The following is a 71,929-nucleotide window of genomic DNA, read 5'->3' as shown; positions in this document are numbered from 1 at the left end:
TTCACCCTATTGGAGCTCTTTTTAGGAAATTTAACATTTCTTTTCACTGCTGTGCTGATGATACTCAGGTTTATATTCCCGTCTGCAACTCTGCAATAAATCAACTGCACAATCTAAACAAAGATTCTGGATAGCTAATAATTTTCTTGATCTGAATTAAAATAAAATGGAGGTGCTTATAGTGGGTCAATCAGCTAAAGCCCAAATTGGTCTTGGACTTCTCAGCTCTTTCTCTGTCTTTTGTAAACCTCAAGTCTGTAATCTTGGTGTTATCTTTGACAGTAACCTCTCTTTTGAGAAACAAGTTAATTCTGTAGTCAAGAGTTTCTTTTTCCAGCTTTGTCTGTTAGGTAAGATCAAGCCTTTTTTATCTTCTAGGGATCTTGAGAAAGCTACTCCTGCTTTTATCTTCTCTCTCCTCGATTACTGCAACTCGCTGTATTCTGGGATTAGCAAATCAATGATCCGCAGGTTACAGTTGGTCCAGAATGCTGTCACTCGCTTCCTGGTTGGGGCAAGAAAGTCTGACTCTGTTTCTCCAATATTAACTTCTTTACACTGGCTGCCTGTCAGTTTTCAAATTGATTTTAAAATCTTGTTGCTAGTTTTTAAATCTTTACATGTTTTTGCTCCTGTCTATTTATCTGAATTGTGTGTTTTACACCAGCCATCTAGAATGCTTAGATCTTCTGGTCAGTCATCTTGTTGTCCCTCGTACCGAGTGTCAAACTAAGGGGGACAACTGCTGCTCCTCGCCTGTGGAACTCTTCACCTCATCACATAAAGGAGTCGTCTACAATTGAACTGTTCAAACGAGATTAAAGGCTCATTTCTATTCACTTACATTCTGTGACCTTCAGTAATACTGATGGTTTTCTCATTGTGAGTTTGTAACATTACTTCTATTTATTATTTATTTTATTCATGTTCATTTATTTTATTTCTATTTATGTTATTTGTATGTTTTCTTTTATTCTATTATACTAAAGCACTTTGGCCACAGCATTCCCATGTTGTTTTAAATGTGCGATATAAATAAATTGACATTGACAAGATGTTGGATGGAGGCTCCCCTGTTACAGGATGGTTCCACCTAAGGACAATGGTTTGGCACTGGAAGTACTCTTGGTTCAGGTTTAAAAGGGAGATCTCCATATCCACTGGGAAGTCAGACTTGGGTATGGAGGAAGAACAAAGCTTGCTGGAGAGGAGTGGACGAGAAAGAAAAGAAATGAAAAGAAAAGTAAAAGGATCTTGCATTGTGGAAGACATCTGTGTCAGAGGCATTTTCGGTTTAATTAAAGGGGTGATTTCAACCCCGGGCCATTGCCTTTGTAGTTTTGTCAAGGGTTTGAGACTCAGATATGCCCCCCAAGTGGCCACTATACATATATAAAGGAACTATACAATTTCATAAAAGATCTGCCATATGTTGCGGCACGGTGGTGCAGTGGTAGCGCTGCTGCCTCGCAGATAGGAGACGCGGGTTTGCTTCCCGGGTCCTCCCTGTGTGGAGTTTGAAGTTTTTCCCCGTGTCTGTATGGGTTTCCTCCCACAGTCCAAAGACATGCAGGTTAGGTGCATTGGCGATCCTAAATTAACCCTAGTGTGTGCTTGGTGTGTGTGGGTATGTGTGTGTGCCCTGCAGTGGACTGGCGCCCTGCCCGAGGTTTGTTTCCTGCCCTGTGTTGGCTGGGATTGGCTCCAGCGGACCCCCGTGACCCTGTAGTTAGGATACAGCGGGTTGGATAATGGACGGATTTGCCATATGTGATAGGTGAAAAAGCCCAATAACGTGATTCATAATTAAGATTAGAACGATGAGAACAGGATGGGCAGATGAGACGCACACGTATGGCCCGCAGTCACTGGAGACAGACATGGTGGGCTGGAGGCCTAATGTGCTCTGTAGACCCATGCACTACTATGCATGAATATTGTGCATCCCATTCGAGTCTGTTTCTTTCAAACTGGGTCCAGTTGACTCCTTTTTCCTACATTAGTCTGATAAGACAATTGATCAAAAGATTATTAAAAGTTTTAGCTCAATCACATCCCTGACTGCTTTCCCAAGAGGACATCTGTGCAGCCTTACAAAGTCTCCGCCATGATTTAACATTGCCTACTCAGGTTCCATTTTTATTAGGGCATAATTTCCCTATGCCCACAACACGGCTGGCAGTTTTATAGTTTATAAGTCACACGAGGCAGGATCATTAATGCAAGCTGGACAACTCACTAAATGAACACAATCGGCAATGAAATTCAATACTCAGTCCAAAAGCCGTGAACATGCCAATCTCCTAAATGAGCCGCGGCCATGGGGAGAAAAGCTGTTTGCTGGCACATAACTTATTATTAAAGCCAAATGAGAGACTCAACCCATTTTCCCCCTCATGTGATTCCTAATTAGTTTCTAAGTTGCTGATGCCAGTGAAATGTCCACCTTGGAGTTGCTCTCATCACTTTCTTGTTTGCTGATCCTTCACAAAGTGCATTCCACAAGTTAGTGTGGCTGCCTGTGGTTCTGTCATTTAAATGGGTTTCATTGGCAGGACCAACTTACATTAGCATTACAAAGCAGACACTCAAATGAAGAACTGCAAAATTAAATATATATTTATTGTAGAAGAGTATAGCCTATGGATGCCTAGAGAGGATGTGTAATATCACTATTTTGTATTGTTTTCTTTATCTTGAGAAAATTATTCTGTTATCTCGAGCAAACAATTGCTAAAATTGTATGATATTTATTGCACATACTCGAGAAGCTCACTCCTTTATCTCGAGAAAACACTCAAACCGCTAATGATATTAAATGGCCTCTCTCGGCTTCCGTACAGCAGTTGCACTCTATTGACTGAATGCGTTGTGAGCGGCTTCGGTTTGACGCCACACTGACACCTAGTGGTCTAACTGTAAAGCAACGGGATTGCAGAGATCACAGCTGAAACGTTTAGTCCTAATCGGAGGTTGGGAGAGCTGCCTTGTGGTGGGTTTGGACCCAAGTGAACTTGTTCTTCTTATATAACTGAGGTTTTAGGGTCGTAATTGTTGTTGGACATAGACAGCCCTATTCCTTACTAAATATCATTGATTTCTACCAACTTTAAAGGCAATGTAAAGCGCAGCCGGCTCATTAATCCTGCCGCATTTTAGTCAGTGTGGAATTTGTAAATTCTCCCCGAGTGCCCAGATTTATCTCCCACATTCCCAAAAGATTTACAGGTCAGGCAGATTCGCGATTCCGAATGGGTTTCGACCAGAGAAAAACATCAATCCAGCCAATGCGACCCTAAGTGGGGCCAAGAATGTTTGATTTAATGGGTTTAATTAACGTTGTACTTGACCGATTCAGCCATAACAACTGTGCGCAGCATGGGAAACGTCAGGTGTTGCGGGCTCTCAAACATCAAACGAGTGGCTGTACAGACAAACCATTAACCCCCCCAAAAAGGAGGATTATTTCGGAGAAGAACAGAACGCTAAAAAAAGTGTAAAGATGTGAAAATGAATGCCCTGGGAGCTGTAGATAAGGTTACACCTGCCGTCAAGGACAATTTGAAAGGAAACTTTTAAAAAAACAATAAACCAGGATCTGGGCTGTTAGTCATAACGCTGCCGAAGCCTCTTCACTGCACCAGTGGACAAAGCCAGGGCACCGTCGACTTCGAACCCAAAATGCGGTGGCTCGCCTTACTGTGCCTGACGCTTGCCTCGGTGAGAGCGGATCCAGCTGACAACGACACCGGGGACACCGGCAAATCTGATGGTGACAAGCCAGAAATTGCACGGGGGAAAGTCATTGTGAGTGGATGGCGTTTCAACCACCCGTGAGTTTGAACAAGTCACGAAACGCTAACAGTTTGTCCTTTTTTTTTTTAATTTATTTTTTCTTGCCTTTTCCAGGCTCCCAGTGTAGTTGGATGATCCATTAAGAGCATGCCGGAGCTGCGGGAGTTCCTCATGGAGAGGTGGGCGCTATAGTATCCTCCGCAAACGGCACAAGTATTGAGCGGGTGTCTTGAAGTAAAATGGTAAAAAGTGGGAGAGTTTCGGTTTGGTGAGCAAGTGTTTGTACACACTCTAGAGATGCTTAGACTGCAAAAAGATGCAATCGTGTCATAACCACCTTCATAATGGGACGTGTCTGTGTCATCTGTGTGTCCATCCGGTTGCTATGTCTCTGAAATCCAACAGATGGCACATCACAAACATCAGCACTGCTTTTATGAATATCATATCAAACGGATTTATAAAAGCGGCGTTAATGCTTGTGAGATGCCATTTGTTGGAATGACAAATGCAATGAATATGTCTCTGTTATATATGCCTTTTGGTATGGGATTCATAAAACAAGTGCTGATATTTTTGATGCACCATCTGTTGGAATTACAAATGCAATGCATTTTATTAGTACAAATGCTAGTGATACATCATTTGTTACAATGGCATATGCAATGTATTTTATTACTTCAAATGTTTGTGATGCACTGTCTGTTGGAATGACAAATGCAAAGCATATTTCTCTGTTATATGCCTTTTGGTATATAATTCATAAAAGTAGTGCTAATGTTTGTAATGCACCATCTGTTGGAATGACAAATGCAATGCATTTTGTTGCTACATGCGTTACTAAATACATTCTGATAGATGGTGCACTGCAAACATTAACAATGATTACATCTAACAGAGAGTAACTGCTGGATGGACAGAAATCAGTTAATCCACTGTAATAAAAGTATAAGTGTCTGTGTGTCTGTATATAAATATTAAGCAATTTTATGTTACTAAATGAGTGTGTGTTTGCTGCCAGTGGGGTGTTAGATAAATAAGCCTCTGATGTCCATGTTTTCCACAATATGCTAAAGTAATCAGCCAGACATTTTCAGGCTTCCTCCTAAAGCATACCATTCAAGTCCTTAACCCTGTTCACTCCAGTCACAATCTTCAGTACGACTCCACTGAGCAAAAGGAGCCGCAGCTGGTTCTCTACGACAAGGAGGACAAAATTGTGAAGGTGAGTATGTGCGCTAATTAAATGAACGGTGGAAATCTGCTCAGGGCGAGTGCACTACTGCTGGAAATGTTATATATACAGGCAGCCAAAGAGGTGCATGTAAACCGGATTATAAACTAGATATCCCTCCATCCAGCCATCCATCATTTTTACCTGATTATATAGGACAGGGTCATGGGGATAAAACAGATATTTGACATTTCAACAGGACATTTGTCACATAAACTGGACATTTGATGCATAAGTGAGACATTTGCCAAATAAAATGGATATCCAGCCATCCACCTTCTTATCTTTTTAACTGCTTTTCTGGGGGTTTTGGGGGAAGAGATCCAAAGCGATAAAATCAATATTTGATATTTAAACTCGACAGTTGACATATAAGTGAGATATTTGCAATATTATGGATATTTGACATTTAAATGTGACAACTGACATATGAGAAAAACATTTGCAACATAAAGCAGATATTTGAAATATAAAATAAGTATCCATCCATCCATTGATCTTCTTATCCTGTTTATCCAGGGGAGGGTCATAGGGATAAAATGAATATTTGACATTTAAACAGGATATCTGACATATAACTGACATGCTTGCCATATAAAATGAATATCCATCCTTCCATGTCTTGACCTGCTTATCTGGGGCTGGCGAGAGATCCAGGGGGATAAAACTGATATTTGGCTTTTAATATGAACAGTTGGCATAGAAGTAAGACATTTGGCATATTATGTATATATGATATTTAAATGTGATATTTCACATATGAGAAAGGCATTTGCCCCATAAACGATATTTAATATATATCAAAAGACAGTTGCCATCTCAAATGGAAATCCATCCACCCATCTTCTTAACCCACTTATCTAACGAGGGTCATAGGGATAAAATGGACATTTGACAATGAATCTGGATATTTACCACCTCCAATGGATAATTTACATTTAAGTGAGACAGTTGCCATGTAAAAGGGATTTTTGACATTTAAATTTGACATTTAAAATATATTGAAAAGTGTTTAAACTAAATATTTGAGATGTAAGAAAGACATTTGCCATGTAAAATGGGAAGCTTGACAGTTAAGCTGGATATCTGACATATAAATAAAACTTTTGTCATATATAATGAATATTTGCCATAGGTTATTTGACATAAAAGAAATTTCATATATAAGCTGAATATTTCGTATATAAATAATACATATGCCTTTAAAATCAATTTTTAATGCTTAAGTCAAATATTTTCCATATAGAGTAGATATTGGATCTCTTAATACAGTATACATAAAATGACAAACTGCCTGCGTTCTTCCGTGGCCGGGTGTAATGTTGTCTGGTGTCCACAAGAGGGCTAGATTGTCCAATGACAACAACAGCAACAAGACACGTGATGAAAGAGGGACGCAAGGGCTAGCGGATTTCTAAATTCACAGTGTGAGCGAGACAGATAGCTTACGCTCTGCTAGTTCAAGTTAGATGTACAGTATATCCAGCAGAAAAGTCAGACATTTGCCTAGCAGGATGGATATTTGACATTTATACTTGCTATTTGACAAATGAGAAATGCATTTGCCACATAAACTGGATATTTAAAACATAAGAAAAAGATATTTGGTGTATGAACTGGGTATTAGACATTTAAGCCTGACATTTGACATAAAAAGCAGCATTTAACACATATATGCGAGACATTTGCCATGTAACTAGGATAGCTGATATATGAATATTACATAATATATACAGATATTTAACACATAAACTGAATTTTCGGTCTATAAATAAGACATAAGACTTTTAAACTGAATATTTGGCATGCAATTGTAATTTCTGTCACATAAAACTAATATTGGACGTTTAAGATCCATTGCTATCTGCCATAATCATCAGACATTTGCCATTTACAGCATGAAAAATACTTGACATTTACGGTGGATTTTTGGCATATAAACAAGACATTTACCGTATAAACTGGATATTTTTAGGACATTTGCCATGTATGCTGGATATTTGACATTTGTAATTCATATAAGCTAGATATTTGACATATAGATGAGACATTTTTCATATGAAAATGGATATTTAAGCTATATGTTTAATATATAAGGAAGGCATTTGCTATACAAAGTGGATATTTAACATATAAGAGAGACATTTGCCATATAAGTAGATATTATATATTTAAGATATTTCACATTTGAGCTAAGCTTTTTAAACTTAATATCCATCCATCCGTTATCCAACCCGCTATATCCTAACTACAGGGTCACGGGGGTCTGCTGGAGCCAGTCCCAGCCAACACAGGGTACAAGGCAGGAAACAAACCCCGGGCAGGGTGCCAGCCCACTGCAGGGCACACACACACATTAGGGACAATTTAGGATCGCCAATGCACCTAACCTGCATGTCTTTGGACTGTGGGAGGGAACCCACGCAGACACAGGGAGAACATGCAAACTCCACGCAGTGAGGACCCAGGAAGCGAACCCAAGTTTCCTAACTGCGAGGCAGCAGTGCTACCCACTGCGCCACCACGCCTCCCTTTTTAAACTGAATATTTGATACATAAATAAAACATTTTCCTTATAAACTAGATATTGGATATTTAAGATGGTTATCTGGCATACAAATCAGGACTGGGACTAGGTAAGGGTCCGTTCCAAATGCCCAATGTTTTATTGCGTACTGCATCTAGGAACAATTATTAAAACACTAGCTGTGTAAGCCCATGCTGTAAAAAGCCCAGGCTCCTAGAAACTATTAAAATCACCAGAAAAAAAAATTGAACGCAGAGTCAGCGGTTTCGTTTTGCGGACGTCCTCAATCCCCCCGCCACCCCCGTTTGTCTCCCCTTGTCTATCAGCGGCCAAGTGTCTTTACTCAGTGATTTCACTTTGGCGACGGAGTTGCTTTCTTTCAGCTTCATGCTGTACTGTAGCCTCGTACCTCTTTCTTCTTCCGACTCGTTAACTTGGGGATGCCTTCCCGGCTCTTTGCGCTTCATGCTTCAGCCTTGCACTTCCAGGCTGAACAGACAGACACATACACACACACACACACACACACACGTAGACATTTATATATAAGATATGCCGAAAATTATGAAAGTTGCAGTCCTTGCTTTTGCTAATGGTTGAAAGTAACTGATGGGTATTCTTCTGAGTTGTTTAAGCCATACATGTCATGAACCTTTCAGTAGGATCCTCCTGGACAATTACTGATAATAACACCCATTTAAATAAAGAGGAGCTGTTACAATCTCTGATAAATTTGTGAGCTGCAGTTCCTCCTTCATCTTATCGTCCTTTCATCTTTCCTCATGGGTTCTCCTAATTCCTGGAGACTTAGGAAACTTAGGAAAATTGATAAAATGCTTTTATTCCTAAGAGTAGGACCGAAATTCCATTACTCTGAGAGCTATGAGCCAGTTTGGACTGGTTGTCCTATCTTGGACCTCATTTGGTAGTAACTAGCCACTACATACCAGGAGTACCCCACAAGACCTGCCATTTTGGAGATGCTTTGACCCAGTTGTCTAGCCACCACAATTCGGCCCTTGTCAAAGTCACTCAGATGCTTTGCTTGTCCATTTTCCCAGCTTCAGACTCATGAGGTTTAAGAACTGATTGTTCACTTGCTTCCTAACATACCCAACCACTTGAAAGCTGTCATTGTAACAAGATAATCCATGTTATTAGCTTCACCAGTCATTGGTCTTAATGTTGTGGCTGATCTGCATATATATGGATGGATGGATATGCATATTAGCAGTTCTCCATTTCTTCTGTCTTCAGGCCGTCAGCATAAAGGATATGAAAGCTGATGAGATCAGCGCCCTCCTCGACTCCTTTGGATTTTACAAACGCTCACAGAAAGGTGAAGACGTTCCTCAAGAGTTTCAGCATCTGCCTCTTCGAGTGCCACGAGATGAACTGTGAGAGACAGCGCCACCTAGTGGGATGCATGAATGACGTCAGGGACCAAAAGGTCAAGCCAGGACAAAGTTTCTGACTGAGCAACCACGCTTCTCATGGGAGGTTTTTGTCATTAAATAAAAAATAAAAGCCCCTCTTGTCTTTTCTTGTGTTCTTTCAGACTCATATTGTTGCCCTTTGGAAGAGAATAGGTGAACTGGATCGATGAGCTTGATGGGGCTGAATGGCCCGTTCTTGTCAATATTGTCATAATGTGTTTGTCTGACCAATGGCTCTTGCTTTTTTAATCCATTCATCCCTTCAGGGAGGCAACCAGCAAACTCTCTTAACCAAATGTAATCAGCTTTTACAGATGACTTACAGTGTGGGATGGACTGGTTCCCCCTCTAAGAACATTTTTTTTGCCTTGTCCCTAATGTTGTTGAGAAAAGCTCCACCTCCCTGCACCTTGATATGTTATGTTATGGTGTAACAGACATGATGGCAGCGTAGTCGGCAGGAGATTTTCTAGATGGTGAATGAATTATGGACAGATATGGATAGTCTGAGTTATTTGTTAGTTAGCTTTTAAGGGAGATATTTTTTAGGTATGTAATTGTGGTTTGAGGAGCAGAGTGGTGTTCTGGTTAAACCGACAACTCCAAGGATCTGAATTTGTATTCCATCCTGTTTTCTGTATGGAGTTTGCATGTTCTCCCCTTGCTCATGTGAGGTGTGTTCAGTTACTCCACTTACATCTCAAGCACATTGGGTTGTTAGGAGTACGTTAACAAACAACCCAAGTGATTGCACTGGTTCTGCGTGTTGTCCCCAATGCTGTTGGAATAGGCTTCATCTTCTTGTACGTGGAAATTGGACTTAATTAGTACATAGACGGATATATTATACTGCTATATATAATTATTAATTTAGAATATAGTCATATCTACCACCCCTGTGACCTGGTGTTAAAATTAGGTCACCGTCACTCTTGCAAGTCCTAAAAGTAGGTTGGTGTCCTCTTTCAGGGGGGATGCCAGCCAACCTGAGGGAACCCAAAGAACAGATGTTAAACCAGCAGTGAGACAGAGTAATTACCCTCTCTCTGTCTGTTATCAGACCTGCTTAATGGAGTTCAGGGCCATGGAGGCTGGAGTCTGTCAGGTGCGAGGCTGGAACCAAATGTAGACAGACCATCATATGGCAACACCCTCACAGCCGCCCCCAGTTATGCCTTTCAGATGTGGGAGGAAAGTGGATTATGTGAAACAAAATCCGCCCAGACCTGTGGAGAATGTGTGTGTGTGTGTGTGTGTGGGGGGGGTCCTCACTATGGGATGTGGGATGGAGGTGAGGTTGGATGTCTGAGTGATACCATTTTAGTGTTTGCACAAGACCTTAACCTTGACTTCAGTCCTAAAACTGCACTGACTTCATGACGGTGTGGGTCTGCAGATATGTGACATTACTGGATTGTGGTGTAGTAGGGGATGGCATTTGTTTTGTCTTGGCAGAGCTCCGTATTACTCGACTCTTACCTTTTGTATCCTTTATTGTGTAGCCCAGCATTTCTCAACCTTTAAATATTTGACACAACCGAGTTTTCATAATCGCGCCCCCTAATGTTTTTTTGAAAGGAGCCCACTAATACCAATTTGTTCTTTTTTAATTAATGATATATCATAGATGCCTATTTTATTATACCTGCTTAACTTTTATCGACATTTATATAACTGTATATTTATTTTTCTAGTATCAGAATGTAGTTTAAGTTAATTTGTTTTGGCTTCAATAGATGTATTTTTCATATTTTCGATTCTTGTTTTCTTTTTTTCACTTCTCCGCGGCCCCCTTTTTGTTACCTCGCACCCCACAGATTGAGAACCACTGGTGTAGCCTTTGTCTGAATGTCTCAGATCCCATAGACTTGGCACTGTTTATCAGCTATTGTACTTTATAACTTCTTCCCACCTTCCCTTTCTACATCTATAAGCTCAGGCAGTTACATAGAGTAAAAGACAAGTGGGAGTTAAGTTTCAACTTTAAATAATGTATTATTGGTAATACTCGTAAAATAATAACAATAAGAAAGGTGCATGTGAATACTGGCAATCATACAACCTGATAAATGCTGATGTGTACTTTCAGGTGGCACACAGACTTGTTAGTTGTTTAACATGTCTACAGTTAAATCATCATTTTGGTCAGCTTTCTTCAAAACAGGCCGCATGCCTGTCTCAGTATGGCTGCTGAGCTGTGCATCTCAGTGTGGTCTTCTTTTCAGTCCATGGTGTGTGAGATGCTCCTTCATCATGATAGTGTGTGTGAGAGAGAGAAATTAAAGAAACCACATTTATACATTCTTTGTCCACATCTTTACACCAATAGGGTGTCATGCTACAGAATGGCCTCTGATTCAAACCAATCCCAAACAGCCATACCTCAGACCAATAGGGGCACACAATACCTTCACATCTGACCCCAAAGCCATTTGTTGAGTTGATGCTTGCCAGCTTGGCAGTCTGGCTTTCCAGTGGGGGTTGATTGAGAGAGTCCTGCTGAGAATCACTTGCCAAACTGGTTTAGGCACTTCCCCTCACTCGGTCATTACATTATTCACTATCCTGACCCAGTCTTAAAAGGGTGGAGAGGTAGTTAAACATCCAGCTATTGCTGTTCTTATCAATAATTAGCCGTCCCCTGCGGCGAAACATGACAGTGATGAGGGCCCTTCCCGGCTCCCTACTACTGACGTCACGCTTCCTCCTCTCCTCAGCCCACAGCCTCTGCCTCGGATTAGCACAAATAAATCACTCCTGCAAGCGAACTATGATTCTTAGTGAGATCATAGTGCAAATGAGAGAAGTCGCAAAATCAACCAGAATGCTCAAGCAAATTATAGAAAAAAAAACAGATCTAAATCCGTTAAGTAGTTCTCTCACAAAAAGCAGACACACATACAGACAGACGTTGGATTTTATATATACAGTGGAACCTCGGCTCACAACTATAATTCGTTCCAAAACTCTGGTCGTAAACCGATTTGGTCGGGAACCAAAGTAATTTCCCCCATAGGATTGCATGTAAATACAATGAATCTGTTCCAGATGGTACAAACTGTATGTAAATATATATATTTTTAAAGATTTTTAGGCACAAATATAGTTAATTACACCATAGAATGCACAGCGTAATAGTAAACTAAATGTAAAAACATTGAATAACACTGAGAAAACCTTGAACAACAGAGAAAACTGAAAAGAGTTCATGCTGTAGCGCTACGAACCGCTCGCTAAAAACACTTTTTTCAAGCACAGGGAAAAAAATGAACATTTAAAAAACCCGTAATTTAATAAACCACCAAGAAAAGGAACATTGCAACAATGCACGCTACGAACCGATCGCTGTAAACAGAAGTGAAGTGGAGGTTAAAATCCAATAGAAAAAAGTCTTCATTAAATACAACGAGGTTAAAACAATGCTCGGATCTGTGTCTTTAAAAACAAGCCTGGTGCATTTTTGAACTGCCTTCTCGGCCTTATGCGTCCAGCCGTCTCTCTGTCTCGCACACGTGTGTGTGTGTGTCTCTCGCATGTGCATACGTGTGTCTGCCTCTCTCATGCACGCGTGTGTGTGTGTGTGTCTCTCGCGCGTGTGTGTGCCTCTCTCATGTGCGCATATGTGTGTCTCTCGCGCCCGCGTATGTGTGCCTCTCTCACGTGTGCGTGTGTGTGTTGTCACAATAACGACTCCAAGACATACTCAGATAAAGATTTGGGGCAGCCACCCATATAATCTGGTATCCTGGCTGCAAAGTCGTTCTTTTATGAAAATACACAGCACTGAAGTGCATACAAACAAGTCCAAAACAAGACTGAGGGAAAAGGGAAAAGGGCAGGCTTTTAAAAGGGGAGACAGGAAGTGAGGTCATAAGGATCGGGCCCAGTTGTGACATCACAGGGGCCGGAGCTGGTAAGGTCTACTTCCATTGGCTCGGTCCCGGAAGTGACGTCAAGAGAACCAGGTGGAATCTCCCGGGAATGGTCTACAGGAAAGGGAGAAAAAGAGTCAGTGCACTCTGCCACATCCCGGCATGCCTCAGAACTGCCGTCACTCAAGCCCTTTAGCTGCCTCCCATGCACACGTGTGTGACAGTGTGTGTGTCTCTCTCGTGCGTGTGTCGCTCTCGCGCTCTCTCTCACTGCACAGGGAGAGACTCAACACGTGTGGAAATCATCGGCGCACACAAACTGAAAGGGAACAGGCTTGTTCATATATAAAGTCTGTGGTCGTGAACAGATGCAAAAGTTTGGTGAACTTTTTAGTCGTAAACCGATTTGTTCATATTCCGAGACGTTCGTGAACCGAGGTTCTACTGTATAGAGATATAACACTAATATTATTTTGCTTTGTCTAAGTTAGAAATAAAGGCATACAAAATATTTATCAACTTTTATACAAAATTTCATACCACAACAGTATTTATCATACAGGGTGATGCATAAATAAACAATATCATTACTAGGAAAATTAATAAATAATAAATATGATTAGCATGAAAATAATGACAGAATTAGGGTACAACCTTGGTAAACCCATTTAATAGTGGAACTAAGCAAATAAAGAGCACAATTTTGGCGTCAACCTGAAGCGTGGCTTGGAATTTCATGTAAATACGGTTAAACCCAAGTCACACTATGTTGACGTTTAACAACCCACTTTACGGAGTTAAGCCCAAATAATGCTGTGTTCCATTTACTTCAGAAGTCAGAGCTGGGAATGACATCACGCCCACGTTGACTGTGTTCCAGTAAAACATTTGGAAAACCAATATGAGCACCTCCGGGAGCACTTCTGCTGTGCTTGCTTTTTTGGAATAAATAGTAGTTGACAGAAGCACGTTCTGCAGTTATTTGCACCTCCAATCGCTGTAGTAGCATGTTCACAAATAGATGTTAGACACTTCTGTGTGTACAACTGATTTAATGAGACACAAGTTAAAAGTAAATGCCACACCTTTCACTAAAGTGTGTGGTGTACACTGCCATTTTGGATTGATATCATGATCTGAAGTTAGACAACCTCAAGCTTGACAGACCAAGTTTGAGTTCCTGAATAGAAAATTTCACTTGAGGGGACGTTAGAGTTGAAAATTCCAACTAGTGTGGTAGAAATTAAATTTGGAAATATATAATAAAGAAAGAAATCCTGTCCTAAACTATGACCTTTTTGAGAATTTATATAGTTCTTCTTCTTCTTTCAGCTGCTCCTGTTAGGGGTTGCCACAGCAGATCATCTTCCTCCATATCTTCCTGTCCTCTGCATCTTGTTCTGGTACACCCATCACCTGCATGTCCTCTCTCACCACATCCATAAACCTTCTCTTAGGCCTTCCTCTTTTCCTCTTCCCCGGCAGCTCTATCCTTAGCATCCTTCTCCCAATACACCCAGCATCTCTCCTCTGCACATGTCCAAACCAATGCAATCTCGCCTCTCTGACTTTGTCTCCCAACCGTCCAACTTGTGCTGACCCTTTAATGTACTCATTTCTAATCCTATCCATCCTTGTCACACCCAGTGCAAATTTTATAGTTAATCAAACCAAAGAATCAGGCAGGAGGAAGCATGTCCACTGACAGATACATTAGATAGGATAGATTAGATAAATATCACAATCCAATCTGGAAATGCTTGTCTACATTGAGTCTATAAGCTGTAAATACCCCACACCTCTACCATGAACAATCTACTAAGGGACAGTGTTCATGAGCAAAGGTGTCAGCAGATGGTCAAAGAATAAGAGCAGAGGTCTATATTTATAATCAAATGAATTTACATAACAGTGCTGAATTAATACACACACATCACCTAACATTTACTCTGAATGGTTCGTTGGCTTCGACATCCATCATTTGATTGCTTCATTAGCTTATATGCCTAAATGACATATCTAAATAAAAGTCTCACTTCTATTACATTCTTGGTCCATACAATACTTTTCAAAACTTCTTGAGTTCCAGTGTGTGTGCCATCTGTCAAGTGTAACTGGGCACATAATAGTTAGCCAACCTCTTGAGTCGTCGCCCAGGACCTTCTTGTTCTTTCTTCTTCACTTGACCCCTGTCTGGTTTCCTGATATGCTTGAACAAGTTTCTGACATTTATTAACCCTTTTATACCACTTCTAAGATACATGCTATAATTTAACATGGAAAGCATACCAAAACACTTGATGTGCAATAACTGTATTACCCCTTAATAACTATGTGAGCCCAAGTCTCATTTTTCTTCCACACTAGGAAGTTCCAATGGAACACAGCCTAACTCTCAAGACAGTATTCTGCTGCCATCTAGTGGATGAAATAACATGCTGACAAAAAAAAAATCCACAAATATTTCAATATTTTCGGCCAGTTTATGGTCAAATAGTGGTAACTCATTAATATTCATGAGAGGGGTGGAACTAAAACCACAATGGCGAACGAGAGGCTGTAGCCAGTTTTAGAGCAAACAAAAACGGAATGGTTGCTCAAATCGAATAATAGTGATGACGATGTGAATTGCTCATCAGACGTTGGCATGGCCAGTGAAACTGTCATCTGTTCGGGAGATTCCAACCCGCCAAGTTCCAGTGATGTCCATGTTTGGTGTCGGCTTCATACACCTCTACGTTGTCCTTCTACAGATAACCCTGGTCTAAAGATGTCTGCTGATCATGATTATCTGGACTATTAACAATTTGTCGTTGGTAGTCTGGTGGAGGAAATACTTGGTGAAATGAACCACTATGCTGACTCGTGACAGAAAAGTCGCAGTAAGCCATTTGCTTATCGCAGTCACTTCAGACGCCACGTGGGTGTTTTTCAGTCTCCTGGTACTATAGGGTATAGTAGGTAAACTCTCTTCTGTTTCTTCTGCGCCACCACCACCTACTCAAAGCATCATGATGCTCCAACATTGATGGGCTGAAAGCCAGAAGTCTACGTGACCATCATCATCAAGTCCTTCCATGAGAACCCTAAATACAAAGAAGACTGTTTCATTTATGTTAGGTAGATAGCCCAGAGGGGACTGGGTGGTCTCATGGTTTGGAATCCCTGCAGATTTTATTTTTTTTCTTCCAGCCATCTGGAGTTTCTTTTTTTTGTTGTTTTTTTCTGTCCACCCTGGCCATCGGACCTTACTTATTCTATGTTAATTAATGTTGACTTATTTTTATTTTTTATTGTGTCTTCTATTTTTCTATTCTTCATTTTGTAAAGCACTTTGAGCTACATTTTTTTTGTATGAATATGTGCTATATAAATAAATGTTGTTGTTGTTGTAAACTAGTCCAGAGATGGTTCTGGTCCACAAGCTGATTGCTGCAGGCACCCATTTTTTAAATACCCGCATTTCACTAATAAGGCAATCTCCCAGCAGCAAAACTGCAGAAATTATGGGATGTGTATCAGGCGATCATCAAAAAATATGCAGAAGGTGTATTTTCTCGATTGTGACATAAGTATCGGTAAAAGTCTTATGGGCTGCAAGTGAAGGTGGTCATGGATACAGTACATCTAATCCAAACAGGAATGATTTGGTATCGGTGAAGTGGTGGCTCTGAGGCTAAGGACCTGCGCTGGCAATCGGAAGGTTGCCGGTTTGAATCCCGTAAATGCCAAAAGGGACTCTGCTCTGTTGGACCCTTGAGCAAGGCCCTTAACCTGAGTAGTGAGACAAAGTGCTATATAAATACAAAGAATTATTATTACATACTGTGTGTGCAAAGCAAGCCCAGATACTTTACACCAGTAGAGGGACCCAGTGGGATGGCAGGTACAATCAATACAGTGTTGCTGGCGGACCGTTTGCTTGACCAGGGTTGCCATATAATGATGGACTGTCTCTGTTCTTCGTATGAACTGCTTGAAATTTTACTTCAAAGGAAAACTGATGCACAGAGCACTGTAAGACTGTACCACCATGACATGCCTGGTGACTACTGTCGCATAAACACATCAAGCTGCAGCGTGGTAAAAAGGCAAGATGATCACAATCAAGTGGAAGGACAAGAAAGAGGTCTGCCCCCTGAGCAATGGCTGATGTTTGCGTCAGGAGAAACATGGAATTCACCATGCCTGGCGCCTGCCATTACACAATGGGCAGTGTTGATCGTCACTCTACTCTGTCATGTGCAAGAAACAGAAAAAATATCACAAAGAACTCTTTTGACATCAGCTTGAGCAGTGCCTGTGTGCAAAACATGCCATACGAAGCGCATGTACTAAATTTGCTTAGGTACTACATAGGTACTGCATAGCACTGAACACACAACAGACCTTTCCTACTGTGATTATGTTGCCGTTTTGGTATTTACATGTTTCGTTACACATAATAACACATAAATTCAATTCTTATAACTCATTTTTACAGGTGTAAAAATGCCACAGCAACAATAAAGAGTTGGAGCTCTGTCTTCCTCAGATGCGAGTCCAAACTCAACGCCCAATTTCAGTGGCCTTTGTGATTTTATGGTGGGGGCTGAGGAAGTGAGGTCATTCATTCTGAACTGCTGATGAAGGAGGAAATCAGGCAAGCAACAGCACCACCTCTTGCTCCCAGAGTTATATTGATTACATGACTGAAGTGCTGCAGGTGTCCCCTAAGCGTACTTGCTTCACACTACGAGGGTGGATTAAATACAGTAGAGTCTCGCTTATCCGACATAAACGGGCCGACAGAACGTCGGATAAGCGAAAATGTTGGATAATGGCAGGTGTTAAGAAAGAGCCTATTAAACGTCAAACTATGTTATAATTTTACACATTACGAACCTAATAATCATGTTTTACAACAAAACAACTGAATAAATTAACTGAAAAAAGGAACTTACAGAATTGTCTGGAGTTAAATACAGTATGTACTGTAAACTTCAGTCCTGTGATGATTTAAAGACATTTTTGATCATAGTCTGCTTTCCAGACGAGTGCCATTTCTTCGCTGTCAAGTCTCGCCATCTTTGCAGCATCATATGTCGATTCCTGTAGCTTCTTCTTGTTGCTCAATGTAATTAATTGCAGTTTCTAGAGCCTTAACTCCGTCACTCATATAGTCAACATCCGTACGAGCGTTTACTACAGCATTGTGACTGTGTGTGTGTGTTTGTGCTGTGACGTGCGAGTCCCCGTCTTGCACCCGAAAACCCGAAGCAGAGTTTCAGTACTTTAGCAACATCAGCTTTATTAAGCTTGAAACAGCAACAGCGCTGTAGTGGGATCTGCCATTCTCCTATACGCAGACACAGCCGTCAGGCAGGGATGGGGGGAAAGTAGCACTGTGCCCTGTGCATTTATAATGGTCCTTGGTCCTTGTATCACCCATCGACGGCAGGCACTTATAGCATCTTTTTGGATTCGCTTTTATGGCGAACTGCTACAGCGGTGGGAGACTGCGATTGCTTTGGGACGCTCTTCTGCGTGTCGTCCCGTTGGGTGAAATCCTACAAGAGTTTAGAAACTCACTCACACCAGCCATGATTCTTTTCAAAGGTAAAGTGCAGCTTAATTTGCTTTATGTATTTTTACTTTATATTTTGTATTAATCATTTTTATATGAATAGTTTTGGGTTGTGGAATGAATCATCTGAGTTTCCATTATTTCTTATGGGGAAATTCGCATTGATATACTGTACGAGTGTTTTGGACTACTAGCACATTTCCAAAACGAGTTATTCTTGAAAACCGAGGTTCCACTGTAATTAGGTGCGGTAGAGTCGGGAGCAACAAAAAAAAGACTACAGTCACGCTCGCAACTTGCAGTTCTTGTTGTCGATTGATGTTTTTTTTTTTTCTTTTGCGGTGGGACTTCGGATAATACGGAATGTTGGATAAGCGAAGGTAGGATAAGCAAGACTCTACTGTAAATACAAACCTAAAGTTTCGCCTCCCTCATTCCGATGTGTGGGCGAGGCCTGAATTAGACTCCAGCAACATTAGACCCTGCCCATGCTGAAGATTCCTTCCATATTCCGCTTTAGTCCTGCGAGTAGAGGTTTGCTGAAGAGGGGAAGGGTGTGGCGTCTGACTCCGCCCATTTCAGTCCCCGCCCCTCCCGGCGTCCCGGTGACAGGATAGTTGACGTGAAGGAAGGAGAAGCTGGATAATGGGCTTAGAAAATGGATGGTGGGTGGATAAATGCATGGTGCAGACTTCCTAGGTGATAAAATTAAAAAAGGTACTATGACTCAGCTAAGGGGCTTCCTGTGCCACTATCGAAAATGTAATTTCTACAAAACTCACCTCGCTCTTAAGGTAAAACCAACGCAGCTTCAGAGATGTAGAGTCGAATCGCACCTCATTCCACCTACCATGCAGTTCCTACCTCGTGCCTCATGCTGTAAGAGCAGGCGTCCACTCCCCTAGCGCGTCAGGATAGGAAAAGATGTTATTTGTTAATGTAGGCTGTTATGTTTACACTTTCCAAATACAACAGATACAATAATGTACACATTATTTTTCAATTTCATGTAGATGAATGATAGAGTATAATGTGCATTAACAGCGGTACTTAAGAACAAGTCCGCGTAGCATCGTCGCCACCCCCTACCATTTAATCCGATTTGCAGCAGACGGCTATCTGTCCTCAGTCACTTGAGAGACGCCATGTACGCAGCGCCTCGCGGTCCGATCCCGGCTGGCTTGCAGCTCCGTCTTCTAAAGCTGAGCGGGGCTCTCTTCACCCACAACAAGACGCGGGACAGCGGCGACCGAGCTGTGGCTTTTAACTCAGGTGAGTGAGTGACGCCGGCGGACGGGTGCAGCGCTGCTAAGCTGCTCAGCCCGACTTCGGACATTCAGCTCCTTTGGTTCTGTTCTTCCTCCTAGCTCACCAGATGGTGTCCCACCTACCCCTGCAGATGCTGCTCTATTTCAACGTCTTCTATTTTCCCTTCTGGTGGCTCTCTGAAGTTCTGATGCTGGAGCTGAAGGTAAGTCGGGCTAGCCTATTGGCGCAGTCGGAGCTGGAATGAGTGTGACAGTAAGATGCATCGGAAACGCTTTCAGCTCAGTCATGAAAGGTGCGATATGAACTTCACATTTTCTAAATTCGACGTACAAGTAGAACTTTACGCTAATAAAATGTTTTTTTTAAGTAGATTGTTAAGTTGAGACAGGCGTGTTGGAGGTGGCACCTCCCGGTCCTGCGCCTGCGTGACCTTCTCTTTGTCCCGTTTTGGGTTGCAGTTACCCCTGCTGGCCGGCTACTACCAGGTTCTGCTTATTATGGGAATGGTGGTCATCACCTCAACTGAGCTACTGCGGCTTTACCTCGGCTATATAGGGAACCTGCAGGAAAAGGTAACCTTCTTTTAGAAAACCGTTCATCATAACTGTTGTGCCAGGGTTACAAAAAAAAAGTCAGAAACCATAAACTTTGGGGGGTTAGCAGCCCCAGCTCCAGACCAACGTTAAAAGGGCACGTCTGAAATATTAAAAAACACAGGATCTAAAATGGACTTTACTGGGTTCTGTGGTTTCCTGCCGAACCAGCGATTGACACAGAACCATTTTATTATGTGAAGGGTTCTTTGCACTTGAAATAATTTCTTTGGGCCTTGAAAAGGTTCCTAATATGTGAATAAATAAGAAAGCCTTGAAATCTATAGGCTACCTAGCAGATACCAACAGATCAGGAACACCTGAGCTTAGTCTGTGTTACTGTATGCTGGAGGAGATCTTTTAATATCAGGAGCCCACTGGTATTTCATAAATCTGTTATCATCTAGCCATGGTTACTTATGGAGCCTGTTATCAATCTAAATAAATAAAGGTCTGGAACCTTCACGTGAAAAGAGAACCAAAAATAGATCCCGCCATGGCATTGCTCTGAAGCAGCACTTTGAAGAGTGTCTGAGGGACCTGGTCTTATACACTCGCAAAAATTCTACCAGTAACAGTGGATGGGTGTGGGAACTCAACATGATTTGGAGGGGCTTAGCCTGGCTAAACGACTCCATGGAGCCAAGCCTGGGGATTTAAGGTCCTATTCTGCTCCTAAAGGCCACAGTTTGGTGTTGTGTATAATCACTTCCAGAGATGCCAATGAGAACAAACCTAAATGGTTTAATGTTGATATATCAATATAAAATACAATCAATATAATACACACTATAGTGTGTACATTTGTTTAGCCATTTTAATCACATTTCCCACATAATCCGTGTCCTCCTCAAATTATTTTAATTAATGACAGGATCAACACAGGGAATCATCCTTGATAGAGCACTCTGTCACCCTGAAGGTGAAGCCTTCTGACATTTCAGACAAAATACACAAATAAATAAATGAATTGTGAAATATGACAATTAATCAGTTCTTCCATCCATTTTCTTAACATGCCTATCCAGATGTAAATAATGACTTGTCATATTCACCCATCAAGGTTGAGAGGGTGGGCTCTAGCACATACTGTTTTTTGATTGGTAAATCCCCAGTGAAACGGTTGCTCAGAGTTGTGGCTGTGCCTGGTAGATACGAGTGCACCGATTTACTACAAACAGCAGAGACTCTAATACAAGAAGGTCAGAAGTCATCATTGCGAGTACAGTTGTGCTTGAAAGTTTGTGAACCCTTTAGAATTTTCTGTATTTCTGCATAAATATGACCTAAAACATCATCAGGTTTTCACTCAAGTCCTAAAAGTAGATAAAGAGAAACCAGTTAAACAAATGGGACAAAAATATTATACTTGGTCATTTATTTATTAAGGAAAAAAATCAAATATTACATATTTGTGAGTGGCAAAAGTATGTGAACCTCTAGGATTAGCAGTTAGTTTGAAGGTGAGGTGTCAGGTGTTTTCAATCAATGGGATGCCAATCAGGTGTGAGTAGGCACCCTGTGGTATTTAAAGAACAGGATCTATCAAAGTCTGCTCTTCACAACACATGTTTGTTGAAGTGTATCATGGCATGAACAAAGGAGATTTCTGAGGACCTCACAAAAAGAGTTGTTGATGCTCATCAGGCTGGAAAAGGTTGCAAAACCATCTCTAAAGAGTTTGGACTCCACCAATCCACAGTCAGACAGATTGTGTACAAATGGAGGAAATTCAAGACCATTGTTACCCTCTCCAGGAGTGGTTGACCAACAAAGATCACTCCAAGAGCAAGGCGTGTAATAGTCGGCGTGGTCACAAAGGACCCCAGGGTAACTTCTAAGCAACTGAAGGCCTCTCTCACATTGGCTAATGTTGATGTTCATGAGTCCACAATCAGGAGAACACTGAACAACAATGGTGTGTATGGCAGGGTTGCAAGGAGAAAGCCACTGCTCTCCAAAAAAAACATTGCTGCTCATCTGCAGTTTGCTAAAGATCACGTGGACAAACCAGAAGGCTATTGGAAGAATGTTTTGTGGACGGATTAGACCAAAATAGAACTTTTGGTTTAAATGAAAAGCGTTATGTTTGGAGAAAGGAAAACACTGCATTCCAGCATAAGAACCTTATCCCATCTGTGAAACATGGTGGTGGTAGTATCATGGTTTGGGCCTGTTTTGCTGCATCTGGGCCAGGACGGCTTGCCTTCATTGATGGAACAATGAATTCTGAATTATATCAGAGAATTCTAAAGGAAAATGTCAGGACATCTGTCCATGAACTGAATCTCAAGAGAAGGTGGGTCATGCAGCAAGACAACCACCCTAAGCACACAAGTCGTTCTACCAAAGAATGGTTAAAGAAGAATAAAGTTCATGTTTTGGAATGGCCAAATCAAAGTCCTGACCTTAATCCAATCGAAATGTTGTGGAAGGACCTGAAATGAGCAGTTAATGTGAGGAAACACACCAACATCCCAGAGTTGAAGCTGTTCTGTACGGAGGAATGGGCTAAAATTCCTCCAAGCCAGTGTGCAGGAATGATCAAAAGTTACCGGAAACGTTTAGTTGCAGTTATTGCTGCAAAGAGGGGTCACACCAGATACTGAAAGCAAAGGTTCACATACTTTTGCCACTCACAAATATGTAATATTCGATCATTTTCCTTAATAAATAAATGACCAAGTATAATATTTTTGTCTCATTTGTTTAACTGGTTTCTCTTTATCTACTTTTAGGACTTGAGTGAAAATCTGATGATGTTTTAGGTCATATTTATGCAGAAATATAGAAAATTTTAAAGGGTTCACAAACTTTCAAGCACAACTGTATCTGCAGTAAATGTGGCTCTTGATGGCTGAAGGTTTATGTCCTCTCTACTGACAATTCACCAATCAAAAAACCGTAGCCCGAGAAATGGGTAAAAATGACAGCTTTCATTTCAAGGCGTAGTTTGTGCTGCTTGAGTAATCACTGAAATAAATAAGTGGTCCAAAACAGGGGTGGGCAATGTCGGCCCAGGAGGGCCACAGTGGCTGCAGGTTTTTGTTCCACCCCAGCTTCTCAATGAGAAGTCAGTTACTAGTGATGAAGCACTTATTGCTTAAGTGACATTTTGATGCTTCATTTTAGTGGTCTCACTTGTTAAGGTTCCCCACCTTTAATTGCTTATTTCAATCTTAAACAGCTGCATTCAGTGTTTTAATGGCTCCTTATTAGCAATAAGATGTAAATGACAAAGCAGCCTGCAGCTCACCATCTCGCTTGTTTCGATTTACACCTCTGTGTGTTCATCATGCACTGTTTGATTTATTAAACACTTAATAGAAAATGTGACAGACTGAAAATCATTTTGATGATATTCTTGGAAAGCAAAAAATCTACGATATAAGAACCTTACATTGCAGACTAACAAGCCATAAAATTAAAAAAAAAAAAGTCTGAGATGGCAAGGATTGGTTTTTAATTAAGCAATTGGGTTGGAATGAAAACCTGCAGCCACCGCAGCTCTCCAGGCCCGACATTGCCCCCCCGGTCCAATAAATGTATATAGAAACTGGCAGCAAAACCATATTTAGTGACACATTTAATTATACTAACATAGTATTTATTTACTAGTGAAACATGTCCCCCTGTGGTCCTCAGATAAAATCTAAACAAAAATTGCATGTGTGAAAATTGTTCATGTTTTTAGAACGTGTCAGGTCATAAGCTTCAATGAAGACCACAATCAAAGTAACGGCCCCAGTAGTTTGTTGCCAATTGTGTGACCGACGTTTAAACCTTTAGATAGCCGCACGGTTTCACAATGACTTTCCATATTTATAATTTGGTCCAAAAAGTAGGCCATTTTGAAAACTGCAATAATTCAATTTGACATAGCCACAACAACCGATAAAAATAACTGATTAGGTGTATTTCACTGCAGTTAGGCAGCTTTTATCCGTGTTTTCACAATTTGTATGTTCTGCTACACTTTTTCACGATTATTTATTTCATCGTTGCCCGTTTATTTATCTCATTTGAGTCTAAGAACCTTTCATCTCTCCTGTTGCATCTTGCTATAGGTTCCAGAACTGGCCACTTTCTGGCTTCTCACTGTATTCTTCCAGCTGCCCCTCCTGCTGTTTTTCCAAACCGATGAAGAGGTTGTCATCTTGCCCCTGGAGAGGGCTGTTCACCTGATATTCCTGCTTTTTCTTGTCTCAGAAACAGTTATGGCCTTCCTGGCTTTGAAAGCAGTGACTCAGAAACTCACCCTGAAATATCATCTCAGCCAGTTTGACGATGGCACGGGCCACAACGGGCACCGGCAGAGCGACTTCCTTATGTTGGGAAACAGAACGTGAGGAGGACAATCAAAAGACAGAACATCAGCTACAGTAACGGGAAAGAACTTGTAGGCAGCCATAAAGCTCAAGCAATACTCAATATGGCACTGGGAACTAAATTAACTTTGCACTCATATTACACAGCCTGCTTGCGAAATATTATACTTTCATACGGTGTACAATGTTTTTCATTCCTATTTATTACTATTATGTTGCACTGTTTGCTTATCCTTATCATTACTTGTTTTCCTTAGTATACCGTTGTTAGTCTGGGATAACATATTTCTTGGGCTCTGCTAGGAGAAACACTTAAGACAGTTTTCCACCAATGGTTTCTAGCAAACACCGATTGGTTTATTGTACCAAAAGAACTTGGTCTTGAAAGTTATAAAAAGTGTCAGCACATATAACAACATTTGAGAACCCCTCATCTACTAGACACACTGGAACACCAGAACTGCTGAAATGCACCTTTTAAATTGCAGCCCTCCATCTTCTTGGAGGGCTTCTTCTCCCTACAGATTTTATTTATTTATTTTTTTTTTTTCTCCAGCCGTCTGGAGTTTTTTTGTTTTTTCTGTCCCCCCTGGCCATTGAACCTTACTCTTATTCGATGTTAATGTTGATTTATTTTGTTTTATAATTGTGTCTTTCATTTTTCTATTCTTTAATATGTAAAGCACTTTGAGCTACTGTTTGTATGAAAATGTGCTATATAAATAAATGTTGTTGTTGTTCTTGTACTCTCCAAACGTCTGCACACTTCAACACAGATGATGAGGGCCAGAGCATCAAGTGCACCACAGCTAAAAGACAAAGACGGAGAGAAAGAGAAGGAGAAAGAGAAGGTATCCTATCACCCGTAGCTGTATTCATCCTGACAAATCCCAAAGGGGTTTTCCTCATCAGAGCTTGACATGGAGTGTATGTTGTATGGCTACTGTGATCTGTGTCGTGATTGACTTTTGTCCTCTTTTGTGCAGCACTATAACAACAATGACCTTTCCACTGTGCATTTCCTAGTGTTGAACTCAGTCCATCTATGGAGAACACAATTCCTGAGGGACACATCATTTTGAGAAGTGATGCGGTTAACAAACACAACAAATCTGCTGTCTGGAAATAATGTTACTTGGAATGAAAAAAGAAAAAAAAAAAGCCTAAAATCAGCTCACAGAAATCAATACTCTCCACCCACAGGTAAACATTTGCTCCTTCATGAAGTTCAATACTCATTATCTTCAATTATAATAAAATAATGCCCCAATAGGTTTTTAATCCTTAAACCCTTTGAGAAAAACCCAGTGATATTTAACAAGGAAACTCTTTATTATAACGTCACCGATATTCAGCCACACTGTCGACAGAATACGGTGTTTAGGAGAGTCTACTCATCATTCGTCCAATAGGCTAAAGACCACCGGTGTTAAAATTAAAAAGACTGTGCATGAAGATTATACAAACTGTGAACAGCAGCTCTAACTAGGTCTCTCAGTTTACATTCACCAACACCTCAACTACACTCAATCAGATTAATCCCACACCAGTGCAGCTAATTTACCGATTTATTCTGAACAGCTACAGTACAGGCCAAAAGTTTGGACACACCTCCTCATTCAATGTGTTTTCTTTATTTTCATGACTATTTACAGCACTCCATCACTCTCCTTCTTGGTCAAATAGCCCTTACACAGCCTGGAGGTGTGTTTGGGGTCATTGTCCTGTTGAAAAATAAATGATCGTCCAACTAAACGCAAACCGGATGAGATGGCGTGTCGCTGCAGGATGCTGTGGTAGCCATGCTGGTTCAGTGTGCCTTCAATTTCTGGTCTCTGATCCGAGTTGCTGATAACTTGCGATTTCTGAGGCTGGTGACTCGGATGAACTTGTCTTCAGAAGCAGAGGTTACTCTTGGTCTTCCTTTCCTGGGTCGGTCCTCATGTGTGCCAGTTTCGTTGTAGTGCTTGATGGTTTTTGCGACTCCACTTGGGGACACAATTAAAGTTTTTGCAGTTTTCCAGACTGACTGACCTTCATTTCTTAAAGTAATGATGGCCACTCGTTTTTCTTTAGTTAGCTGCTTGGTTCTTGCCATAATATGAATTTTAACAGTTGTCCAGTAGGGCTGTCGGCTGTGTAGTCACCTGACTTCTGCACAACACAACTGCTGTTCCCAACCCCATTGATAAAGCAAGAAATTCCACTAAATAACCCTGATAAGGCACACCTGTGAAGTGAAAACCATTTCAGGTGACTACCTGTTGAAGCTCATCGAGAGAATGTCAAGAGTGTGCAAAGCAGTAATCAGAGCAAAGGGTGGCTATTTTGAGGAAACTAGAATATAAAACATGTTTTCAGTTATTTCACCTTTTTTTGTTAAGTACATAACTCCACATGTGTTCATTCATAGTTTTGATGCCTTCAGTGAGAATCTACCATGAAAATAAAGAAAACACATTGAATGAGAAGGTGTGTCCAAACTTTTGTCCTGTACTGTATATTTTAAATATAAAACCTGAAACAAAACAAAAAAAAACCCTTCTGTCCCATATTCATATTACAGATGCAGGTCTGTGTTTGATCAAAACTTGCATTAAAATGAACCTTAGTCACACACTAAAAGCATAGCCTGGTAAATTTAAATGTCATAATACTGGGGAGAAAAAAATGCATGCTTTATTAAATAGTAAAATACAAAAGCTGAGGTTATCTGCACTATGCTGCCCTTGCACAAGTAATTAATGGTTTTCTTTGAGTGGCTGCAATCACAGCTTACGGCCAATATTTGGCACCTAGCACTTTCCGGCTCACCAGAGTTAAGGCAGGCCCCCCTTTGCATACTTCTGAAGGATACCCTTGCAGTATTAACACAAAGCCGAACACTTAATCAAGTACAGGCCATTTAGGTTGATTTATTCATTTCTCAAATAATGGACTAGCACAACTGACACAAAAAAATGACTGGAAATTGTAGAGGAGAAACAAATGTCTAGGAACCTCTCTTGAACATCAGTCCCAAGGTGCATACAGTTCTGGGTGTGTTGGTGCTAAAAGACATCGTCAATACTTTGCACTCCAACTTTGTCCCAAGTTCCACAGAATCTGGATCTGCACAGTCTTCTCTTGCTCTCCCTTTTCTTATTCCTGTGGATTTTCATAATTGTGCTTGATGTGCTTCCATAATTTCTGAAAAGATAAAAATTGTAAAATATTAAAAATATTTAATGCAGCTAGGAAACTGAGTGCTTTAACAAATTACAAGGGTAAATCAAAAAGTAAAGTCAATTTGAAAACTATGCAGTAACTGCAATGGATAGAAGCTGACATAATGCAACATGTTCATGATGGCTTATGGGTAGTTTGAACACACACAGTGCAGCACTTTGCCATTGGTCTAGCTCAGGCTGGGCAGTGTCGGTCCTCAGGAGCCGCAGTGGCTACAGGTTTTCATTCCAACCCAACTGCTTAATTAGAAACCAATCCTTGCCATCTCAGACCTTATTTAATTCGATGGCTTGTTGCTTTGCAATGTAAGGTCTTATATTGTAGGATATATCATCCAAATGATTTGAAGCCTAAAAAGGATAATTTCAGTCTGTCACATTTTCTATTAAGTGTTTTATTAAAATCAAACAGTGTATGATGAACACACAGAGAAATAAATGGAAACAAGCAATTAAGGGTGGGGAACCTTAACAAGCGAGACCACTGAAATGAAGCATCAAAATGTCACTTGAGCAATAAGTGCTTCACTAGCGATAATTGACTTCTCATTAAGAAACCTGCAGCCACTGAGGCTCTCCAGGACCGACGCTGCCCACCGCTGGTCTATCTGAAGCCAAGGTCAAATGTACATGGACGCTCCGCTATGGGATTGCACCATCGCTGAACAATACACCAAAGTCAGATTACTTTGGGCTTGGGGGACCTGCTGAAATTTAATGTAGGATGTTGGCATGGGCAGACCAGAAGGCTATTTGGGTACCCATCATACCCAAACTTTTGTGGTACTCTAAGTCATCACACACTAAATCACGTGCAGATCCACAGCTGACATCCAAATCTGCAGCAACAGCGAACAACGTAATCTGTCAGCCTTCTCTGGTGAAGGCATTCGCCATGTCGATGTGGGCCTGTGTGTGCGATGTTGATGGTCAGCCAGATCAAGCTTGGTTGGTTACACTTGTTCTTCCTGCTTTAAACCTCTCTACCCGCTCATAAACTTTTCATTGAGTCATGGTGTTTTCATTTCCGTATTGAGCCAACATCCTTTGGGGAATTTCAGCAGGCTTCACTCTTGCTGCTGAAAGAAATCTCACAACATTGCTTTGTTTAACAATGGTGCAATAATGCAGTGGAGCGTGTACGTTCATTTTCACCTAGACTAACGGCGGAGCTCTACACTGTGTGTGTGTGTTCAAACTATACACAACATATCATGTATAAATGGTACTGTGACAACTGCTATCTATTGTGGTTACCGTGTCATTTTCAATTTGTCTGTACTTTACGATTTACCCTCATTCAAAACAAGAAGTACACAAACACACGCAGAGTGATGCAATAAAGCATTTGAACAGAAAGTGACAGTAACCAGGTTCCCAGGGTTAGTATCGTCATGTGCATAATGCGAGTACAAATCTGTACAAATGATGGTTTTCCAAAATCACTACTTTTTATTACATCTTTTATGTTAGGCAATTCAAAGGCCACTTCTTAATAACAGGAGATACATTAATGTGCGTATTGTTATTTACAAGCATTCATTTTTTCCAAAATTATTATATTTTTACTTAAATATCACTGTTTGTTAAGCAGTACAAAGAACGCTTCTCAATGTAAATGTTTAAAATGAACACGGGATTAAAATAAATGTCCTGTGATTCATTCACTTTTTATGGATGCTTTCCCTGTTCAAGGTTTTGGTCAAGCAGCAGTTGTCAGAAAGCAGAAGGCCTGATGGGCATCAGAACAACAACAACATTTATTTATATAGCACATTTTCATACAAAAACGTAGCTCAAAGTGCTTTATATAATGAAGAAAAATAAAAGACAAAATAAATTAAAATAAGACAACATTAATTAACATAGAAAAAGAGTAAGTTCCGATGGCCAGGGAGGTCAGAAAAAAAAACTCCAGATGGCTGGAGAAAAAAAATAAAATAAAATCTGCAGGGGTTCCAGGCCACGAGACCGCCCAGTCCCCTCTGGGCATTCTACCTAACATAAATGCCACTGTGGGGACACCCTGCCATCTTTTACAAGTTGCCTCTGGAGTTTTTGAGCTGAAGACAGGAGTCTTGACCAATGAATGACAGGTAGAGGCAGGTTTTCAGCTCAAAACGTTAATGCCACAATTCTTTAGGTTTCTTGCTTATGTAGTGATAATTTTGGACACAACTACTCTATAACAATATTTAACCAAAAAAAAAAAAAAACTAATTTTGTATAACTAGAGCAAGAAACTGGATAACAGACAAGTGGATTGTTGGACAAAAGTACCTTTGTAAAACCTCTGTCTCCATTCTGCATGGAAATGAGATTAAAAATTATTTTTGGCCACCATTACAAAATACAGGGGGGTTAAGTAGCATATAAAAAATGTTTTTGGGTGCAGTATTCCTATTTTCAGATATTGTACTGTATGTGGGACACAGCTCGTTGGTCATGTTTTGTATCTCATTATTGTTTAACTGCCAATAACAGAAAAAGAAACCATTAAGGGGTCTGAGTCTTCAAGAGCAAATACATTAAAATTAATTGAAAAGAAGTTAATTACCAGCAAAAACGGGTCACCAATTAAGAAAAGGGTTAGATTGAAAAGCAGACCAGAGCTGGGGATCCCTGCTTTAAGGAGGAAGCTCAGAGATATACAGGTGGATGAGCCTGTGGGGACCTGGATAATGGAGAATCTGTCCAGCAGACATCGGTTTGTGAGGCTCAAGGACTGAGAGAGCACCACAAGGAACAGGCCTGTCTGCCTTTCTCCTAACTCTGTACACCTCAGACTACATGTATAAATATAACAGGAGTTCATATCACTTGTAGAAATCCTCAGATGATTCTGTACTTATGGAGTGTATTGATAAAAGGGATGAAACAGAGCATAGGAGTTAGGTGGAGAACTTTGCTTCTTGGTGCAAAAAGGATGTTCTGCAGCTTAACATCAGCAAAATCAAGATGCTGGTAATTCAGTTCCTCCACACCAAAGAGCCTCTATGTCTAGTCTTTACACAGGGAGTAGATGACAAGTACATTGGGGTTCCATATGCATGGTAGGCTGGGTCTCATAACACAAAGGAACTATATAGGGAGTCTGTGTTCCTCTAATGTGGGAAGTGACATCCTTTAAATATCCCAAAACTCTGTGACGGCCAGTGTGATCTAATCCAATCTAATCCACTTCAACAGAAGCCCACCAAATCAACAAGTTCTTTAAAAAGGTAGGCTCAGTTATGGGTCACACTCTAGAAACTCTGGAGGTAATATTACCACTTGTATTATTTGGCCGACGGCGGAGATCCAACTGGTTGCCTTTGTTTTTTTTCTAATTGGAGCACAGGCAGGTGAAGTGACTTGCTTGTGGTCGCACAGTGTCAATGGTGGGATGTGAACTCACAACCTTGGGAAGTCCCGAGGTCCTGATACACCACACTGCCACAGACTGAAAACAAAACTGAGTGCCATTATGAACAAAGTTGCACATCCTCTCTCTGACACACCAACACTGTGGACTTTCAGCCAAAGAATTATTTAGCTTAAGTGTGTCAACAAACGCCTCCTTTAAATATTAAAGCCTCACTGTGACTGTGACTAACAAGTCAAATGTTTTCTTTCTTTCCAAGTTATTCTGGTATATATCTGAAATGGGGTTTACTGTTTCATATGATAATATTTACTTATTTGTTAATTGATCTTCTATAAAATGCCAACCCCGGGGCCAAATAAAGTAACATTTATGTATTCTTAAACCGGCAAATATCGCGTCATTCGTCCAAGAGTATATAGAAAAATGTTGACAAAATAATTCGTAACGTAAATATATAAGCATAGAAAGACGGGACGTTGATAATCGACTCTACCGTAGGCCACCAGTCATATAAAAACATCGACAGCGTTTCCTTCTCTGTCCTTGCGACAAGGTCATTTTCAAGCGTGTATCTTTCGCCTATACTACTTACCCCACGGTTCAGCTGTTCAAAAAGCCCATCTGCAGCCTGGTCGAAGACACGCTCGAAAAGTACCGTCCCCACTACAATAGAGAGGGTGAATACAGAGGTCCTCTTAAAGAACAAATTGTAAAACCTGCCGGTCAACGCCATGTTTGTCGCTCGCTATATCCGTCGGAAGTTTCGATGGCGTAGAGCAAGCTGGGAAATAGAGTTTTCTACTTCACTTCCCACCCACTTCCGGATAAAGACGGCTGCATTGGTTTGGTTGTTGGGCATTGTATTGCCAATGTGAATGTTTATTGTCAGTATTTATAGGAAACTGAAAAAAAAAAAAAAAAAACACTTTCGGAAGCACGTGTAAATTATGTAATTGTGTGTTTAAGGTAATTGTGAGCCTAGTTTTTGAGTTTAAGGAATCTTTTCTCTTTGCTTTCGGGAGCTGCATACGGACACAGGCAAACTGAGACCGCAAGCAACACTTGAATGGCATGCAGCACCTTCGCACTAAGAAAGCTTGCTTCGACTTTTACAGAGACGTGTTTTTGTGAAACTGTTCAGAAAGATATAACTGACTCTTCACAGAAATGTAAAATTTCCGTTTGTATTGTGCTGTGCTGTGCTGCGAACTCTTTCTCATATAATCTTTCTAACGGCAGCTGAAGTCAGAAGAACCGCCTTTCGGTTATTGAAGCGATGACTACTTATTAAGAGTTAGAGATTCTGCTCAGAAACGTTATTAATCTGGTCTTTTTGTTGAAGATGGAACTGAGTAGCGCGTTTTATTGGGTGCATGTGCACTATTCTCTCTGTTTTGTTATTTATACTGGATTTTTTTAATGGCTAAGGTTAAGACAACATTAGAGTTCATTACATTACACCCTAAGTATATATGCACTTATTTCATAGTTACCCATTTTATCTTTACAAAACACATTATATTTCTAAACCCACATAATCCAATTTAGAGTTACAGTGAGCTCATCTACACTTGGTAAATTTATAGTCATGCAAAATAGTTGTTAAGAATTTGTCTCGTTTTTAAGGCTACATTACATGCAAACTTCGTCCTCTTTATGTTTCCCCACTTTCCACGTGGGGTCATTGTCACTGATCAGTCTTCTCCATACAGCTCGCTCCTACACCACCCAACATCAAGTTCTGTTTTCACTTTGTCCATCCATCTTCACTTTGGCCCCTCTCGCTTTCTTTTCTCCTGCATCTCCACTCCCATCACTCTTGCCCACATACTTATTACCTGTCCTCATCACATGTCCATACCACTTCAGTTTACTTTCCTGTATTTTCAATTTTTTGTACCTCTAATTTTCTCATTTCTTATTTTATCCTTTTTTTTTTTTTTTGTAACTCCACACATCCATCACAACATTTTCATTTCTGCCACACACATGCTCATACGCTCCTTTTACTGTCCATGTCTCAGTTCCATACATAATTACTGGTCTTACAACCTATGATCACACAATACTTCTGATACCTTCTTCCAATTGTTCATCCACACTGCACTTTGTGGGTTATCTCTGCATTTAATTGTCCATCTTGGGCTACCACTGATCCTTTCAATAGCCCTCCCTGCAGGCCACCTGATCATCCTTAAAGTTCAGATACTCTGTCTTCTTCCTATTTATCTTCAATCTGCTGTTTTCCAAAGCCCTTCTCCATTATTCCAACATCCTCTCCGCTTTCCTCCTTTCTGGCATTACACAACAGGCTGTTACTAGCAAAAGCCCTGTAACTAGGGGTTTTGGCTGTTTACCCTACAAGTCAACACATCCACAACCAAATCAAAGAGATACAGACTTCAAGAAGATCCCTGGTGCAGACCTACTGTAACTGGGATCTTGTCTGTCATGCCAACACTGCTTCTAACCCAAGTCCTTACTCCCTCATATATATCCTGGACAATACTTATCTCTCTCGTGCACCTCCAAACATCTTCACATAGCACTCCATCATAAGCCTTCTCTAAATCAGTAGACCCCATATGAAAACCTTTCTGTTTTCTCAATGCTTCTCAATCAGCTGTCTCAATGCAGAAACTGCATCACTCGTTCCTTTCCCTGGCAATAACCCAAACTGCTCCTCCACAACAGGGGTGTCTAACCCTAAACCTTCTCTCTATATAACCCTTTCCCAAATTTTCATTGTGTGCACCATTGGTTTTATCCATCTATAGATTCCACAATCCTGAATGTCTCCCCCCACATTATAAATGGCTACAATCAGAATATTCCTCTACTCTGGGTGTTCTCACCTGCATTTGAAGCCACAACACATCTACTTCCTCCTCCCCTAAACTCTTCCACACGTCTGCTGATATTTCATCCGGTCCTGTTGCTATTCTTCATTCTTTTCAGTGCCTCCTTTACGTCCTCCCTCCTTATTCTTTGGTATCGGCCCTTCATTTAGAACTCCATCTCCAAACTCTTCACTTGGGTTTTCTTTATTCAACAGTTTTTCAAAGTACCATTTCCATCTATTCTTGATCCTATCGTGCTCACTCAAGACCACACCTTGCTCACCTTTCATCTGCTTTATTTGACTAAAATCCTTCCCAGCCTTGTTCCTACCCTTCACTATTCTACAAACCATTTTCTCTCCCATGTTCCTTCTCCAAAGCTTGTGCCTTTGACTCTTTCCACAGCCCTCTTAGCCTCCTTGTTTGTTCACCTATACATTTCTGTGCCTTGTCCCTCCATGACTGGTTATAGGTCTTATTTACATTTTTCTTAGTCTTTATTGCATTCTGCACGTCTCTGTTCCACCTCAACCTTCTCTTTGTCCTTAGTTGGTGTCTTTCCTATCATTCTACCGAACACCACTTCACCTGCTCTTAATACGACTTTGTTATTCTTCTCCTACCATTCCTCATACTCTTAAATCTCAATCAATCTGCTTCATAAAAATATGCACATATTAGAGCAAATTATGCAATAATATTTACTTGGCATTTGTTTTCTTGTCCAGTGTGAGGTTGTTATTTAATTCTTACTAGCCATCCCCTGTGGCTCTACCCACATAGTAGTGAAACAGGACAATGAGGGGGGCACTCCCCTCGGCCCACAGCCTCTGTATCGGATTAGCAAGAACATATCGCTCCTGCAAGCAAACTATGATTCTTAGTGTGATGAAAGTCACAAAATCAACCAGAATGTTCAAGCAAATTCTAGAAAAAAACCTGATCTAACTGCGTTAAGTTGTTTGCTAGCTAAGCGGAGGTAAGGCTGAGGCTGGTGCGTGAGTGAGGAGGTCCCTGCTCTGTTGCGTGTCTCTCGGATTCGCATAAATTAATCGGTACCGCAAGCGAACTATGATACATAGAGAGATGAAAGAAGTCGCAAAATCAACTGGAATGTTCAAGCAAATTCTAGAACAAAACCCAATCTAAATGCGTAAAGTAGTTCTCTCGTGAAAAGCAGACAGACAGACATTGGATTTTATATATATAGAGATTAAAATGTTTGTTTTAGCTAAGTATTGTAGATAGATCCACCATGGATGGCACTATAAACACCACAGAATTCCCGTCAGAAACCTCAGGTGATACACCCAATACGCACATACTGTAGAAGTACACATATCCATCGATTACACATACATGCTGAGACAACCTATAACTTAACCTTTCAAATAAGTGTTAAAAGATGTCATATTGTTCAGAATTACTATGTTATGTCTACTTTAATGCTGCAACTGAAGCAGTCAACGTTAAAAACTGATGTGTTAAATGTCTAGGAGAGAAATGATTTCCAGTAGAGCTAAGAAACCCACCCAAACACAGTAGTACCGAGTGATGGATGGCCAGGCCTTATCTTGAAACAACTTGGCACCTTCTGTTGTTTTCATTCTTTTTTTTTTCCCATACCTAAGCTGCTTGTAGTACCCACTAAACAGTAGAAGCCTTTAGAGAAATTTTAATGGTGCCACTGAAATGAAGTGTTCTGTCTTGCTTCTGTCAGCACTCTTTCTGCCAGCACAATCCCTAAGCCGTTTGCCCACTTCCTTAAGTCGACACATGTCCTTGGTGTTACATATCTGCTTTTTTTTTTGTTAGTAGAGTACCTGCTGGATCGTCTCTTTGTTTCAGACATGCTCCCTATGCTACGTGCCCCCTTTTGTTTGTATGGAAACTGTTGCCGCTCCTCATTTGTGCCAGACAAAGTGTCTGTATCACAGAATGCTTTTCGTGTTATGTGCCCACTTGATGTTCCTAGAGTGCCCGCTGGATGTTTTTTTTGGGCCATTCATGCCAACCTCTGTCTTTATACAGACTGTTTCATTCTGTTCATGTGCCACACTAAATCTCTAAGGCACATGTTAACACCTTTAATTAGATGAATGGACTCTCCTACACAATGTTCTCAATGCCCGCTTCTTTCTCAACAGTGGCGGCAGCATTCTGTCTTTGCGCCAAACACATTTGCTGTGCCTCACAATGCTTTCAGTGCCTTCATAATGCATGCTGGATACTGTCTTGATGGTGTACATGGTGTGTATGCTAGGTTCCCACTTTATTTCGTATATAGAGACGTCTGCATTATATTTTTGAACTCAACACAATGTCTTTGCAACGTGCTAAATTTACTTAGTCAAATGTACTGCAACACACAACACTTCCAATGTTTTTTCCATATTATCTTTTTGTCTTTATGCCAGGAAAAATGTGTTTGTGCCATCTTTATGGTTTGTACTGCATTCCATCTTTCAGACTGATACCATCCCTATGTCATCTGTCCTCTTCTTTATCTGGATAAAGGAACTTTGCCACTCACCCACTACATACGCCCAACTTTTCAGTCCCTGGAGTATATGTTGAATGTTCTCTTTCTAACATGCCTGCTCTCTGTGCTTTGTGCTCAAGTTTGTCTCTAAAGAGGCTGCCACATTATATTTTTTACTTAGCACAATTTCTGCGATGAGCCAGACAATTCTTTAAATCATATGTGCTCATTTTTATTCTTTTTAGAATGATTCTGCCTTGGTGCCAAACCTGTTGTCTATGCAATGAAATCGAATTCTGACTTTTGTAACTATAAAGGCTTTGAAACAGCCTATAATTAACAGTAATTTAATGTAGGCTTAATTCTGTTAGGAACCCTTCTGCTATTTATTTAATTTAAAATTGTTCTACTGTTTGTAAAGCACTTTGAGCTAGACATTATGCATGTCTACTGTAAATAATTCAATCCTGTTGCCATGTGCCCCTTCTGTTTGATTGTTAAATTTCATTTCTGCTCCATACACAATCTCAATGCCATGTTCCCAGTGCTCCACCTAGACAAATGGACTGCACCACATATGTGCTCTCAATACACCTGAACACCAGCAAAACCAAGGAGCTGGTGGTGGATTTTAGGAGGACCAGGCCCTTCACGGACCCCGTGATCATCAGAGGTGACTGTGTGCAGAGGGTGCAGACCTATAAATACCTGGGAGTGCAGCTGGATGACAAATTGGACTGGACTGCCAATACTGATGCTCTGTGCAAGAGAGGACAGAGCCGACTATACTGCCTTAGAAGGATGGCGTCCTTCAACATCTGCAGTAAGATGCTGCAGATGTTCTACCAGACGGTTGTGGCGAGTGCCCTCTTCTACGCGGCGGTGTGCTGGGGAGGCAGCATAAAGAAGAAGGACACCTCACGCCTGGACAAACTGGTGAGAAAGGCAGACTCTATTGTAAGAATGAAGCTGGACAGTTTGACATCCGTGGCAGAGTGACAGGCGCTGAGCAGACTCCTGTCAATCATAAAGAATCCACTGCATCCACTGAACAGGATCATCTCCAGACAGAGGTGCAGCTTCAGCGACAGACTGCTGTCACTGTCCTGCTCCACTGACAGACTGAGGAGATCGTTCCTCTCCGACACTATGCAAACCTTCAGTTCCACCCGGGGGCATAAATGTTAACATTATATATTGTTATTGTCTGTTTTACCTGCATTTTTATTACTGTTTAATTTAATATTGTTTATTTTTATCAGTATGTTGCTGCTGGAGTATGTGAATTTCCCCTTGGGATTAATAAAGTATCTATCTATCTATCTATCTATCTATCTATCTATCTATCTATCTATCATATAGTGCCTTTCATATCTATCTATCTATCTATCTATCTATCTATCTATCTATCTATCTATCTATCTATCTATCTATCTATCTATCAATGCTAGTGTCCAGTTTTTCTTGCTTTACATGTTTGTCCCATATGTGGACATATGTGGAAGAGCTCCCTGAGATGAAAAAAGTTGTTCAGTCAGGGATGGGAACATAAGGGAGATAAGAGCGCCTGCTCACAAGCAGCATTCACATTCCACAGATAGTGAAAATGTGGAGTCGTGGCGCTGTGGTGAAGGCAGGTCACTTGGTCACCGAAGCAGTTAGTTTGTAACAGCCAGAGGAGATATGAACCAGATTTTCCAAGCTAATAAGATGATGGTTATTGAAACATCTGCTTTTATTAATAACGCTGACTGCATATGCGCCCCAGAATGAAACCTTACCTGTCTCATCATTAAGTGTGAGAAAGGGATACCAATGGAGAGCTGTGTGTCTCACGAGGTAATTCTATTGAATGGGAAAAATTCTCTGTGTACAGTCGTGGCCAAAGGTTTTGAGAATGACAAAAGTATTGGTTTTCATAACGTTTGCTGCTTCAGTGTTTTTAGATTTTTTTGCCAGATGTTTCAATGGTATACTGAAGTATAATTACAAGCAGTTCATAAGTTTCAAAGGCTTTTATTAACATCTAGCAAAATACCCACGCTTCGAAAAAATGGGAAACATTTTAAAAATAACGTAACACGATTGTCAATGTAATTGTTTTGTCACTGTTATGAGTGTTGCTGTCATCAAGGATTTGATTATTGTTATTTCTTTCAATCAGGTTCGTATTTGGAGGATGTGTTGTGTTCAAGTTACATTCTGCGTTTGTCAACCGTTGTAAAGATACAACAGGTTTCATTGATAACTTTGTGCCTACGTTGTCAGAGTTGAAACATTCATAAACGTCAAAGTGTCCACTACCCAAATCGCTACCCGTGAATCTAAGATGTTTAACAGGTATTCCTGGTTGTCGAAAGGTGTAAAATATTTCCCCATTTCTATACACTTGAAAGTGACAACGAAACAATTCCGCGGCAGCTATCAGTTCACATGCAGAACAATAGGTTGACAGCTTAAGCATTTCACTGCTCTAGTGGTCCTGTGTAGTATAATTATCTCCTGTAACATCATCAGTCCACACCTTGAACCTGTCCCGTCATTCAGTACATAAGACACAACGTCTCTGCGGATATCAAGGCTGAGACTGATACGGCCATGCAATAAGTAAGAGAAAGAATGGAAGAGGCAGGCGCAATCTCAGGGCATGGAAACCACTGGGTACGAGTCGGTGAAATTGTGATCGACATTGATCACCGGAATAGACATGTTATTCGGGGTAAACTTGCACCCGTTGAGAAAGAAAGTACGAAGGAAGGTGAGAAGCATTGGAGCAGGGAATGAAAAGCAGAAGTCAGCACCAGGGAGACGTACATGAGCAAGTAAGGAAGCCCAACAATGACAGCCTTGAAGTGTTGGAGTAAAAGAAAAGGCAGGAGTCATGAGGAGGGAGACGTGAGGAAGTAAGGAAAGCCAACAATGTCAGCCTTGAAGCAGTGGAGTAAACGAAAAGACAGAAGTCACCAGCAGGAAGGCGTGAAGCAAGGCCAACAATAACAGGCCTGAAGCGGTGGAGTAAAGAAGAAGGGAGCAGCGAGCACGGTGAACAGCTGAGGAAAGTAAGGAAGTGAGTGAGGAGGCACATTAGCGCCGGATGTCATTAATGTATATAGGCAGAGAGCCAACCATGTGGTAGGTGCTCAGATAAAGGCTGTGCAGAAAAAAAAAGGGGGACTGGGGGCGGCCCTTGTGTGTCTCTGCCGTGAAATAAATCCTCTGTTAACAGAAATAAGGAATGAAACCACCAAAAGGAGAGGTCAGTTCTGAAAGTTCCTTATGGCATAATGGTGAGAACTGCCAAAAAGAAGACGTTATTTTCTAAAGTCCGTTACGGGGTACAGCGTGAAATGAAACATACTTAATGTTTGTAATACAGTGTAAAGGATGATCATGAGAAATTTGGGCTTCCTACGTATATTGGGAGTCGCAGTAATAGTGAGGAGGAGTTTCCCCTATCTATATATACAGTTTAGGGGGTACGCCCGTTTTTCCCCCCTTGGGTGTTGCAATAGGAGAGGAAACATACCTAACTTTTGTAAGTACATTGCAAGGAATGAACATGCCAAATTTCAGCTTCTCACCTATATGGTGTCACACACGCGTTATTAGGAGGCAGCTAAAGGGTCTAAGTAATTGTAATATAACATCCAACCAGGGGCGGCGGAGTGCGCTGACTGTCTTTCTCAGTTCCCTACAGACCTTTCCTGGGAAATCCTGCAAGGTTCCGGCACCTCAGAAGACATCACTTCCAGAGCCAGCCCCTTTGCTGACGTCACTTCTGGTTCTGGCCCTTTTGATGACATAATTTGCTCTATGGCCCTTTAAAGCCTCCATCTTAGTCTATTGTGATCAGTTCTGTTGTGGACTGACTGCTTAAAAAACGTAAACTTTTGCAGCCGGGAAAACAATATAGTGGTGGCTGGCCCAAATCTTTATGATGTCTGTGTTGTATTATTGTCACAATGGAAAGTGGGAGAATTAGTGATGAGTCAATGAGGGCTTTGCCTTATATTTATATATGTTCATGCACAGAGTCAATATTTCTAGTGTTGGCCCCAATATTTCCTGTGTGGGCCCTTCTTTCTTTTTCAAGACCTCTGCAGTTCGTCCTGGCATGCTGTCAATCAACTTCTGGGCCAAATCCTGACTGCTGGCAGCCCATTCTTGCATAACCAATGATTGGAGTTTGTCAGAATATGTGGGTTTCTGTTTCTCCACCCGCCTCTTGAGGATTGACCACAAGTTCTCAAAGGGATTAAGGTCTGGGGAGTTTCCTGGTCATGGACCCAAAATTTTGATGTTTTGTTCCCCGGGTTGGGGAATGAATTGTAACCTGATGCACTTGTCAGTTTAAAGATTGAATGTCATCATTTGAACCTTTTAAATTCTGACAGCCTGTATGCCAAGATGTCATCTGCTGTTCCAGAAAGGCAAGTGTTTTGTTCTTTCCCTCCCTATAGAAAAAACTTGTCTCTGCCCTCTACACTTTACTTTCCAAAGTATCCTGGGAAGTCTGAGGATAACCATGTGATGGATTATTCTTAGATTAGAAGACAGAGGTATAACATGCAGTGTAATCTGCCTTAAAGGTGAGTGGATGGAACATCTTTCTGTATGGTCAGTTGTTCCTAAAAATGTCATGTGTGGCATGTTGATTAGCACACACAAGTACGAAGTGTAGTGTACGCTGTACACTTGACTACGCTGACTCTATGAAAATTCAGTCTGAATAACATCATTTCACGCGTCGACTCTGAAAGGCATGTCTGAGGAATGCCATATGGTGTTTTATTCACAGAAATGGAGTTTAAAGCAGTGTTTCTCAACCACAGGGTTGCAGCCAGCAGGAATGCGCAGTGGACTGGCTGCCTGGCTGTTCATGTGAGACTGGTACGCGAGGGTGGCAGTTGCAGTGACACGCAATATGGTTTGTACCTGCTGTCATCGTAAGCGTCTATGTCCTCCCAGGTGAACGTTACCATAGGTGGATCAGCTACACGAACGTGTTCAGCACCAGGATCACCTGGGGACCGATCAGCTGATGCCGGTACCTCACTTTCGCTTTCGATCTACATCTCCAGATCACTTACATCAAAATCGGAGTCCAATTCAGCGATAATATGAAAAAAGTTTTGCTTTGAGCAGTCACTTTAATATCTCCCCACATGCCATTTTAGAAGCTGTTTGCTCTTCGCTGCACATGCACGCGCAGGGAAATGAGGTCAAATCAACAAAGCTAACTTTCCTACTAGCAAAAGCGTATCGAAAAGCGATGTAACAAGAAGATCACTAATCTCTATCAATCGCTAGCGAGACTGAGGCTTTCAAAATAATAACAATAACTGCGTTAGCGTGCGATAAAATAATGGTTGGCGTTAATTAATTATGTATATAATAATGTATGAAAAGCAGGCATTGCATAGAATCCCTAGGCAATATATAAAATGCCAAAAATTGAACGTCAAAGTATGAATCGATTAAAACTTCACACATTTCCTAGCCATTCTATGCAATGCTAAAAGATAAACCGTCAAAGTATAAAATACTCCCGGCTAATGACGTTTCTAATGTCACGTGACTTTCGACGCTCGCCTTAGACGGAGAATTCTCCATTTGCATTTTAGTCTTTTGCATTCATTGTTTTGCATTTCGCGCAATCTGTTGGCAGTTGTTATGAACGTGACAGAAGACGGGTTTTACCGACTTGGAACTTCTGAAGGAATTTTTAAAACAACTGTATGCGCGATCACAAATCACTTTATGCCCAAAGTATTTATGAAGGCCTTTTCATGACTTTCTTTTCAAGTTTTACTTTTTTGTGCGAAAGACAATTATTGCAAGTGTAATTTGAAATAAAAAAAATGTAAAATAGGAAAGTAGGTTCAAATTTTGTTTTCAACAAGAAAGTCCATCCATTATCCAACCCGCTATATCCTAACTACAGGGTCACGAGGGTCTGCTGGAGCCAATCCCAGGGCACAAAGCAGGAAACAAACCTCAGGCAGGGTGCCAGCCCACCCCAGGGCACACACTTGAGACAATTTAGAATCGCCAAGGCATCTAACCTGCATGTCTTTGGACTGTGGGAGGAAACCCAGGCAGGCACGAGGAGAACATGCAAACTCCACGCACGAAGGACCCGGGAAGCGAACCCGGGTCTCCTAACTGCGAGGCAGCAGCGCTACCTACCGTGCCGCCCAAAATAAGAAAGTCCTATACTTTATTTTATATTTCTCCCTTTTTCATATATGTCTTTTCAATAAAAGCCTTTTCACGACTCTCTTTTAATACTTTGCCTAAATAGCATTTGTCATTCTATATAATGCCTAGGTATTACATACAATGCCTAGGGAAAGTATGTATAATATTAAAATAATTGGGATATTTCATACTTTGCCCAAAAATGCCAGGAATTCTATGAATTGCCTAGGCATTCCATGCAATGCATGCTTTTCATACATTGCCGCAACCTAAATCTATCAAAGTGGCATCCAGAATCAGGTGAATGAAATATACCATAAAGGGGCTCATTTGTTAATTCAACACATTTACTTAGAGTCGTTAAAGAGTAATCTATGAAATTATGGGGCACACAGAGCCAGCATTTTCTCCAAAGTGCCAGTCCCCCTTCTTCCTAAGCTATCAGCCACACACAGAGTTCAGCCACTAGAGGGCACCTGCATCATTAGTCTTGCTTCACTTTCACCGTTACACAATCTCTTCACTATTTTTAGGGTTAGAAAGTTCAGTCTGGTTTGATGCATCACCACCAGTTATGTTTCATATATCCGGGAAGTTGTCCAAATTGAAACGTCATGTTTGCTTCATGCCCACAAGGGTCATTGAAGCTATCCTTTCATATAGTAATGATCGTTTACTTTGTTGGAAAGTCTTTTTTTTAAACGTGTTCAGTTCCCAGACGTTTTACGTGGTCCCAACCTGAAAAAGCTGCAGTAAAGTGAAGAGAAGAAGAAGCCCTCTGGGTTCCAAGTGCAGCCTGGCACATGTGTTAGCTGGTAGAAGATGGTTTTCGTAGGACATTGATCCATCCATCAATTATCCAACCCGCTATATCCTAACTACAGGGTCATGGGGGTCTGCTGGAGCCAATCCCAGCCAACACAGGGCACAAGGCAGAAAACAAACCCTGGGCAGGGTGCCAGCCCACCGCAGTTCGTAGGACAGCAAAAGTAAATAAAAGTCAAACTTGCTCGCTTTGGCAGTTTTTAATTTCTGGTTTGGCACATAAAACAAAAGCAGTGGACAATTCTGGGTATAACTGCTTTTGGCTGCAACACCAAGTAAGGATCACATTACAGAGCAAAACTGGGAAAACATGTATTGAGTAAAAGAACTAAATTAAAAGTAAAAGAAGACACCATATGAGAAGTCTCAGTATGCCCCACTTGACTAGGACACAGTTTCTTCATTCAGTGTGTTAATAAAATGAGGCTGTGTTTGCCAGTCTCAAGAAGCCACCATTGATACTTCAATTTTAGAGAACTTCCACTGCTCCTTTTCATTTTTTTAAATTAATTGCCAAATTGGCTGGCCGCTTTTAAAATTTTCACCCAACAGGAATTATTAAATATCGCAGAGAACAAGGCTGTTTCCTCTCATCCTTGTGCCACAGGAAATTCTAAATGGCTGTTAGACGTGCTGCTGCTTTAACCAAAAAGATGAGCCCAGCCAGGCACTCTCAATGCCCCAAGGACAACTGCTGTACATACTGTATTTCTTTTGTTTTAAATCTGTTTAAAAGTCCTCTGAATGATGCAAGTAACATTTTCTGTGTGAAAAGATGTACTGTGGTGTATAGCAGATGTTAACATGATTTTCACAGGCCCCACCATTTTATGTTGGTGTGGCCATCTTGTTTGCAGTTTAACATGAGATAGGCGTTGGATGAAAGGTTGAAACCCCTAAAAGAAAAAAACAAAGTGTGCCGTTCACTTTCTAGTTTTATTTTTTTTAACCTCCTAGACTGCACGGCCTACTTATCCTGATACGTTGTAACCTGCCTGGCTCACAAACAGATATTTTAATATGGTGTTGTAACTCTAGCAGCTTTCAGAGGCAGTAGTGCTAGATTAGGACATTATTTTCTTACATAATGAGACGCTGCTTATCCTGTAATGCCCACCATTGTAAATCTTTGAAGGGAGAGGGGCCTCTGTGCCCTGGAGAGGCTCTCATTCTTTTCTGTGATGACATGAAAGAGAGCTGGACGTGCACAAAAACCGCCAAATCCCTTCCTGCCCCTCTCGCCCCTGACTGCAGACCTGCGATATCAAAGAGAGCGCAGAACCTCCACAAATACGCCGGATTGGGACTTCATGGCCAAGTGGCTTAAAGCGAGATCTACAGTCGCAGCCAGGGCTCGTGAGAATTGGATTCTGCTGCGAGATCACACTAATATGGCATCTGCTTTAATGCAGTGCTTCAGGCTGGATTTATTACAGGTTTTCTCTGTGGTGTTTGATCTGCTCCAGTCTGCTCCTCCAGGAGGTCCATTCTGTCCCTCCTCTCGCTGGACTCAAAATCAAGTCAGAAATCATAAAGCGCTAACCGTCCATAATGAATACAAAGTCTCCGAATCCACACGGGGAGTGCAGAAGCAGGCTCAGTCATTAGAAATGACATTACTGTTAGTAGAGTCAGCAATGATGAAAATTAGCAGGCAGACCGCAGGGTATCTCATACTGTACCTTCACCATCATCATTCTACAAGCATTCTAGCATGGGTGTCATATTGTTGGGTGGTAACAACTACCCAGGACCCACTTTGCTCCCGAAGCCTGGAATGAAAAGTTTGCTTTCGAGAGGAAGGGGCCCAGAGAGACTTCTTATGTGCAAGGCCCAGAGTCCGGTGGTAACCCCGATTCCAGTTATTCTGGAAAGTGTGGAATGTTCTAAGATGCTCACATAGAATATAAGCAGGAGTTACATTTGACTAAAAGTGCTGTGTACGTGTTTAACAAGGGAAATGAAAATTCAAGTTTCAAGTCCAAAATCTTGATACTAATTCCTTACAAAATCTATTGAGATGGTGGACTTAAAGACTAAATGTATACAGTGCGTTCAGAAAGAGCTCACTGTATAAAGACTGAATGAGGGACCATGTGATGGTGCTCACCAGAAAAGGCAATGTAATGGCCTCCGTGTGTTGTGAAAGGCACTGCAGCATACAGGCAATGTGAAGGTTGTAAAGTCCTTATTGGCAAAGCCCGTCACTGTTCTGAGGACTTGTTTTGTAATATGAGATTGTCAATACATGTAAGTGTGTTACATTTACACATTCGACTGACACCTTTATTCCAGTTGACTTACAGCATTTGAGATACAATTGGTTAGATTTCTCTTTATTGCTCTTCCGACTGGCAGGTAACATGACTTGCTCAGGGGTCACACACTGACCGTAGTGGGATTTGAACCCACAGCCGCAGGGTATGAAGCCCTAGCCAATATACCACAAATATTCATTTTTTCAGGTACTTACTAACATTTCAATTCTAGTTGATAAAGCTGCACATTTTGTTGCACTTCTGTGGTATTAGTGCCTATGAAATGTGTCTCGTTTTATTATAAACTAGCCGTCCCCCGTGGCTCCGCCCACATAGAAGTTGTCGGAGATGGCTGGTCTGTGACCTGGCCAGGACGCCCAGAGGAGGGCTTGTGCCTTCCCCAGACCATGTGGGGGCCACGGGTACAGAGCTTTGAAGCTCGACCCTGTAGGGGCCCGTGGTCACTGCCAGGGGGCGCCCCTATGCCTTTGGTGTCCTAGTCCTCAGCACTTCCGCCACACCCCAAAGTGCTAGGGGGAAGAGGAGCAGGGACACCCGGAGTGCTTCTGGGGATGCAGCCGGCACTTCTGCCACACTGGGGCGTGTCGGTGGAAGATTGCCGGGACACACCTTGAGCACATCCGGGTGATTATAAAAGGGGCCGCCTCCCTTCATACAATGGCTAGAGTTAGGGTGGAAGAGGACGATGTCTCTGTAAGAGGCAAGGAGGCGGCCTGAAGGAAGAGACAAGGCATTGTGTTGTGGCCAGAGTCGAGAGGAGGAGGAGGACTAAGCTTAAGGGGGAGTGGCGGTAAAAGAAGGGAGAACTGTTGTGGGTCTTTGGGGTGGCTTGGGACTGCGTATTTCCTGTGGGGTTCACGGGGAAGACGTGCCCCACAGGTGAAGAAAATAAAAAGCCTGTTTATTTTATACGTGCCTCCGTGTGCATCTGTGTCGGGTCAGGCGCCTATATAGCACTTTTGTTACAAAGTGAAACAGGACAGTGAGGAGGCCCCCGCCCCGCTCCGCTCTCTACTCCTGACGTCAAGCTTCTCCCTCTCCTCGGCCCACAGCCTCTGTCTCTGAATAGCACGAATATATCGCTCCTGCAAACAAAATGATTCTTAGCGCGATGAGAGAAGTCCCAAAATCAACCGGAATATTCAAGCATTTAACAGGAAAAAAAACCAATCGAAATCAGTAAGTAGTTCTCTTGTTCAGCTAAGTGGAGGTAAGGAAGACGTCACGAGGCTGGCACGTGAGTGAAGAGGTCCCCGCCCCTCCATCCTTGGCCCGCTGCGTCTCTCGTGGATTCGCTCAAATAAATCGGGTACTACAAGCAAACTATGATACTTAGTGCGATAAGAGAAGTCTCAGAATCAACCGGAATGTGCAAGCAAATTCATGAAAAAAACCTGATCTAAATCTGTTAAGTAGTTCTTTCGTGAAAAGCAGACAGACGGTGGATTTTTATATAGAGAGAGAAATGTGTACATTACGGGGGGATTTGTGATTCTGCTCACTGCTACAATGCCCCAGTACAGCCTGAAAATAATCAACAACAAACACAAGCTGCTTGAGAAAAAATTACGTAGGCAAAACAAAAGTGAAAAGGGAATGTCCATAATCAAGGGTCTCCAGAAAAATGCATACGGTACGAATAATGTATTCAACTCGTAAACAGATTTTAGAAAACTCAATCGCAATATAATAATTCTTACAAAGTGAAACTAGTATTATCACACAAACGGAGTACAGTGTTATTCTTACTTGCATGTCCAATCAACATGAACACATTCTCTTGCAGCATTTTAAATACAAATGTGTTAAAACACTGGGTCTTCAAATTTGCAATGGCAATGTTGCATATTAGCAAACTGAAAATAAATGAGCACCTCTGCTAACGGTGACGTGCGGTGAGGTTCATGGCTGGTCAGGCACTGACTCCTTCAGAGTCAGATTTACAAATATATGAACCCAATAGAGTAGCTTATTCACCATTCAGTTGGCAGCCAGCATGCACATTGACTACTGGTTATGTTTCATATTTCATCAGCATTCTTTACACACACATATCTAAGGCACATATTTGGCTGAGAAAAACGTTACCTTTATAGCGGCGAGAGAGAGAGTGGAGAGAGCGCATTTGCTCTGCACCCTCCATGTGTTCTAAATTTACTGTTACAATTCCACAATTCATACTCATTCAATACAAATAAAAGTATAGTGTGATGTACAAAAATGTACAGTTTTGACCTTAATTGAAATATTTAGTTGTTTTAAAAAACGTTTGATTCTGATGCTTTAATCAATTTTAATACAGACTGTTCAACAAAATGATAACAAGAAAAACAAAAGAATATTTTAAGGTCAAAATTTAGTTTTTAAATATTGGATTGTTTTTTTTTTCTTAGTTTGATCCCATTTTTTATAAAATTGAAAAGTGTTTATTGTCTTACCTTTATTTGTAAATTAAGTCCACCTTCTCCATGAAAATCTCCATTAATTTCTTGAAAAAAATCCTCCCTATTTCCCTTTAAAGTTTTAATCTTCCATTTTGGTAGTCAGTAGGAACAAAAAATAAAAATAAACGGACCGCTGCAGTGAACTTGACTTTCTGATAACGCTAACTTATTGGCGCCTCTGAGTTGAAGAACAGCAGCAGCAAGCACCCGTTGGGTTCACATGCGCCCCCTTCAGGGTGCCACGGTACTGTCTGCCTCACCTTGTGCCTTTTCACTGCGGTTTTATGTCCGATCAGCAAAAATATGTCAGATATTTGCCAGACATGGAAAGTCAGAGTGTATAATAAACGTGTCTGCAAACATTATATTGGTAACATACAGAGAGACAGCAACAGGCAGGCGCCAATTGCATGCATTTACTGTAATGCACTCCTCTCTGGACTACCCAAAAAAGATATAAACGAGTGCAGAATGCAGCTGCTAGAATCCTAACTAGGAAAAGAAAATCCGAACACATTTCTCCAGTTTTAATGTCACTACACTGGTTACCTGTGTCATTCAGAATTGACTTTAAATTTCTGCTTACGGTTTATAAAGCCTTAAATAATCTCGCCCCATCTTATCGGAATGTCTGACACCTTATATTCCAAATCGTAACCTCAGATCCTCAAATGAGTGTCTCCTTAGAATTCCAAGAACAAAACTTAAAAGAAGTGGTGAGGCGGCCTTCTGCTGCTATGCACCTAAAATCTGGAAAAGCCTGCCAATAAGAATTCGCCAGGCTGATACAGTAGAGCACTTTAAAACACTGCTGAAAACACATTACTTTAACATGGCCTTTTTATAACTTCATTTTAATCGTAATTTAACTTAATCCTGATACTCTATATGTTCAATCTCCTCAAAATAACTATTCATGGTGGCTCTAAAATCTGTACTGACCCCAACTCTCTTTTCTGTTTCTTTTTCCGGTTTCTTTGTGGTGGTGGCCTGCGCCACCTCCACCTACTCAAAGCTTCATGATGCTCTAACAATGATGGACGGATTAAAAGGCAGAAGTCTACGTGACCATCATCATCATCAAGCCCTTCCGTGAGAATCCTAAATCCAAAGAGGACTGTTTCATTTACGTTAGGTAGAATGCCCAGAGGGGACTGGGCGGTCTCATGGTCTGGAATCACTACAGATTTTATTTTTTCTCCAGCCGTCTGGAGTTTTTTTGTTTTTTCTGTCCCCCCTGGCCATTGAACCTTACTCTTACTCTTATTCGATGTTAATGTTGATTTATTTTGTTTTATAATTGTGTCTTTCATTTTTCTATTCTTTAATATGTAAAGCACTTTGAGCTACTGTTTGTATGAAAATGTGCTATATAAATAAATGTTGTTGTTGTTGTTGTTGCATCAACCCCATGTGTGAGGGACAGTGCAGTCGGAGGTGAGGCTCGTCGCTTCAGCACCTCATATTTCTCTCCTGTATTTGAACAGGAAATGCGCGAATTCAGCAATTTTGACTATAAAAATTATCAAAATTATTGGAATCATACAGAAAACAAATTTATAGCACAGACAAATGGGCAAATTTATTTTATGTTATTATTATTATTATTATTATTATTATTTTATTTTTACTTTTCCAGAGCCTCACCTGCCTCCCCTGACCGCACGTCCCTGCTCTGCTGTAGGGTGGCTGGCTAGCACAGTTGTTAGTGCTGTTGCTTCACAAATCTGTCCTCCTGGTTTGCAGTCCCATGCTAGATGATCCTTTCGGTAAAGTCTGCACGTTCTCCCCACATGTCTTAAAAGGACATGCAGGTTAGGTGAATTGCCAATTCCAAGTTAGTAGGACTAGGAATGTGATAGAAGGGTGTCATTTGCTGCCACACACTCAATGCTCCTGGGAAAGCAACAGCCCTCCATGACCCGAACTGCATTTAGAGTCTTAAAGATAAAATTAATGTGCAGGATGCTTGTAACTCTCCTGACTGGGTAGTTTATCAGTAGCAGTGGATGTAGGGAACAGGAATGCTATAGTTGTCATTATCAGTGGACAGTGCATTGGATGATAATTTGCAGACACGTTTATTATACACTCTGACTTTCCATGTCTGGCAAATATCTGACACATTTTGATAATAGTGAAACCATCCCTGATATTTAATATTTATATATTTTTTTCCTGAAAATGTAACATTGCTAAATCATACAAAACATTTCACGATAATTTTGTTATGTCATAAGGTGGTAAAGGTACAATAAGAGTTCGCAGGAGTACCAAAATCCAAAACAGTCAAAAGGCGATCCTCTGCTGTTGTGGTTTTCTGATCACTAAGAAAAAAAATCCTTTACACCAGTTCCAACTTCATTACGCTAAACTCCATAAAGCACAACAGTTTGTGGACAGATATATATGTTCAAGACCCTTAACACAACTCCCAAGTGAGAAACCAAACATAATTTCCTTGTAGTTCATATACAGGAGCATTGGTATTATAAACGGGGCGGCACGGTGGCGCAGTGGTAGCGCTGCTGCCTCGCAGTTAGGAGACCTGGGTTCGCAAGTTTGCATGTTCTCCCCTTGTCTACGTGGGTTTCCTCCCACAATCCAAAGACATGCAGGTTAGGTGGATTGGCGATTCTAAATTGGCCCTAGTGTGTGCTTGGTGTGTGGGTGTGTTTGTGTGTGTCCTGTGGTGGGTTGGCACCCTGCCCAGGATTGGTTCCTGCCTTGTGCCCTGTGTTGGCTGGGATTGGCTCCAGCAGACCCCCGTGACCCTGTATTCGGATTCAGCGGGTTGGAAAATGGATGGATGGATGGTATTATAAACAGAACAACCTCATTAAAAAAAAACACCAGAATTACTAAAAAGAAAGAAAACTACAGACTTGGCTAAAGATAAAAAGAGCAGTCACAGTCACATAATAAAGGTGCATTGCTCTTCTGGACACACATCTGCTTAATAATTGGTTGACTGAAAGTTCCTAATAACAGTGTGACTGGAATACCGGGGAAACTGAATTTGAAAAGCATTAAAGGTAAATCAGACACTTGGGGAAATACATGTTAATGTTTAATGTTGGAATACTAAACTAAAATTTCAGAATACTACGTAGGATTCGATATTATGTTGTGTTACAGTTAAGTAATGCTCACAGGGTAATGGAACTAAACATTTTTACTCATTTCAGCCTGATCCTCTTTCACATATAGCTATGCAGATTGATGAACACGTTTTTGAGGATTGATACACATGTGGTAAAGTCCTGTGGTAGAGTACTTTGAGCATGATACTGTCACTAACAAAAACAAGTGCATTTTCATTAGAACAAATCTAGACAAGAATGGACCATTCTGCCTAACAAAGCTCGCTAGTCCGATACTCATAATTCCCCACAAAATAACATCAAGTCTAATTTTTGAAAGTCCCACTATCTCCCACAATACCTGGCAACTTATTCCATGTGTCTGTGGTTCTCTTTATGAAGAAAAACTTCCTAATGTTTGCGTGAAATTTACCTTTACCAAGTTTCTAACTGTGTCCTTTGCGTTCTTGCTGAACTCATTTTAAAGTAACAGTTTCAAACCACTGGATTACTTCCCTTCAATGTAGGCAGTACTGTTTGTGGAGCTCAGTGAAAGGGGAAGAACCTGAGAAATTCAGAAACACTTTTCAACTGCCTTCATGAAGAGGTCGATGAGGAGGATGATTATCAGAACACGCTGATCAGAACAACGCAAGTCCGCCAAAGAAGGTACAATGAATGAGAGGCTACGTTGGACTACCAAATTTAACTTTATTTAGAAAGTTGCTGTCTAGCCACCTCAGTTCAAATGAGCCGATCCAGCTATTTATTGACTGTTTAGCAGGCGGTGCGAATTTTCTTCATTAAATATTGTGAATCACTTGATCCGACTCTGTCCCGCTGAATTAAACCTCCCTATTTAGCATATGGACACTGCTACACCACGAGTATGGCAGTTTTCATAGAACTTTTGGAAGACAATTTACGCAAAAATGGCTCCATCAGGTCTTATGTCTATACGTTTCTACAATCCCTTTTCCATTACTTAATCTTCATCAAAGCCCGGGTAAATTGGGGAGGGTTACGTCAGGAAGGGCATCCAGTGTGAAATTTTGCCAAATCCATATGCTGACGATCCGCTGAGGCAACCCCTAACGGAAGCAGCCAGAAGAAGAAGAAGATCAAAGACCCACTTTAAGGGTAAAATTAAAACAACCCATTAAAATAAGGACTATAACAGAAAAGGTCAAAGTTCACACAAATAAACTGAAATAAATGTATATGGAAATAGTTTAGATGTAAAAAATAAAAATCATTATAAAACGGGGACTGTAATAAACTTGTTACTTTCTTACAGCTGACATGTTGAAAATCGGTTCCACGACAACCGGGAGGGTTTAAGACCAAGGTCCTCTTTAAGAAGAAGAAAAAAAAAACGCCAATCAGAACACTGTCCGCGCACACGTGACGGAAGTTGCTATGACGCAGTGTAAGACGGGAAACGTAGTTTTGTAGTGCTCACACTTCCGGAAAAAGATGGGCGCGCTGTTTGGTTAGATGGCTTTTTTGTTGTGTGTTGTGAATCGTATTGTTTTTTTTTTATGGAAACCACTTCAGAGTTAAAACATTAAGGGGCACATGTAAAGCGTGTAAGTTATTATTTATCTATATATCTATTTATTTATCATTACCAAATTTCTTATTGACTCTAAGCACTCTCTATTCAGGGTTTGTACGTGCAGAAATGGGCAAACGTTACTACTGCGATTACTGTAACCGCTCGTTTCAGGACAACCTGCACAACCGCAAGAAACATCTGAATGGTACGCAGCATCATCGAGCCAAGAAAGCCTGGTTCGACTCTTTCAGAGGTGAGTTTTTCTGTGTGCGTGTATCTGTGGAGATGAAACTGACGCTTTGACTACATGTAGAACCCAGCATGAGGCGACTTGTTGACGGATTCCGGATTCTGCTCATAAATTTTATTTGTCTGCTGTATTTGTTGAAGATAGTGCCTTATTGTCCATTGTAGTTAGTCCATATGAACTATTCTCTCATTTATTAGATTTTTCTAAAGTGGTTAAGGCTACACTATTGTTAAATTAAAATGTTTCAATATCAACACCCCTAACTCACAATTATCATTTCTGCATGTGTGAAGTGAACACGATAGTTTGAAACATATTTGCAGAGAGCTGTGTTCACAGGTCATCAGTCCATTCTTTCCAGGGCTCCCTCGGTCAGTTTTATAGTTGCGCATAATTGTTGCTAAGAATTTGCCTTGTTTTTAGTAAATACATAATGGGGAGTTTTTTTACTCTCTTCTTAGAGAGTCAAGGCTTTGGGGGCTGTCAAGAGGCAGGGTCTGTTAAAGCCCATTGCGGCACTTGTTGTGTGATTTTGGGCTATACAAAAAATAAATTGTATTGTATGCAGTTTACAAATTTACAGTTATCTTGTCCAGTACAGGATTCTTATGTACATTTTAAATGTTACTTCTATAGTACTAGGGTGTTATACCGTGTTAGCCATTTTGAATGTAGTGAGAAGTCAAGCAAAATGACACCTTTTATTGGCTAACTAAAAAGATTAAAAAAATGGAAGCTTTTGAGGCAACTCTGGCAAGATGTAATACAGAAACTGGAGTTCCCTGTGTTTTTATACACACTAGGACAAATGACATACACCGGGGACTGCAGTTTCTGTATTACATCTTGCCAGAGTTTCCTCGAAAGCTTCCATATTGTAATCTTTTTAATGTTACTTCTAGTAAAGTACTATATAGGGTTTCTGTACAATTTTTTTAAATTATTAAAATACACATAAAGAGAGATTTGTTTTAATTGAGATGAGTTTTAATTGGCGTTCTTATCACCTGTTTCACATAAATGAGTTCTTTATCGATAAAAAACAAAATCGGATGCACAGGTTCAGAGAAACTTCAGGACTAATTATGGAATAAATTCACCATCACATTTGACTGTTTGCGAATGTCCCAAAAAACGTTTAAGGAGACAGGAAGTGTGTTGAATAAACAGACAGGTCTGGTCAGCCCAGAACATGCCTTTTGTTGAGAAGTAGCCAGTTCCAGTTGATACTCCACTTATTTATCTGAAACATTCAAACAGTACATTATTTAAAACTTCAATATTCACTCTTTATCATACAACAAACTGTAAAAAGCCATCTCTTCATTTTTGTTCTTAATAATGTGTTCAGCTTGTACAGAGATGTTGTGGATACTCTGTGGATGGATCCATCTTGAATGGTAGAGTAAACACTACTGAATCTCACTGCAGGATTCCTCTCTTGTCATCCGAGTATATGAGTGTACAAATCTTTCTATTTGACCAATTATGTATAAAATTCATCATTTCAGTATGTAAATACAGCTGGATGAGTTTTAAAGGATGTATTTATTTAGAACTATAAGTGGACTCAGTTTAGCATTTGAGTTGGGCTTGCTTAACGTCTGTTTGCTGCTACAACAGGTAATTGCAGTGAATTTGATCTTTAAAGTGTGGACACCAGTAAATAGAACATTTCAGACATATCTCACATTAGCTTACTCCCAGTCTATATGTAGTCTAATTTTATATGCTACGTTTAACATATTTAATCTTACAGCGCCCTTTGTGTGGCTAAAGCGTCCTGCAGTGTGCATAATCAGTTCAGTCGTATAGTCGTATGGCTGGAGTGTGAGGTGTTGAAGCAGGCGGACATGGCAGCCCCAAAGAAAGCACTTGGAGTCTCGGGACAGGCAGCAGAATCAGGCTTTATTGTATGACGGACTCAACTCGGATGGAACAATGGGGGACCAGCCATTGGTACCTTTTACTTTTATTACATTTCTTATCATTTAAGCCATTATCCTTCCTCATCTGATTGCTCTAGTCCTGCCCCTAATTAATTCCACCAATAATTCTCAGTTGAGGGGGTGTCAAACCCTACTCTGTCCATCTTATCTGTTTGATAAGGACTATTCTCTCCCCCTACTACCTCAGCGCTTGCTACCATAATTTACAACTAAAGAGATTACATTCCCTCTCAAAATGAAAGACCTATCCTTTCTCCGACTAGCCTGCACATCTAACCTTTGGCTTCATAAACTATTGGTGGTTTCTAGATCATACAGAATAATAAATTAAAAAATATATTCGACTCTGTTTAACTTCACGGCCTCCGGACAAGATTGCCACGTGCGCTTAATAAGAGTGAAACATGTCAGTTCCGAAAGTTGACCATTCAGTTACCCCACCTACTAGCCTAGTCAAACGCAATAAAACATTCATTCATTAAAATGGACTTCGATGAAGAATATAGTGGATACATGTATAATACATACACATTAACCGTTCAGATATACATGTACTGTACCTGTACGTCTTCAGCCCTCCCTGTTCTTTTTCATTTTCTGTCTGGATTGCAATTGTTCTGCTAGTCTTGCAATATCGATTCCTTATTCCTTTAAATCTGTGAAATCTGGCTAGGATGAACGCGCTAATGTTTTGCAATGAGACACCTGACTGTCCTTGTTGTCAAGTCTATCTAAGACATTGACAAGTTCATCCAGAGACGATTTCTGCGCACAGGACGGCGAAGTCTATGCTATAGTCAAAAGTCATGACAGCTAACTTATCACAGTTGAGTTTTAAGGTTGATCTGTAATGTCAAATGATGCTAACAAACCTTTGCTTAACGTATTGGCAGTTCTGAGACAACATTTGCATGTACATAAGAACATGCTGCTAAACTGACTACAGTGTACACCTCGTAAATGCACTGTAAACTGTTGAGCGGAATGGGCCTTCAGCACCTGAATGATCCACCTTCAGCCAGTCACAAGAGCCGGGCTACTTACATCGTCACATGCTTATTCCGTAATCTGAGCATCTCAATCGATATCGTTGTTTGACTAGTGGATGTGAAGAGACCTTGTAGTTAACCGGAGTGAATCTGGCTGCAGAGAATAGCAATGGGATCAATAATGTACGTGCGCTTATCACTAGTGTCCTTATCTGAAGTTATTGCCCGTTTACTTGACTTTATACAAATAGGGAATGTGCACTTAAGTGTAATCGACTGTATGTCGGTGTAAGTCTTTTTAATCCTAACTCTTACATCTTAATACTCAGTAAAATATAGTGCCTACTTTTCTCATGCGCTTGTGATACTTTTTTTAATATGTAGGGATTACCAATTGTAAGAATACATTTTTCTGTAGAGGTAGCACTGTTTAGCACACAGATTCCTCAGTTCTGGCCAGACGGTAGTGTCTGCATTTGTAATCCAACCCACTGAGTACTCTGGCTGTCCTGTCACGTCATTTCAGAAATGTGTTAGGTCATTTTGCATCACTGCATTGTCCTCATATGAGTGTGTACATGACCGTCTTGGACTCCCCTGGGCTTCGAAATATGTTGCATGTGGCCTGTAATGATTGTCAATTTCGTCAAGTTGATTTAACAGTTTTCTCAAATGTTCTATATATTAAATCACATGTGTATGCATTAGATTTATAACGGGCATTTAAGTGCATCTCCATTGTCCACATTGTGTCGGGATAGAGACTGAATGAATGCCCCACATGCACACAGCGGTTCAGGCTTTATTAGCTTCTCACTATTCTTGCAGCTACTACCTTGTGGTTAACATCTGAAAAGGCTGCACGCAATGATAGAAAAAGAAAAATGAGAAGAAGGTGACATGACTCACTGTCACAAAGAACTTTAAGTATTTTTACATGATGGAAAAAGTTAGAAGGTTTCATGAAGGAAATGGTAACCTGAATTCTCACACACCGCTGCCACCACTGTGTACACCTTTTAAAGATGCACAGGTGTCAGGGCTGGCCTTCCTTCTGCAGCTTACCTGACTGTTGTCACCACCCTACATGATGTTTTTCTGCTGATATGATTGTGGTATATGGAGAGAAAAAGCATTTGCATTTTCACTTGTGATAAATGTGGCTATCACTGATTGAAATGTGTCCATGCTGAATCAAGAGGATGACAGTGTAGCTTATTTAATTAAGTAAGTTATGAAAAATGCCTGCGGTGACTACAGGTTAAATTCCATTACAACGAAGTGCCAGGGACCTAAGAAATATTTTGTTGTAATGATAATTTAATAGTAATGAAATTCTGTATTTGCCTCTCTAGTGCTTTTTCAACTTGCGTCCATGCGTTTGCATTCATTTCAAAAGCTTCTTTCATGTTGATTTTCATCTCCTCCTGTCTACAAGTTATGCCGAGGAGAATTATTTTCAGCAATTCCTCACGATAATACACTTTCAGAGTGCCAATGATGCCCAAATTCAATGGCTGAAGCACTGCTGTGCAGTTGGGTGGGAGGAATTCAACGTGAACATTATCTAAATATGGAAGCATGTTGTGGGCAGCACAGTTATCAATCAGAAGCCGAATCTTCCTTTTCTTCATTTTCATATTGGGAGGTTTCTGAACTCTTTTGGAACCCAACATCCCAACGGGGCGACACTCCGAAGTGTATCCTGAAGTGCAGTTGCTGCATCTCTGGAAGATTGTTTGTTTGTTGCCGGGGCAGGGCAACTGGGACCGCCGAGGAAGCAGTTTTGCTGAAATCGAGAGCCGGAAAAATTTCAAGTTTTATGTGAATTGTTGTCGTTTATTCTTGTCTGCCATTTCTATAGGAGTGTGACAAAGAGTTAAATTCCAGTGGATGTTGACGAGCAATAAGCAAAAGGTATCACTGAAAACCAGCAAAAACAAAACAAAAAACAAAACAGAACGAGGAAAATTTGAAGAAAGAGAAAACTTTACAATGTTTGTGTTCGCGGATCGTTGTGCACAACTGAGCTGCGGCCACAGAACTAGCTGCTTTGTGGGTGATTCATTCAGGCATTTCAAGGTCTTTTGGGCACTTTGTTGTAATGAAAGTATTTGCTGAATGTACTTTGTAGTAACAAGATTTCTATAGACTCTGTCGTATGGGGGAAACTGTGGTAACCATAAAAATAGTAACGATATTCGTTGTAGCAGAATTTAACCTTTAGCTCTGAATTTTAAAAATGACTTTAGATTTTTATATCTTCTGAAATACTTAATCATTTTGTGCGTGCGTAATGGGGCTGTCAAAATACAGTCAGACGTTGACTTACGCCGCCATTTGAGATCGGCGATTTGGCTCCCAAATTGTACAGGTCATTCCAATTGAGGCTCTGTGGGCCTGGTGTGGGTCACCAGTAGGCATACTTTAACTGCTGGTACAAAGTAGCAAAAACAGATCTTCACATCTCGGTGACCACATGCTGTATCCCTGGAAGGCAGCGTTTCTCAGCCACTGGATTGCGCCACTTGTGAGTCGTAGGTTGCCATTGATGTTTTGCAAGTGGGTTCACCTTAGCCAGTGTTTTCCAACGTTTCCAGTGTTGGTTTGTGAGTGGGTCGCCTAAGCGATCAGCAGCGCTGTGTGATATGCTTCCTCATTTCTACGTGAGCTCATTCCACCAAGGAGGACCCACAATTGTGCATGTTTCACCAAAGATGTGGTTTTCAATTAGTGCTGTGGGTTGTCTGTGAATTTTTAAAGGCAAAGCTGGGGTGCAGGACCATAGATGTTAAGAAAGGCTAATGTAAGAAAGGCAGTGCAGGCCGAATACATAAGAATTAGCCACATGGAGCAGTGCCGATCAAATCAAACCTTTAAAAGGCCCTCCAAGAGTCAGAAAACATGTGACACGCACTGAAACAATATTGATAATGAAAGGTTTATTACTGTGGCTATTTTTGGCAATTTCTAGAACATTATTATCCTATCGTTTTCCAATGGCACTCGGCCATAAGTATGAATCGTCTCAACTCGGTCGCCTGTAAATCGATGCATGACTGTACACAGTAACTTTGAAATGGCCTATTCATTTTGTATTATGCTTTAAAAAAACACATTGTAATAGAACTAGTGGCAAATATTATTTTGTTAATAAATGTTAAGATAAAAAATAAGCAGCTTCATCAAGACTGTAACAAAAATATAGGGTGGCCCAGGGAAACAGGAAATGTTCAATTGACTTTCAATGCATGAGTAAACACATTACAAAGTCCATCCATCCATTATCCAACCCGCTATATCCTAACTACAGGGTCACGGGGGTCTGCTGGAGCCAATCCCAGCCAACACAGGGCACAAGGCAGGAAACAAACCCCGGGCAGGGCACCAGCCTACCGCAGTACAAAATACATTTCATGATGAAATGTATTGTACAGGATATGCAGTTAATGATGGTAGTCAATATTCGTTTTATGTTTTGAAGAAAACCTCATGAAGGTGTTGTCCATTTTCCCGCACACATTCTGACAGCCTGTTGTGGAAATTCTGAATTGCTCGACGCAACATGTCAAGAGGAATGCCAACGATTTTCTCTTCAATCCTCCTTTTTAGTTCAGCAATGGTTGCAAGACGTGTGCGGTAAACTTGGCTATTAAGATGTCCTTACAAAAAAAAAAAAAGAAAAAATCACAAGCAGTGAGATGCATTGTCACCGTTGTGCGAAATGACACATCTTCCAATTGTCGAATAGCTGCCAAAAATTGTTGGGCAGTATGTAGAGTCGCTCCACCTGGGGACTTCTTTTTTTTAAGTCCGAACCCGTTTCTTCGATATTATGCACCCATGTTGTAATCGCATGAGCAGATGGAACACAATCATGACGTCCTAACTGGTAATAACGCAGAAATTCCCTTTGCACAGCAGTCCCACTATCACCATTCTTATAAAAGGCTTTCACAGCAACCGCTCATTGTGCACCACTCCACTGCTCCATTATAACAAAAGGCAACGGGGGTCTAATTGAGGTCGCATTGCTCCCAAACAACTGCCAATTCTCCATGGTCACCAACACCTAGTTCCAAAATTTCCCGTTGTCCTGCGCCACTCAGTACAAGCGAGTCGATATCATGGTTCTCTCGCATATTCTCATAAGCTACATGAGGGACAAACCTTGGAGGAACAAAGGTTGGGGATCAATAGCATAAGGTCCAGTCATTCAGCCATTCGCTGTTCCTTGCTCAGTGTATGGTTGTGCCATATTTATTGTAGTGTACTTTGTCTCATGAGCGCAGTCTAGAGTTTGAGTATAATATCCCATTTTAAGCATTTCAAAGTACATTATTGCTAGCCTCAAAGTTGAAGGTATCCTAGATGAATAATGTTAAAATATTGTCATAATCACTTTTTTTTTTTTATATGAAGATGCCGCTACAATTTTGGCAGAAGAACAAACTAAAAATCCTTGTCGAAGGTTTCAACAGACAGGTAATCAAATATGAGTCAATATTATGAGGTTATCAAAATCTCCAAAAATGAGTTAAGAAATATACCCCGTGCATTTCTTTTCATTTCAGGTCAATGTATTTTCGGTTCCAACTGTAGATTTTCTCATATGACTGACTGTGACATTGAAAGATTAAAACTGCAAATTGATGGTAAGAGCTTTATTTTATCACAAGGGGGAGCTATAGTATCATACATATTACTGCATGAAAACGGCCTACTACTCGAACAAACACTTTATCTTTAGAGGCAAAGATTATTAAGATATTTTATATTTCATTTGCATGACTCCACATTTTTTTAAGAATTCCTTCTATCTATTCATTTTTTTTGCCTGCCTAAGGATCACAGCCTACTTCTCTAGTAGAGGGTGCAAGATATAGACTTACTAATTTGTCAGTTAGTGGGTTCACACCCCCACATTTACTTTCACTCAGCCAATTTAGATTTTCCTGTCCATGGATTTCTCTGAGAACAACTAAATTGGGGTTCCAGGAAAAGATGAGCTTTGGCCCAATCTTTTTCACTGTGATTACAACCCAATACTCAATACATTCCTCAATGTAGTTATCCTGACTAACTCAAACATTTCCCCTTCTTTCCGTGTCAGTAGAGAGACAAAACAAGGATGCCCGCTTTTCTCATTTTTTTTTTTATTTTATCTCTTGAGCCATTAACTATTGCCATCCATTGAACTCTGAATGTCTTACTTCCATCACTGTGCATGATACTCATCCCTTAATATCTATATATGTAGATGACATTCTTCATTATTACTCCCTCTGATAACCTGTATATTTTAAATTTATTTTTAAGTCCTTTGAACTCTTATCTGGCTATAAAATAAACTGGTCAAAATCCTCCCTTTTACCACTTCAGTGAGGTCTGTCGCCATGTCTCTCTTCTGTCTTTCAGCCAAGCTCAGATATTTAGGAACTAAGATCTCTTCTTTGCTCGTGGATATTCCTTTCCACAACTACCCCTGTCTACTGTCTGATGCCAGTGCCTCTATCAATGGTTGGGCTAAGCCCCCTGTCTCTATTAGTTCTCATATTACGATTATTGAAATGAATTTGTCCCTCATTTTAATTTTCTTAGGTCTATTAGAGCCATCCCTCCTTCTCCGTACTAAATATTGGAGTTAACACCTGTCACTTCTTTTATAGTTTATGTAATGGTAAGAGGCTTTCCTGTAAAATTCCATTTTAATTTGTGACTGGCAGAGTGCTGGAGTATCTCCTCCCGATTTAGGATTCTACCATTGGGCATTCCCTGGGCACCCAGTCAGGGTCCTCCTGTCTTTGTTCTCCCTCCACACAGAATACAATTTGGCCTCTTCATTAGTTTTACAAGGCTTCCCTGTAAAGAAATATCTTCGGGACTCTTTTTTTTTTTTTAGCCCATGTTCTCCTACACTGTTGATATTTGGCACTTTGTTGAGAAACTTACTGCTCCTTCTATGCAATGGCATACTTGTATTCTTCTCTTTCACAACCCCACTTTTTAGATTGGTGGCAGGTTTTTAATTTTTTTCCCCTTTAGCAGAAATTGGGAGTTTGCCTACTTGGTGCCCTGTTTGATGGATCGGGTCTTGTGATGTGGCAACCTTTACAGACTGTACCGTCTTTTCTTACTTTTTTTTTTTTTTTTTGTCCCTACTTACAACACAGGACATGTGGCATCTCTCTATCTGGCCCTCTTCTTCACCCTTCTCTGTACTCCCTTTTTCATTCCCTTTCTGCCTCAGAAGAAACCCATCACCACTCTCTACTCTCTACTCTGCAACTGATCCTACAAACATCTCCCTCTGATATCACTCTGGTACCAATGATCTTCCTCCAGTGCTTTCCCCTCTCTCCTGGCTTGATTTGTTTTTTCCTCCAGTTTTCGATTAACAAAACTAAAAATACTTTGTAGACTTTAACCCCCGCAGAAATGTTTTTAATGGTATGTCCTATCTGATGCACTTAGCTCCCATTGTTCCCTTGGTTTACCTGGCACCTTTTCTGGCACTGGCCCTCTATCTTTACACTTTGGCCACAAGCCTGTCACTTTCTGTCTTCCATTTTTTTCTGTGATGGTTACCGTAGTGCCGCTTACCCTCTCTACTCCCATCCTCAGCTTCTCACCAGCGTTGAGTGTTCTGTCTTGCCATTTTATCTCTTGATGGGGAAAACCCCAGGGCTTTTTACTATTAACAAATGGCATTCCTCATTTTTTAATCTTAAGCTCCCTCACGCTGAACGAATTGTGCTTCAGTTAACTCTTTTAAGGCTAATTATTTTTTCTTCCTGTTGTCCAAGGACTGAATATTTTTCCAAAAAAACATTTTCTACAAAGCAATGGTTTCATGCATAAATCAACATTAAATACTTATTTATAACAAATGTCAGTCTATTTTATGTTTCAGGAGCCCCTAACAGTATGTATATTCACATACTTATTACATACCTGTTTGTCTCATCACTCAGGCACTTTCTAGAAAAAAAGTCTTGAAATAGTCAAGTGGCTGGTAATCTGCAGTGTCCACTAGCAGGCCGTGTCATTTGGTGGAGTCCAGTTGCCAGCTTGTCTGTTACTGGTTGATGTTTGTGTAGTTCTCCCAGGGTGAGTGTTTTCATAGGTTCATAGTTGCGTCAGCTACACAAGTGTGTCCAGCACTGTGATCAGTTGGGGATCAATCAGCTGATGCAGGCAACTGTCCTTCATTTTTCGATCTCCAGATCACTTGTATCAAAATCTGAGTTCGATAAGTCAGTGTCCGATTCAGCAATCCTATGCACAAAGTAAATAATATGCAAAAGCATCTCTCACCCCATTGGCGATGCCATTCTAGACGTTGCTTACTCTATGCTACTCGCACGCACACACACACACGCAGGGTTTTGATGTCAAGTCAACAAATCTAACAGTCCTCTGAGCAAAGAGGAGTCTACCTGTAAAGTAACTATGAGTTTTATCAACATTTACAGCTTTCTTTCTCCCTCTGCAACCAATATCCACCCTCAACCCCTTGTGTCGACAAAAGTTGACATACATCCTGAAAGAGAGAAATCCATTGAGAATTGGTCTCTGTTGGCTCAGTGAATTACAACCTGGAGGTGTGGATCCCATTGATGTTGTGGTTTGGGTGCTATAGTTAATTCCCCAATGAAGAGGAAAAGAGGAAGGCCTGAGAGAAGGTCTATGGATGTGGTGAGAGGGCATACAGTATATCAGTGTGTTTATTTCATCATTGCTAGGCTGAATGGTATGGTGGGGGAGCGCCATTGGGTTATACTGTTTCTTTCTTAATTCACTTGCCTTCATGTTTCTCGTGTGCACATTCTGTCAAAAAAATTGCTAAGTGCTAAACTGCTAAGTGAACGTTACAGAAGAACATGCAAATAAACTGTTAGACAAGAACATGCCAATATTACACAGATCCCACCCAGGCCAAGAGTCGACTTTTGGTCATCAAACAGGACTCTGCATGTAGTTTCACATATTTTAAAATATGTTCGTTTGTCGTGTATCAATGGCATATTATTTAAACTTTTTGAAAACAAAGTTTAGTTAGGTGTTAAATTGAAGGAAGGCTTCAGATGAAGGCATTTTAGAACTGATTCCTGCAACACTGTGGTAACAACAAATGCTTATGTGTAAACAGCAGAAAACAGAGCCCGAGAAGGATTTTTCGAATCACGAAAATCTCCCGAGAGAAGCATCGAAGACTGGTTAGCAAAGAGAAAAAGGAATAATGAAACGACAGACAGAAGCAGGTATGATCACCCTGTAGGCAATTGTGTAACAAAAGTGTATGTATTTCTCTCTGTGTTACAGCAAAGCAATGTGTTTCATGTTGGTAAGTAAGAATTTCGCTCTGCTCTTCACACATGGCTGTAATGACTTCGTACACAGTAAGTTTCAGTCAAAGTTCTGTCTGTTGCGTTTTGGCTGGCTCGGGACTTTAATTGTGCTAACAGTTTTAATGCATCCACGATGTTCCTGTCACAAAATTTATGCCACGTAGGCCTTCAGAATTTTGCAGGGTATTCTCGAGTACTGTGACGCTCACAAAAACACACTGACCCTAACCCTCCGTTATTCTTACTTTAGATGTAGCTCTACACGGTCTTAGTTTAGCGTATTCACGAAATAAGCTCTCTTCATTCATTTAGTCATTTGCACTATTCTGGTTTCCTCCAGTCAGCCATTGTATCTGCCATCCCTTGTCTGACCAGTGTGAAGTTGTTCACTATTTCTGTCATCTCCTCCTAGTTAGCTGATATATCAGTAAAAGGTGTTACTTCTTGAAAAGAGCAAGGAGACCAAATGAATTTATTCTTGATTAGTAACAACTATGACTTTTTCACAAGCATTCTGCACTTTAAGGCACCTTGTCAGAAGGAGGGGGTACGAGGAAAATAATTGTATAAGCATTGCAATGATGATAATACTTTAATCAACATCAGGGCACACATTGCAGCCTAGTAATCAAGAGATTTGATTTTTAACTGCAAGGTGTCCTTATTATATTTCTCATCATTGACAAACTGTGACTTTGAGTAAGACACTTCCCTAAGCTGTGCTTCAATTAAAAAAAAAAAAAGGTAATGAATTACAGTATGGATCCAAGTGTGGAAAGCAGGGTCATATTTTTTTTTTTTTGTGACACTTGTACATTTCAAAATTCCTGAGTGAATGCACTTGTAAGCCTGCAAATTGTCTTCTAAATATGGATTCCAAGTTTCTGACTCAAATGAATGGAAACAAAGTTCTCTTATTAGTACACTTTTTTTTATTATGATTTATATTTATATTTCGGAGCTCTGTATCTACTGCAGGATTACCCAGAGTCGGAGTCTATTTCTGTAAGGCATGAATTCTTCCCTGGGTGGGTGGCCGCACAGTCCATTGCCTAGCACATTTAGACGCTTCCTGACATGCCACATTGGAGTCACTTGTACTGGTGACATTATAGATGCAGCTCTGAGATCTGCTAGTCTTCTTCTTTCGGCTGTTCCCATTAGGGGTTGTCACAACGGATTATCTTCTTCCGTATCTTTCTGTCCTCTACATTTTGTTCTATTATACCCATCACATGCATGTCCTCTCTCACCACATCCATTAACCTTCTCTTAGGTCTTCCCCGGCAGCTCTATCCTTAGCATTCTTCTCCCGATATACCCAGCATCTCTCCTCTGCACATGTCCAAACCAACGCAGTCTCGCCTCTCTGACTTTGTTTCCCAACAGTCCAACTTGAGCTGACCCTCTAATGTCCTCATTTCTAATCCTGTCCGTCCTCGCCACACCCAATGCAAATCTTAGCATCTTTAACTCCTACCACCTCCAGCTCTGTCTCCTGCTTTCTGGTCAGTGCCACCGTCTCCAACCCATATAACATAGCTGGTCTCACTACCGTCCTGTAGACCTTCCCTTTCACTCTTGCTGATACCCGCCTGTCACAAATCACTCCTGACACTCTTCTCCACCCATTCCACCCTGCCAGCACTCTTATACTGAGATGAAAATGTGTGTGAAGCTGTGCCCACGGAGAAGCTGCGGGCTCCAGCCGGACAATGAATGAAAGTTGGGATGACCATGATCACTAACTAGTATCAGTTTGTAGCCCTCTCTTCCTTTGGTCCTTTTTAGTTTTATCTTTAAATTTTTTTAGGACGGTGGAGCATGCTGTTTAGAACTGTATGGTTGATTGTGACAGTAAATGCCTCATAATTAGTAACACAAGTCATGACATTGCAGGTCAGAGCAGTCATATCACCAGCTACAGCCATAGCAAATCCCTCCTGCTTAGGCATTCATTCTTAGTGGGCTTTAATTGAGAATTCTGAAGTGTACCTCTGTAGTTACCCCAAACCTCACAGCACCTAAAGGCTGTATGTTTCCTTCTTTTTGTCTTTTCAGCTAGGTACAGTTAGGTCCATAAATATTTGGACAGAGGCAACTTTTTTCTAATTTTGGTTCTGTACATTACCACAATGATTTTAAATGAAACAACTCAGATGCAGTTGAAGTGCAGACTTTCAGCTTTCATTCAGTGGGGTGAACAAAACGATAAAAATGTGAGGCAACTAAAGTATTTTTTTAACACAATCCCATCATTTCAGGGGCTCAAAAGTAATTGGACAAATTAAATAACTGGAAATAAAATGTTCATTTCTAATATTTGGTTGAAAACCCTTTGCTGGCAATGACAGCCTGAAGTCTTGAACTCATGGACATCACCAGATGCTGGGTTTCCTCCTTTTTAATGCTCTGCCAGGCCTTTACTGCAGCGGCTTTCAGGTGCTGTTTGTTTGTGGGCCTTTCTGTCTGAAGTTTAGTCTTCAACAAGTGAAATGCCTGCTCAATTGGGTTAAGATCAGGTGACTGACTTGGCCATTCAAGAATTTTCCACTTCTTTGCTTTAAAAAACTCCTGGGTTGCTTTGGCTGTATGTTTTGGGTCATTGTCCATCTGTATCATGAAACGCCGCTCAATCAATGTGACTGCATTTAGCTGGATTTGAGCAGACAGTATGTCTCTGAAAACCTCAAAATTCATTCGGCTGCTTCTGTCCTGTGTCACGTCATCAATAAACACTAGTGTCCCAGTGCCACTGGCAGCCATCACACTGCCTGACTCCACCGTGTTTTACAGATGATGTGGTATGCTTTGGATAATGAGCTGTTCCACGTCTTCTCCATACTTTTGTCTTGCCATCATTCTGGTAGAGGTTGATCTTGGTTTCATCTGTTCAAAGAATGTTTTTCCAGAACTGTGCTGGCTTTTTTAGATATTCTTTAGCAAAGTCCAATCTAGCCTTTCTATTCTTGAGGCTTATGAGTGGCTTGCACCTTGCAGTTCACCCTCTGTATTTACTTTCATGCAGTCTTCTTTATGGTAGACTTGGATATCGACACGACCCCTGAGAGTGTTGTTCACTTGGTTGGCTGTTGTGAAGGGGTTTCTCTTCACCATGGAGATGATTCTGTGATCATCCACCACTGTTGTCTTCCATGGACGTCCAGGGGCCTCATGTATAAACGGTGCGTATGCACAGAAACGTTGCGTAAGAACTTTTCCACGTTCAAATCGCGATTTATAAAACCTACACTTGGCGTAAATCCACGCACTTTTCCACGGTAACTCATACCTTGTCGTACGCAAGTTCTCCGCTCGGTTTTGCAGACTGGCGGCACCCAGTGTCAAAGCAGTGCTACTGTTCCTGTGTGGTTACACCTTATTTTCCTGATGCGGCTTTATAAATACACCGAAACTAACCGCATATTGTTTATTAGTGTAATGCATCTGATTGTAATTAACTTGTAACAATATAATGGTAGAGGGAACAGCCATAGTATTCCAAATACCATAACTGCTTTAGCGTTGTTACTCTCACTTCTTCTTCTTCTTCTTTCAGCTCCTCTTGTTAGGAGTTGCCACAGCGGATCATCTTTTTCAATATTTCTCTCACTGCACCACTCAGAGTATTTATATCACTGTATCTGAGTGTGAATCACAGCAGCAGCTGATCGTAAAGAGAATTATCGGTATACAGCTTCAAGGACACGCTGTCTCAGCCACTGCAAAATGTTTTAAAGTCTTTCCTGTATGGACCTCGCGGTTCAGAAACAGAAATGATATCATTTATAAGGTGAAATTCAGCAAAATATGTTTATTAAATTATACAGATAAAACTTTAACTTCATTTAAATAATCTATATTCTTCACTGGGAGTGTCGTATGATAGAATAATTAAACATGTACTACGAAGATATTTCAATGTTCTTTAAACGCTTTGAAGAATCGGCGCTAAGCTTACAGATGGCTTAACGCCTATTACAGAGCTGATTGTATGGCGATCGGTTACTTGGGGAAAGAAAAGCAAGGACTCTTGGGGCGGCCACGCCAATATATATTGAATATAAAACAAAGAGAAAATAACAACACAGCGACAAATTTCGGCAAAAGTTAAATGCTTGTGTCATGAGCACGAGGCGGCTATGCAGTGTCCGCAACGGACGTTGTGCATAAGCTACCTTACTGACGGGCGGGTGAAGGAGCCACCGATTCTTCCTCTGCCCAGTGCCACCACAAGCCTAGAGCCGCCCCTGATTGTACTGCTGCAATAAATTATTTCATCGAAGTGAAACACATGTTTAATAACGTGCTTTAACTCCTATCATCATGAAAATGATATCACGTATACATCTCAGTATTTTAGTTATTCAGAGAACTGTAATATTACGAATGTAATTGATTCTGTGTCCAGTTGGAGGAAGAGAGCCGGTTTAAAAAGCAAGTAGTGATTCACATGCACAGAGCACATAGAAGATCAAATACAAAACAAAGCATTTAACGTGCTACTTTAATTACGATGTGATTTGAGAAACTGGTTAATTAAACGATTTTAAGATGAAGTTTATGATGTTCTACTTTAATGACAAAATAAACTACGTGATTAAAGTGGAAATGTCGAGATTGAAGTTGACATTTCGTGCTTTTTCCCACTGTGTGCCTTTTTTCTCTGTACCCTAATAAGCTTTCATATGACACTCAGACAGTGGGCTTACAATGGCTTTTCACGGCGACTTTAATATGTGACTTTTTTATTTCCGGCACTGTGCGATTTGTGAATGTGAGCTTTCAAGTTTCTCCAACACGCTATGTCACTCGATCAACTTCCTTTTGTTGATTATACCACGGTTTATTTGAACAAATAGTATGTTTTTCCTTTGCCTCCACTTGGTATTCGCTGAAATTCTTATATTTTCCCCGTGCTTTTCCCATTGTCTTTTCACAGAAGGCTGCGCTTAAGGGCGATTTATATTGATTTGCATATTCAAATAGGCGTAATTCTGGGAGGATTTGGGGCGTTACATAATGCGAGTGCACGAGCGTTAGTTTTCACGCTGATCGGGATTTATGTAGCGGAAGAACGTGGAAGTTGGAGTACGCACAGATTCCTGCATCTGGATTTTTCTGTGCGTAAACACATTTCGGCTTTTGTGCTTACGCCATGTTATAGTGCGAGTTCTACGCACGGCGTTATACATGAGGCCCCAGGTCTTTTATGCTGCTGAGTTCACCAGTGCTTGCTTTCTTTCTCAGGATGTACCAAACTGTAGATTTTGCCACTCGTAATATTGTAGCAATTTCTCGGATGGGTTTTTTCTGTTTTCGCAGTTTAATGATGGCTTCTTTCACCTGCATGGAGAGCTCCTTTGACCGCATGTTGTCTGTTCACAGCAAAATCTTCCACATGCAAGCACCACACCTCAAATCAACTCCAGGCCTTTTATCTGCTTAATTGATAAGACATAACGACGGACTTGAACACACCTGCCCATGAAATAGCCTTTGAGTCAATTGTCCAATTACTTTTGAGCCCCTGAAATGAAGGGATTGTGTTAAAAAATATTTTAGTTGCCTCACATTTTTGTGCAATCGTTTTGTTCAACCCACTGAATTAAAGCTGAAAGTCTGCACTTCAACTGCATCGGAGTTGTTTCATTTAAAATTCATTGTGGTAAAGTACAGAACCAAAATTAGAAAAAAGTTGTCTCTTTCCAAATATTTATGGACCTTTTATGTAGCTTTTATCTTGCAATCTCAATCTTTTAACCCAATATTTGTGTTTTATGGTTCACACAGCTACAGTTTAGCAGCAGGCTCAATTATTTTTGTAGTTAAGTATATTGAGAGTAGGTGTTTAGTGGGCAAAAAAGTGCAATTTATATAAAATCGGTCAAAGCTGGCTTGAAACTGTACCTGTAGGGTTAAAAGGAGTCACATTAGTGTTTCTTAAAAAAGTAAAAAAGCGCTGAAAACACTTGCACTTCCATGTGGCTAAAATCTCAAAAATGTAGGAAAGTTTGCGGTGAAAACGGTTGGGCACACATTTGTTTAGTGTTATAATTGTGTACATATTTAAGTCCGAACATTCTCTGACCCTTTAGTCTTCATTAACGTGCTTAACTTAAAGCAATTTTGTGGTGTAAACAGCAGCACGATTTGGTTATGGTTTTAAAAAAAAGAAACTGAATTTCTTCCCCTCGTTTCTTTCTTTGCAGCATCCTTAAAGTGGAGGCAGTTGACAGTCTGTTAGCAAGTCCTTTACCGCCTCATTTTCTGTCAATACCGGATCTCCCAGCTTCCTTATTGCCTCCACCGCCAAATGGCTGGCTGAAGATCACTGTCACCGAATGGGGCTAACTAACCTTGCTTTTCTCTCTGTGCCATGGACATCATCCACAACAAACAGAATCTAATTCAAGGCAGTTTGAATTACAGGAACTCGCCACCCATTGATGTATTGGAATGTTCACATTTTTATTACGGGTTCAGTGGCTTAGATTGCTATCGACTTTCGAACTTTCGTCATTTGTCTTGGAGAATGGCTGGAAATAAAAAGGAAGATATATTTTTTTTTCAGCCTCTTTAAAAATGTAGAAAACGAATTCAGCAATGCAGTGACAGAAAGGGAACGCCGGCTGTTTGAATTGAAGGGGGCAGCGTTTTCAGCGGCCTGCTGTGAGGATACCTCTGCATGATCCCCATATTATTAAAACAGCATTTCTGCTGCAGAAAATGTATGCCACATTTCATCAGACACCTTCACTTCAGCGTTACAGCTTGACAGCAAAGCCTTTTCCAGATGTCAGCAGAAAGGGGGGACTTTCTTGGCTCGGGGCATCATGTGCAGTGCTTGTCATCCTGCAACTCTCGACAATAAAGTTCTAAAATGTATTTGTCTGAAAAGTGAAGTGGCTTTAAAATGTGTGGGCAGTTTTTAATTTTTACTTTCAACATTGTGACAGTAATCTGACTTAAGGATTGGTTGTTTGGAAGTGGGGAAAATGGCTACCTTTCAAAGAAAATTTCAAAGAATAGAAAGAAATGCAGACAGTGAAGTTTAATTTGGTTTTCACTCGTGTAAATATAAACTGTAAATGATTTTAGAGCTAACCCAGACTGGCGGATAAATTTGTATTTTCTCTGTCAAATACTGGTAAGTAGATAATTTATTCCTTGTTGGAATATTAAAGCTTTTTCAGTTATATAAAGTTAAAAATGTTTCTGTCAAAGGCCTTGAAAGCTAAATTAACCGGCCGGAAGTCTTTTTACATACTCAACTAATAGCCTGTTAGGTAAATGTTTGGTTATATTTTTAAAAATTACAATTCCAAGAAGTTATTTAAATAGAAGATGACAATGCTACTGCTTGGTCTGAATTACAATAAAAAAACCAAAAATATTAAGATTGAGGTACTGCTTGAAGCCCCCACTTTGTGGGACGCAAATCTTCAGAGCCTATATAGGAGT

General features: G+C 40.7%; 4 protein-coding genes across 6 annotated transcripts; 3 read left to right on the top strand and 1 right to left on the bottom strand.

The window, feature by feature from the left end:
- Positions 1–2,913: 2,913 nt before the first annotated feature.
- Positions 2,914–9,071, top strand: selenoe (selenoprotein e). 2 transcript variants are annotated; one of them, XM_039771541.1, is made up of 4 exons: positions 2,914–3,807; positions 3,910–3,986; positions 4,942–5,020; positions 8,814–9,071. In XM_039771541.1, the coding sequence occupies exons 1-4, from the start codon at positions 3,682–3,684 to the stop codon at positions 8,955–8,957; spliced, it is 426 nt and encodes a 141-aa protein (XP_039627475.1). In that variant the 5' UTR covers positions 2,914–3,681; the 3' UTR covers positions 8,958–9,071. The 2 variants fall into 2 exon arrangements, with proteins under 2 accessions (XP_039627475.1, XP_039627476.1); XM_039771542.1 differs by having other exon boundaries at positions 3,742–3,833.
- Positions 9,072–19,409: 10,338 nt separating this feature from the next.
- zgc:112294 (transmembrane protein 17A) lies at positions 19,410–25,188 on the top strand. Its single transcript, XM_039771989.1, has 4 exons — positions 19,410–19,702; positions 19,798–19,901; positions 20,158–20,271; positions 24,360–25,188. Exons 1-4 carry the CDS (start codon positions 19,576–19,578, stop codon positions 24,639–24,641), a joined length of 627 nt encoding a protein of 208 aa, XP_039627923.1. The 5' UTR covers positions 19,410–19,575; the 3' UTR covers positions 24,642–25,188.
- A 2,322-nt stretch (positions 25,189–27,510) lies between these two features.
- LOC120541065 (cytochrome b-c1 complex subunit 9) lies at positions 27,511–32,030 on the bottom strand. Its single transcript, XM_039772339.1, has 2 exons — positions 31,807–32,030; positions 27,511–27,809 (listed from the first exon to the last, which is right to left on the bottom strand). Exons 1-2 carry the CDS (start codon positions 31,945–31,947, stop codon positions 27,762–27,764), a joined length of 189 nt encoding a protein of 62 aa, XP_039628273.1. The 5' UTR covers positions 31,948–32,030; the 3' UTR covers positions 27,511–27,761.
- Positions 32,031–52,774: 20,744 nt separating this feature from the next.
- On the top strand, positions 52,775–71,353 carry zmat5 (zinc finger, matrin-type 5). 2 transcript variants are annotated; one of them, XM_039771583.1, is made up of 6 exons: positions 52,775–52,957; positions 53,036–53,179; positions 60,537–60,599; positions 60,689–60,769; positions 64,270–64,378; positions 70,678–71,353. In XM_039771583.1, the coding sequence occupies exons 2-6, from the start codon at positions 53,053–53,055 to the stop codon at positions 70,817–70,819; spliced, it is 522 nt and encodes a 173-aa protein (XP_039627517.1). In that variant the 5' UTR covers positions 52,775–52,957; positions 53,036–53,052; the 3' UTR covers positions 70,820–71,353. The 2 variants fall into 2 exon arrangements, with proteins under 2 accessions (XP_039627517.1, XP_039627516.1); XM_039771582.1 differs by having other exon boundaries at positions 52,785–52,957; positions 64,267–64,378.
- The last annotated feature ends 576 nt before the right edge of the window (positions 71,354–71,929 follow it).

This window comes from Polypterus senegalus, chromosome 12 (genome assembly GCF_016835505.1).
Source record: "Polypterus senegalus isolate Bchr_013 chromosome 12, ASM1683550v1, whole genome shotgun sequence".
Lineage (NCBI taxonomy): Eukaryota > Metazoa > Chordata > Cladistia > Polypteriformes > Polypteridae > Polypterus > Polypterus senegalus.
The sequence above is the reverse complement of the archived record's forward strand: the minus strand, read 5'-3'. Positions and strand labels throughout refer to the sequence as shown.

What these genes read in the sequence shown, in the direction of transcription:
- zgc:112294 (XM_039771989.1), top strand. Translation starts at nt 19,576, where the DNA reads ATGTACGCAGCGCCTCGCGGTCCGATCCCGGCTGGCTTGCAGCTCCGT. An exon ending in TTCTGATGCTGGAGCTGAAG is followed by an intron (nt 19,902 to 20,157) that starts GTAAGTCGGGCT and finishes TTTGGGTTGCAG; the next exon opens with TTACCCCTGCTGGCCGGCTA. An exon ending in TAGGGAACCTGCAGGAAAAG is followed by an intron (nt 20,272 to 24,359) that starts GTAACCTTCTTT and finishes ATCTTGCTATAG; the next exon opens with GTTCCAGAACTGGCCACTTT.
- LOC120541065 (XM_039772339.1), bottom strand. Translation starts at nt 31,947, where the DNA reads ATGGCGTTGACCGGCAGGTTTTACAATTTGTTCTTTAAGAGGACCTCT. An exon ending in TTGAACAGCTGAACCGTGGG is followed by an intron (nt 27,810 to 31,806) that starts GTAAGTAGTATA and finishes TTATCTTTTCAG; the next exon opens with AAATTATGGAAGCACATCAA.
- zmat5 (XM_039771582.1), top strand. Translation starts at nt 53,053, where the DNA reads ATGGGCAAACGTTACTACTGCGATTACTGTAACCGCTCGTTTCAGGAC. An exon ending in CTGGTTCGACTCTTTCAGAG is followed by an intron (nt 53,180 to 60,536) that starts GTGAGTTTTTCT and finishes TTTTATATGAAG; the next exon opens with ATGCCGCTACAATTTTGGCA. An exon ending in TCGAAGGTTTCAACAGACAG is followed by an intron (nt 60,600 to 60,688) that starts GTAATCAAATAT and finishes TTTTCATTTCAG; the next exon opens with GTCAATGTATTTTCGGTTCC.